The sequence below is a fragment of the Trichosurus vulpecula genome, chromosome 3 (assembly GCF_011100635.1).
Source record: "Trichosurus vulpecula isolate mTriVul1 chromosome 3, mTriVul1.pri, whole genome shotgun sequence".
NCBI lineage: Eukaryota > Metazoa > Chordata > Mammalia > Diprotodontia > Phalangeridae > Trichosurus > Trichosurus vulpecula.
The window spans coordinates 285,059,761-285,120,708 of record NC_050575.1 but is presented as its reverse complement, the minus strand read 5'-3'; the positions used below and the strand labels follow the sequence as shown (position 1 = coordinate 285,120,708).

Sequence of the window (60,948 nt, the reverse complement as noted above, 5' to 3'; positions counted from 1 at the left end):
TTTAAAGTAAATGCTTATTTTATTCTCATAAGATTATAAAGCAGATAATATTGGTATCATTACCTCTAATCATTTCAATCTGATGTTAATTCCTTTGGCTTTTACCTACAAGTCTCTTGAAACTTTTGAATGAATCAGAGTTGTAGCATGCTTGTTAAAGCACATATATGCCATTCTTGGTATGAGCCCTCACTTGAAGACTTCTCTTTCGTATTCTCACTGTCACATACTGAGGTAGTACTGTGAAGCACATTGTAGTAGTACAATTTATTTTTTATTTTTATTTTAGCTATTACTGAGAAATAAGCTTTGATGCCTATCTATTCTAACAGGCTCTTTTCTTTTTTTTGCAAATAGTATTTTATTTTTTCAAATTGCATGTAAAGATAGTTATCAACATTCATTTTTATAAGATTTTGAGTTTCATATTTTCCCACTCTTTCCTTCCCCAAGACAGCAAGCAATCTGATATAGGTTATTCATGTGCAATCATGTTAAACATATTTCCACATTAGTCATGTTGTGAAAGAAGAATCAGAACAAAAGGGAAAAATCACAAGAAAGTAAAAACAAAAACAAAAAAGTGAAAACATTTCAATTTGCATTCAGACTATAATTCTTTCTCTGAACGTGGATAGCATTTTCCATCATGAGCCTTTTGGAATTGTCTTAGACCATTGTATTGCTGAGAAGAGCTAAGTCTATCATAGCTGATCATCAGACAGTGTTGCTCTTAGTGTGTACAATGTTCTCTTGGTTCTACTCACTTCACTCAGCATCAGTTCAGGTAAGTTCTAGTGGGCTCTAAGGCACAAATACGTTTGAAAAATACAGACTATCTGTAATAGGCAGAAAGTGAAGACTGAGCTGAAAACCAAAGCACCAATCCAGCCTTCGGTTGAAGAGAAGCAAGAAATCACTGACAATGGAGAACAAGTACCTCGGTCTTTTGGAGCCAGGAAATGACCCAAACTTCAGTATAGCAGTTGAATGTCTGCAAGCAGATAGAAAATGTGTGAGGCATATGGTATTTCCAAACCCAATTGCATATATTTTAATAAGCACACAAATACCTCAGGCAAATATAGCACAACCCTGCACGGAATTACTTGAAGTGATTTCTTTTCTCTGCTCAACTTTTTATGTGGAAGGGAGAAGATATCGAAAGGAAACAAGCAGTAGTACTTGCAATTCTCCCAAAACAATGGTGAGTTTCCTTCTAATTTTAACCGCCTGCCCACGTGATGGGTGGTTCATGATTGTGTGCAAGCACAACTTTGATGCATAAAATTGAAACCATGTCAAGTCAAAGCAACGTAACATGGTAATTTCATGAAGCACCCTGAAAGTGATCAAGGAGTATGTAGCAAGCATGGGACTCTGTGAAGAAGAAAATTTAGGAAGTTAGGAAGATCAAGTGCCCTACCTGCTGTAAAGTTCTATCTCTTTGAAAGTCACAGTTGTCCAAGTTGTAATGTTCATTCTTCTTGCAAGTTGTTCGGCTTATATGCATATCAATCATATATTTTAGTCCTTTCACGAGCTAAATTGAATAAGAATAGGCTCTTAGATTATTTATAGTAAAACAGATTTAGGATTATGCATGCGCTGACTAAGGTTTGCACCATGAAGGGAGTTATTAAGACCAGGGGCTTGAGCAGCTAAATGACATTCAGAGAAATACCTTGAGGAAATCAACTCTGGATACTCCAGGCTCTGACCTGTGCGTTCACCCTGATATCTTAGCTACATATCAATGGCTATGAGTTAACATGCAATTACCCAGACCATCTGGTAAATCCAATTGAGAGGCAATGTGGTACAGGGGAAAACTGTGGAGATTTTGGAATCAGAGGACCTGAGTTCAAACCTCTCCCTGACACATTCTGGCTGTGTGACTCTGGGCAAGTCACATAATTCAGTGCTCCAGACAATTCTTTGAAACAGTCACTTTCAGAGCAGGTTGTGTTTTGATAGAGTTTTCTCAGCTGGAGTTCCTTATACCATTGAAATCACAGGTTCAGTTTCATCCCATGGTAGGTGAAAACTATCATTATAGTTTGCCATATTCTTTTCCAGCTTTTGGCCATTCTTGCACAGGTTCCGTGGATACTTTCTTCTGTAGATACTCTACCCTTCATAACTCTATCAAGCAAGCATATATTAAGTGCCTGTAGCAGGCATTATGTTAGAGACACAAAGACAAAACAAACCCTGTCCTTAAGGATCTTAGACTTGAATGGGGAGACAATAAACACACATATAGATAGTTATACACAAAACACAGGCAGCTAGGTAGCGCAGTGGATACAACTGTGGCCCTAAAGTTAGGAAGACCCAAGTTCAAATTTGATCCCAGATAATTATTAGACTGTGTTACCCTGGACAAGTCACTTAACTTCTGTTTGCCTCAGTTACCTCATACGTAAAATGAACTGGAGAAAGAAATGGCAAACCACTCCAGTATCTTTGCCAAGAAAACTTCAAATGAGGTCATGAAAAGTTGGTCATGATTGAAATGACTGAAGAACAACATACACAGAATACGTACAAAGTGACTTTGGGTGAGGAAGGTACTAGTAGATGGGTGTTAGACAGATAATACATAGGAGACACAGTAGGTTTCAGACTCCAGCCTCTAACAGGTTCACTCGGTCTGGTCAGACAGGAAAGAGAGCTTCAAAGGGGTTAGTAATAAGCTTTATCCTAGTCTAGTTTTCTTTTAGTATTGCTGATAATGGAAGCACCACAAACTCCTACAGCATTCTCTAATCACCCTTCTCACAGGGGCCATCGAGAAGGGGGAGCAACTACCCCTACATTCTTGATGGGGCCAATTGAGATGGGCACAACTTGTGCATTTAACCCTAAAGGGTTCACCTGAATCCCCTCAAGCCACAATGGGGGCCGGTTGAGGCACACACAGATTCCCCCCTCCCAAGCCTTGATGGGGGCCGATCAAGGCACACAGTATTCCTGTTTGTGCATTCAGCCATAAAGTTTCCCCAAGTCACTGAGGGCATCAACAAAGAAGGCACATTGCCAAGGAGTGACTTCATAAGGTTACATCAAATTTTCGCATTATCATGTCAATTCAGCATAGCGCATACGCATTCCATGCTTATGACTTTAAGCATAAATATTGATACTTTGCAGGGTTATAGAATGATACACAAGCATGGTGGAGATGTTTTGAACCATGAACCTGGGAACTCATATCTAATACCTGGGAAACAGAAATTGTCATGGCCATGGATCCTGGGAAACTGAGGTTGTCATGGCCATAGATCCTGGGAAATTGAACTCTAAGAAATATTAACAAAATCCACTTCACACACACTAAAATTCACCTTACTTACACTATAATTCACCTTACTGACAATGGGGAAACCAGGAATGACCTCATACAGAAGGAGGTACTTGATCTGAATCTTGAAGGAAAAAAAAAGTATTCCAAGAAGTGGAGGAGAGGACAGAGTGCATTACATGGGTGTGGGGAGCAGAATTAGGACATGGGAGTTCTGTGTGTGGAGCAGCAAAAAGGTCACTTTGGTTAGACTCCAGCATGAGTGGAAGGGAGTAATATGTAATACAGTTGGAAAGGCATATTGGGGATGGGTTGTAAAGAAATTTAAATGCTAAACAAAGGAGTTTATATTTGATTCTATGGGTTTGGGGTAATATTATATTTAATGAGTAAAAGGGGTGATGTGAAAGCTTTGCCTTAGGAAAATTACTTTGACAACCATGTGGAAGACTAATTGGAATGGGGAGATGAGGCAGGACCACCATTAGCCAACTACTTTTCCTGAAATAATGTTATGTCTGGGTGAAGAGAGAGAAGGGGACAGATGCAATGAATTTAGAGGTAAAAATGATGAGACCGAGCAACTGTTTGGATATGTGGGTGTTGAAGATGGTGCTAGAGCTGTAAATCTTGGGTGTGGAACCCTTGGCAAAATTAAGGAAATTTAGAAAAGATGTGGATTTGGAGGGAGTGAGTATAAGGAAGTCTGTTTTGGACATGTTGAGTTCCTACTTTCAAAGCCCTTTGTAATCCTCATTCCAACTAAACAATTGTTTAGGTGCTGTTTTTCTGCAGCAGAACTATGCCTTCAATTTTTCCCCCTACTTTTCTACTATGGTGAGCCAGGCAACTTTGTGATGTAGTAGACCTCACTTGGAAGTTCACTAAAATTGGTCATTTAATCCTCAGCATATAGAAAACATAATTGTTCAAGAGTCAGACTGGGCTATTGGATACCCAAAGTAGCCACTGCCTTGAAACACCTTATTTGTGTTTTCACTTTTAGTCTTTATATCAATCACCAATGGTCTTTAAATTCTCCTAAATATATATGAAGATGGATGCCCATGACCAATAGACATGCGGGAAAAGTGGTGACCCTCACCTCTACTTTTGAATTTCCTTTATAAAACATGAGACACTTTTGCTGAAGGTCAGATAATACTTAAAGTAAAGAATTTTTGAGTGACTGAATAACTTCAGGAGCCATCTCAATAGATCTTCTCTGTGACTTCAGCTATAGCCAAATGCCTTTAGGAAGAGGTAAAAGAAATTAGTTTAGCTTAGATTATGTTGCCTTCCCTTAATTCTCCTAAGCATTTCACTTCCACTCCAAATGGTGTTAAATGCTAAAATAAGTTTGTACGTTTGCCATGATCTGAAAAAAAAGATTTTGGAGGTTCAAGGGTGGAGTAAGATAATTTGCAATTCTGTGAACGTTGTTGGGGGGCACAGAAATAATACTAGATATCCACTGAAAAAAGTAGAGGGATGGCATTTATATTTACTTAACCTGAGAATTAAGGACCTGGAATACTATGTTTGAAATAATCCCTTTCAATACAAGGTTATAAAAAAATGTATTCTAAAAAATTCAACCAACCAAAATTCCATAAATGCACTGCTGGAAATGATAGAAGACTGAATTTATTTGGCATCTTTTGAAAAGAAGGTGTTCCATAGAGATGGGTTTTCTGGATAACTGATTTGAACCATTTTGGATGAGAATCTAAGAATTCTGTTACTTTCCTCCCTTCTTGTAGTCTGCTGAACATGATTTAACTTTTTCCTGATTTACAGTCATTATGAACATCTACACTTGTATAAAATTGTAAAAAAAAAGGTTGAGTAAGCTTCTTTTCTCCCATGTGAAATAGCTCCAGATTACTCTGATTCTTAAACCCTTTTGTCTCATTTTCATAGCTTTTCTGTCTTAATGCCAGTCATACCTTACAGCCAGTTTAATAGCATTTACCTAAACCATTGGTCCTTCTTAAATCTCCTATTTTGCTGCTTCTAATTTGCCATAGTCTGGGAAATCTTGTATATGATCACAAATGACACTTACGTACGAAGTTGTGGGATGTGCTATATATATATTTTTTTTAGCCACATGTCCTTGGGAAGTAGTTCCTATAGGTTTTATCCCTATTTTACAGGTGATGAAACTTGCACATAACCACATGGCTAATAAGTCTCAAAAGGCCAAATGTTATCCTGGATCCCTCTTGACTTCATGAGAGTACTTCTCCTGGGGTACGTCATTCTCTCCAACCAAGTTTGCTGGAAGTGGATCTAAAGCAGGATCATAGATTTAGAACTGGGGAGGAATTCAAGGGTCATCTAGTTTGACTCTGTCATTTTGTAGGGGAGGAAATTGAGGCCCAGGAAAGCTAACTGATTTGCCCATAGTCACACAGATAGTAATTAGCAGATTCAGTACTTGAACCCAGGTCCATTTGACTTTAATTCTAGTGTTTTCTCTACTACGAATAGATAGGCTGTTAGTGAGGGTCGGTGCTCCTGTTCCATTGTTTTAGTTGTATCCAACTCTTTGCGACCCCCATTTGGGGTTTTCTTGGCAAAGATACTAGACTAGTTTGCCATTTCCTCTTCAACTCATTTTACAGATGAGGAAATTGAGGCAAACAGGATTAAGTGACTTGTCCAGGGTCACATAGCTAGTAAGTATCCGAGGCAAGATTTGAATTCAGATTCTCAGGACTTCAAGACCAGTGCTTTATCTACTGTACCAGCTAGCTGCCCCAAGGATCATTGGGGTTCTCTTAATTAAAAATGAAAAGTTTTAGAAAATGATGGTCTATACATTTTGGCTTCTTAGAGGCTTTTTTGGAGAGAGCAGGTCAGATTGTTGGCCAAATTCTGGCTATTTGCAGTTTCTGGATAAACAAGGCAAAAAATTCTGAATTTTCTTTTTCCTTAGGTTTTTCCTAAGAGATTGAGGATGAGAGTCCAGGACAGATTTGCAGTCAAAGCACTCACCTGCACCATTGCTTTATCAATGTGAAGTTCTTTGAATAAGAAGAGGTCATTTGTGCAATTGTTAAACCTTTCAACTGCAAACCTGGCTGCTTTTTGAACCCCAGGGTCACTGGGTTTTATAAATTTGGGAAATCCAGGTTTCTCCCCAGCATCAAGGTCTAAAAGAGAAAAAAAATGTAGCCAGCCAACCACATTACTTGTAATGGAAGGGACCTCTGTCTATAACTGACATCACGAGGTGCTTTTTTCTCTCTTCTCCCCCAATTCCCCCCACCCCATTTCCCCCCACAATTATGCAATAGCAGGTGAGTCAATCCTAAGAGAGATCTCCAATAACTGAGAGTTGAGATGAATTGAATTTTGACCACAGATGGTAACATGGGGCCTTAGAAGAAAAAAAAAAGGCAACTAAACTCGTTAATCATTTCCTGAGCATCTGAAGAACCTCAGAAAAACCTGACTGTTTTAGTTATCGTCTCCTCAAAGAGTTCGAAATTTGCGTACACACAATGATACCCACCCACCCACACCCACACCCACCCCTCTCTTTCTTTCCCAATCACCCATTGTAATTTTGACACTGGTTTTCATTGCTAAGCACCTGCTAGTTATATGAATAACCTCTGCTCTATTCAGAAGCTTGTCCAAAACCTCTACGTAGAGAATAAACACACTAGGCTTCCTTTGGGATAAGAGAAAGCCCTAGCGACTGACTCCTTGAGTTGAATGCTCGGGAGAGTCAGTAGTTTCTTTCCATTCCCACAACCACTTTCCTAGTTCAGATTGTTAATAATTTTTACCTGTACTATTGCAATAACCACATAATTGACCTCTAGGCTTCCAGTGTTTCTCCTTTCTAATCCATCCGGCATACTTTGGAACAGCCAGGTATAGGGGTAAGCAAGGTAGGCATTCATCACCTAGGACACAACAAGGAACATTTTAATATTGATTTTTGTGTAAGAGGGATAAAAAGAAGGCTTTTCCCTTCATTCCACCTGCTCTGAGTTCACCCTCACGGAGGGTTAAGTATCCGTCCTGGAACCCTGTGTTCAGCTCTGAAGGAGGTGGCACTTTGGGGCGATGAAGGAAACTCCAAGTAGTCCCTTGTCTTCCCCTGTCTCCACCTCCATAGCAGGGGTGGTAGACAGTAGGGTGCTAGGTCAATTTTAAAGGAGAATTAGCTTTCTCTCTCATTACTTCCCTTCTTACCACCCCCCAACAGAAGTGGTCTCTGCCAAAATGTGACTGCTAGAGCAGAGGGACTTGGTTAGGTGAGCTTGAGCTTGTGTCTGCCTTTTCTGCTCTGTGTTTCTTTCTCTGAGCATAGTGTCTGAACAGTGATCCGGAGAGGTGGTCTTTCTGGGAGTGGCAGTTTGAGAGTTCAGTAATCTAGGTCAGCAGCAGCTTTGTGGAGGAGATGCCTGTGCCTGCACCAGAGGGTAGTGGACTTGGGGGGGTATTTTTCTCTTCCCCTCTTCTCTCCTCCCACAATTGGCCATGACACTTTGAAGTGGAGACATTTGACTAGTGAGGGACACCACATTCAGCACAGAATAGAAACACAGTCTTTAGACAGACATTGACACAGGGGTAGTGTTCAAGTAGCAAAGAAAAGGACAGATAATTAATTCAAAAGAATTCTCTTTGGTAACTGAGAGTCAATTGTGGAGAAGACCAGACCTTGGGAGCCTAACTAAGCAACTCACTCAGCAGAGATGCTCTTCCTGGAAAATGAGGTGGGGGAGAAACTTCATGAGGACTTTATGAGGAAAGAAAGGATTGTAGGGCCTTCTTTTTGTTGTTGTTTTCCACTTTGATTGTAGTTACTGTGTATATTTTCCTGGTTCTTATTTCATTCTTCATTAGTTCATTAGTTTACATGTCTCATGTAAGTTCTTCTCATCTTTTCTTATAGCACAATAATATTTCAATATATTCATGTCAAACAATTTGTTTGGGGAGTGGCTAATCAAATGGGCATCTACTTTCCTATTACAAAAAAGTGCTTCTGTTTAAAAAAATTGGCTTATGTAGGACCTTTCTTTTTTACTTTTGATCTCCTTGGAATATATTCTTAGTGGTAAAATTTCTGGGTTGAAGGATTTGGAAATCTTAATAACTTTTTAGCTCTTTTGAAGAAATAAAATTGCGAACATACTTTCCTTGTTTGGAAGGGAAAGGGAAAAGTGCATAAACATTTATACAGAGCCTATTCTGTGTAGGCATTTTGTTAAGGGCCTTTTTTGGGAACAAATATTGTCTTATTTGATCCTCACAGCAACCTGGCAAAGTAAGTGTTATTATTATCCCCATTTTACAGTGGAGGAAACTGAGGCAAACAAAAGTTAAGTGAATTGCCCAGAGTTACATAGCTATTAAGTGTCTGAAGCCAGATTTGAACAGAGATCTTCCTGACTCCCAGCACAGCACTGCAGCCACTCTTCCACCAGCTATATCACATCTGGTAGAAGATCAGGGAAATGCAATTTTCAAACCTTGTTTAGGATGCATTAATGACTTTTTCTAGATCTGTTCCTCTACCAGATTAGTATTGCAAAGGTACTGCACTAATTGTGCCAACCAAAAAACTCCCATGGCTCCCCAGTGCCTACTAAATATAGTTTGTATTTAAGGTACTCCACAATCTGACTCTAACCTACATTTCCAGTCTTGTCTCCTACTACTTTTCTATAAAAAGATGAAGGTTTCATTCAATTTAGATTGATACTCCCATCCCTAATACAGTAAGCCAACTTATCTTTGTCTATGTTGTTCTCTTTGCCCAGGATGACCTTTCTTCTTTTCCTAACAATAATGTCCCTTCCCTCCAAAACCCCAATAACTTGACCAGCACTAACTACCTCTTGAAATCCTAACCCTCCTTCAAGATCAAGCTGAAATGCCACCAATTACTTTTCCAATCAGAAATAATTCCTTTCTTTTCCAGCACTTAGTTTGTACCACTCATGTGGCACATGTTATCTCCCCTATGTCGCTAAGCTTCTTGACATTATTCATTAAATTTCTACAAATGTATAGCCCACCCTGGGTTGACCATGCTGTTTTGTAAAACAGTAGGTATTCCTTGCACTTCAAAGAGAAAGCAGTAGGTCTAATATGCTTAGATTTCTTCACTTTCCTTTAGTTCTTCAAGTGGGAACAAACATGAGAGAACATTGATAAGAGTTGTATAGGATAGAGAGGCAAGAATGTGTTGATAGGCATCTCTGGACAATATGCCCAACTGAGGTGCTCAGTAAATATTTGTTGAGTGAATCAACCCCTTTGCGTCTCTTTCCCCCTTCTAGGCAAGGTTTGATTTACTTGTTAGAGGAGAAGGAAGCAAAGAGATATGGGATAAGGAAGAGGGAGCAAGAAGGGTGAGAATTCTTTTAAGAGTTAGATGGCCTCATCAGTGCCGTATTTGAAGGAGCAATGGGAGCAGAGTTTATAGAACTCACTTTTGTCTGTTATTTGCCCATATTCCCTCTTTCACAGTCACAAACTCACGTTATATCAAAGGTGGGGTCTCTAGAAGCACCACCATTGTGGAAGAGGCTCTTAGCCTCTAGGTTTCAGTAAATTAATCAAGGAGCATGCATCCTTTTGGGAGGACAACAAAAACACTTGAGTACATACAATTTAATACAAGGCAATCGGGAAAGTCTCTCCCTCTCTCTCTCTCTCTCTCTGTCTCTGTCTCTCTGTGTGTGTGTGTGTGTGTGTATGTTGGTTGATCAGAGTTTAGAAGGAAACAAGGTATTCTGAGAGTTGGAGGTGTGAAGTGCATTTGAGGAGACGGTGAATGTAAAGGTGAAAAAATAGGAGATGGAAGGAAAATTGTGAGGAAAAGTGAGGAGGCCCTTTTGGTTGGATCATAGAGTATTGGAAAGGCAGCAATGTATGTATTAGAAGGTTAGAAATGTAGGTTATGAGGGACTTTAAGATAGAAACTTTAGTCTCCTGTTGATTCTCTGGGTAAGAAAGGAATAGTCAGTGTCTCACTGTCTCTCACCCTGGTAAGAGTCTACTCAGGGAGACAGGGTTTTGTTATGGAAGGAGCACTGGACCAGGGGTTGAAACTGGGTTTCACTGCCAGCTCTGACATTAGCTGTGTGATTATGAACAAGCCGCTTAAATTCTCTGGGTTTCAGTTTTTTCATTTGAAGAAAATAAAGGCATTGGAGTCTAAGAAAATCTTTAAGCGCTCCTATACTCCCAGATCTTATGATCCGAAATCTCATTGTAACGTGGAGGTGACCCCTGAGTTCTTGAAAGCCGTGTCGTTAGAACATAAGTTTGACAGGTCCTAACTAACTGGGAAGGCTTTCATTATGGTCTTGTAATAGAGGGATTATCTGTTGTCCAAGAACTAGTCTAGCTGAGTTAGAGAGGATCTTCATTGATTTGATTCAAGGGTGACATTTTTTGGGGGCCATGGATATAATCAAAGACTGTTTGGTAGCTGGGTGGCACATTGGTTAGAATATTGGCATCAGGAAGACCCGAGTTCAAATCTTGGCTCAGAACTTACTAACTGTGTGAACCTTGACAAGCCCTTTTGTCTCTATCTGCTTCAGTTTCCTCATTTATAAAGTGGAGATAATAGCAGTTATCCCTTCCATATTGTAGGGCTTAAGGGGACGGTTGTCCCCGTGAACTGGAAAATCCAGGTAAAAGTTTTTGGCCCTCCATACCAGAGAAGAAGTCTGAATTATTATGGCATTAAAAGATAAAATATGTTGATATTATACAATACTATACATATATTTTATGCATTTTCGAGTTTCTAAACTTATTCTGTGTCATCTGCTGGCCTCCATGGGTCATCCACAGCTTTGGCAAAACTCCCTGAAAATTCCCATTTAATTTCTTATGCCAACCTGTGATATATTGCAACCATGATGGGGAAAGTCACGATGTGGAAAGGATAACTAATAACAGCTACCTCACAGGGTTGTGGTGAGGATCAAATAATATATGTAAAGCACCTTGCTACATAATACTAGTTATATTTTGTTATGATAGCAATAAGTTGTCATTATTAACAACAACAACAATAACCAGTGGGATAAAGAAGCAGGGATCTGCATGAAAGGAGACAATTACGACAGTCAAACATTTCATCAGATCAGAAAGTGTGGGCTCCTTGCCATTCTAGGTGGGTTGGGATTAACAGGAGAGACACAAAGGAGCTGGCTTCAGAAAGGACAGAGAGCTTTTCCAGCAGGGGAACTGGGTGGTCAGAAAATAGGGAATAGGGTTATAGGATTAAGGCTGGAAAGAGACAGAATTCAACCTAATGCTCTCATTTTGTAAATGAGGAAACTGAAGCCCATAATCACATACAGTGACAGAACATTCAGCCCCAGGTTATCTGGCTCACTTGTTGGGTATATTATCGGGGCATTCTTTTGGTGTGTGGGTTGGACTACACAGCTGCTAAAGTCCTTTCCTACTCTCAAATTATGTGATTCAATCACTCCAAAGCCAATGTTTGTGTCATTACAGAGAGATTCATTCAGAGACCCTGTTTTGCATTTTAGAAATAGAAGGTACTTTAATATATGAAATATTGGACAAAAGGCCCCGGATGTTGTTCACTTGTTTATTGCTTTAGAGTCTGGAGACCAATTCAGGAGAGCTCAGAGTTAAGTCAGGAAGTCATGCCACGATCAAGATGCTTTGTTTTACCAGGAAGACAACTCCAGGGAGGCAGTGTGGCCCACTAGAAAAAGCAATATTTATAGTCAAAGAACCTGACTTCAAATTCCAGCTATACCGCTTTTTATCTAGATGACTTTGGGAAAGACACTGAACCTTTTTAATTTTCTTCTTTGTAAAAAGGGGAGGTTGGATTGGATGACCTTTAAGGTCACTTCTATCTCAGAATCTGATTCTATGATCCCACCTGTGGGGGATGAGCCTGTGGGTTATGGGAAAGTTACAAATAACTGCTTTCCAATGTTCAGCTAAAATGATAGTAGCCTCAGTCTCTGAGAAGAAGCTCACAAATTCAGAGTTAGCCATGGGGAGAGTCAGACTTTCTACTTTTTTTTCCTTTCCTTTATACCTTCTACAGGAAGACTTTCCTAGTTCTCCTTAATGTTTATGACTTCCCTGAGATTATTTCTAATTTGTCCTCTATATATCTTGTTTATATCTATTATTTGCCTATTGTCACCTCCATTAGACTATAAGGTCCTTGAGAGCAGGGATTGGATTTTTGTGTTTTTTTGGTTTTGGTCTTTATATCCTCAGCATTTAGCATGGGGGTCTGGCACATAGTAGGTGCTTAATAAATACCTATTGACTTGATACCCTTGATCAATTACAATGTTCAAAGATTCCATGTGAAGACTTCAAGTACTTGAAGAAAGCCAGGATGTGTTGGCTCTCTCAATCTTCTCTTCTCCAGGCTAAACATTTTTAGTACCTTGAAGTGGTCCTGATATGATGTGGATGCAAAGCTCTTGACCCTCCTTCCTCAGCTAGGTATCAAGCCTACCATGCAGAAAAGGGAGAGTTCGGACGATCCTGAGGTCCTAAGAAGGCCTTCTGTACTCTCTAAGTAGATTTAAAAATTTTTAGCATTAAGTACATAAAGATCTTTCAACACTGGCGTAACACAGGAAAAGGAATTTTTGTTTTTATGGTTGTCATAGCCTTATCAACATCTATAGAAAGGAAAAAACATTGTTTCAACCCTTCACCTCCCAAACACCCACCCTGAATACAGGCCTTTGAGTATGAAGGTGTGGTTTCAGTCAGCCAAGATACGTGTTAAGTTCACAAAGGAAGGTGCTCAGCTCTGCGAGTAGGGGAAGTAGAGGGTCTTCTTTAGAGAAGACTTTTCAATATTGCCTGTGGGGTGTGTGGAAACCCCCCACTTAGAAGTCAGACCACTAGCTTGTGAAACCATTCACATGAAAGGAAATGGTGACGCAAGGAGAGTCCAAATCGCAGATCCCTCTTTGCTTATGCCACTTTCCTAACCACCTCTCCTACCACCAGAGATATTTGACAACTGGTAACTTCCTTGCAGACTCAGGCATCTTTGCCTTTTCTCATATTTTATACCTCTCACACATATGTATAGAGATAAAAGAAGAAAGTAGATAATTGGCTATTGTATCAGGGAAGTTCTTCCTCAATTCAGTATCTCAGAATTGGAAGGGACCCCAGAGGTTTTCATCTAGTTCCATCTATACCTGATTAGGAATATCCTCTCATATATTCAATGTGTTTGGTGGGGGGTGGGGTGGGGTGGGGGCTTAGGAAGATGGCAGTGCCATTAATGGCACTAGGAAAATTGGGAGAAAAGATAGATTTAGGGAAGAAAGATATTAAGTTTGGTTTTAGGTATTTATGTTTGAGGTGCTGGCAGAATACCCCAAGATGAAGAAGGAGTGTGACATAATGGAAAGAAGACGGGATTTATAGTTCAAGTAGTCAAACCCTATCTCTATTACCTGTGTGATCCCAGACTTCTCTCTGTGCCCCAGGTTCCTTATCTGTAAAAGGAAATGGACTAGATGTTTTCTTCTGTCTCTTTCATCTCTCATTCATAGAGCAAGACTATCACTGCTTTCATGGTAACTTTGTGCCTCTCTAAATTTCAGTTTAAAATATTTATAAAGCATTTACTATTTGCACAGTGCTTCTAATACCATGCTAGAAGAAAGAAAAATGAAGTGATGTGGAGAATAATTGAAGCAACATAGCTGTTGAATTGAAGCAAAATATCCATCATTTTGAGTATGTTGACGACAATGGAAAATAAGAAATGGGTAACATTTCCGGTCTACCACCATCTCCTAAGCAAGTTTAGGAGATGTAAGGAGACTAAAAGTGCCTAGAGTCAGTCAACAAATGCTTGATCTTTGTCAAGCAGAGAGATACAGCTGTCAAAGGCAACACTGGTTTAAGATATAAAATTGTTTATAAAATCTTATGTAGGAGGTTGGATTATTATGACCAGTACCTCATGATTACAAGCAATCAAAGGAAAAATAAATTTTCAGAAAGCTTGGCAAGAGACCCCACCCCAACCAAGTCATCGTGAGGGTCATTAAGGGATGAAATTGTAAGAAAAATGGACAAATAATATAAAAATGATTGTCAATATTGCCTCTATAGTCACATTTGTACTCTGTCATAAGCCCCAATGTGTTTAATAAGGAAGTAGAAATAATAATAAAGAAAACAAAAGATGAGAAGAGCAGTTGAACTAGAACAAGGACCTAGAGTGGAGTGCTAAGCTACAGGAGACAATTTTGAGAGTGTTGAGGGATCTAGTCCTAAGCGATCTGAGTAAGAGGAAGATGCCTAATGCTGGGAAAAAATCCTAGACCCTATTACCAAAAGAAAGGGAATGACAAAAATATCATTCACTGATAATTCATATGCCTACTTTCTCATCTCTAAAAATTCTTTATGAGAATAATTTTCAAATGCATTGAAAACATCCTTGTTGAAGGTTTGAGGAGGTTGTAAAAGTAAATTTTTGCAAATGATAGCAGACCACATTTTTGCACTTGTACAATTCACTGAAGGGTGTGAATATTATGAGATCCCACTGTTTATTGCTTGCTGAATATAAAAAAATCAGTATAGCAAAATATCACCTTAAAGTTTTCCTTCAACAGTGCAATTTCTGTACATATGTAAAGGTCATACAGGATTCCTTGGGAGATTTAACAAGAGAGATTATTTTGCTTGATGACCTTCTGGGTTCTTTTTTTTTTTCTTTCTTTCTTTTGCATGGGGGAAGGCAGGGCAATTGGGGTTAAGTGACTTGCCCAAGGTCACACAGCTAGTAAGTATGTCATGTGTCAGAGGCCGGATTTGAACTCAGGTCCTCCTGACCCTAGGGCTGGTGCTCTACTCACTGCACCACCTAGCTGCCCCAGACCTTCTGGGTTCTTAATACCAAATGAGGCATAAAACAAGATGATACATGCTTGTCAAAGTTGTTTGCCATTGTTCTAGCACGGAGGCCAAATCAAAGAGGGATGATGTGGTCCTTTGGATGTGTCTATTTATAGATGACATTCTGCTGATTTCATTCAGCAAAAGAATATTGCAAAACCTCCTAAATAACATTCAAGGTCATTCAAAAAAGTTTGGCCTAACTATCCTTACAGGAAAAACCAAATGGATGAAGGATGCCCATTACATTACATTATGTAGAGCTCATCCATTAGTATATATATCTCAGACAGACACTGCCAATGGATAATGGGATGGGCTCAGAATTGATTATAAGGGGAAAAGTAGAACGGATTGACTTTAGAAAAATGTGCAGTGCTTTTCATGTTCCCAAGGTTTTCTCTGAAACAAAAAGACCTATATTGTTAACATTTTTTTCTTCTGGTGATACTTTGTGGTTGCAAATAATGGAATATCAGAGTCTCTGAATATTTAAAAATGAATTTACATGATCTTAAAAATGAACTTAAATGAACTTAAAAATGAAGTTAAAAATGAACAGTGGAGATCTGCAGGGTAGACATGAGTAGGCCAGAAGGTATTACCAACAAAATATTACAGAGGCGAGGAGATATAAACAAAGTCAGGGAGACTTAGGGCCATAAAAAGATGTGGGCTAGACCCATAGTAAAGGTGAGAGATAAATGATGAATGGCCTAGCTGCTCTAATGGTAGCTATGAAATATACAAAGACCTAGAGGAGGGCTGCCAGAATGTCTGGTAGATCTCTCCATGAACACATGAGAATACACACACATGTGCATGTATACACATGTATAAATATCTTTATTACATAAATATATATGTATAAATATAAATGTACCAAATAGGCCATTAAACTATACATAAGGATCCCTGTTGGCTACATATTGACTTAGAAAACCACATACTAACATTATCTATGTAGTATTGTGTTTTTATTTTGTTAAATTGTTTTTTTAATCTGGTTCAGGCTTTTGTGAACCATACAGGTTTGACATCTCTCTTATCTACTCTATTAAAGAGAGTACCCATATTGATGAAATTTCAGATCCAAAGTATGCAAAAGGAACTGGCTAGGCACCAGAGAAACAGGACAAAATCAAGCAGTCTTTTCCTTCAAAGAAATGATGTTCTGTTGGGGGGCAGGGACCTTGACTTGTTTTTTACAGATAAGTAAATACAGTTCCAGATAGTTTAGGAGAGAGAGAATACTAATACCTGGGGGATCAGAAATGTTTTTGCATAGGTGGGTAACTAGGCTAAGCCTTGAAGGAAGCCAGGGTAGAGGGGAAGAAGAAACACATTATAAACATTGAAGATGGCCTGTGAAAAGACAAGAAGATAGACGAAATGCCAATTTGGGGAGGCCACTTCGGTTGGAACAGAGTTTGGGAAGGGGTTGACATAAACTAAGTCAGGCAAGAGGGAAGAAAGCCAGATTATGAAGTTTTGTTTTTTTTTTCCTGGAGTCAGAGGTCCTGCCCCTTAAGTATGGGAGGACCTCCAAGGCTAGTCGGGGTGGAGAACCTGCAGCCTTGAGGCCACATGTGGCCCTCTTGGTCCTCAAGTGCAGCCCTTTGACTGAATCTAAACTTCACAGAACAAATTGGTTCCCCACCCCTAGGCAGGTTGCGTGGCCTTGTGTGAATCATTTGACTTCTCTGGGCTTTAGTGATAGGATTGGCTTATACGATCTCTATCTAGAAGATGCCATCTACCTTGAAATTTTTTTCATATGAAAGTATGACACCACAAATTATTGGAAGCTAGTGAATAAATATGAAGGGGGAAAAAAGTTCACCAAAGAGTGAGTATATCTAGACTAGACTTCTCTGTGTGCTTAATATAGAATTCCTGTGACTGAATTATCTGACTAGATAAGTGTCATGGACCAACGGTTCTGACAGGAGATGGTGGTGGTGGTGGGGAGGTTGATGGCCACTCAGTCTCCCCCATTATCTCGAGGGTCTATGATTCATTTGTGGAAGGCCCTGAATACTCTTTCCCTTCTCCCTATAACAAGCACCAGCCCCCAATGTGGTTTTAATGATAATTGACACTGAGTCACAAGCAAGGTTGTTGTAATTGTTCCAGTTTAAGTAGGGAAAGTCTTTCAAACTGAGCTTCTCCTTTCAATTCAGATAATGAATAGGAGCTAATACAGTTCTTATTAGGGTGTGGGTATAGAAGCTCAGAAATTTATGCTAAATAGCAGATAGCCCAAGGGGCAAAAAGGGGAAAGAACTCAGAACCAAGAGACCCAAGCTCTAGTTGACTCTGGTCTCCTGTCATTGAGGTGTGGGCCCCCAGGCAAGAAGCTTTAATTCTATGTACTTTGGTTCTCTTACTTGTAAAAGGCAGTCATTTAGTTAGTCAACAAGCATTTATTAAACACCTACTATGTAACTCAGACAGTACTAACTACTGGGAATAGAAGGAAAGGCAAAGCTCCCAAGGAGCTAAGAGTCTAATGGGGGAGACAACATGCAAACTATGTATAAAGAATGTATAAAGAGACAGAGACGGATAGCTATATCTATATCTGCCTATACAAAATATATATATGTGTATACACACACACACACACACACACACACACACACACACATATATATGTCATTCTATCTCTGCTTCTCTTTCTGTCTCTGTTTCAATCTCTCTCTCTCTCTCTATGATAAATATAGGAACAAGTTCTAAAATCATAGATTTAAAATTTAGAAAGAACTCTAATCTAATCCCTTCATTTTATGGATTGGGAGGGAAAGTGAGGCAGAAAGAGATTAATTAACTTGTCTAAGGTTGTAACTTGCAGTTCCAGGATCTCTGATTCCAAATCAAATGCTCTCTTTTCTGCATCATGCTCTCCTCCTTATCTATCTCTTTCTCTGATGCCACCTTCTATAGGGATTCCCATGTTTATAAGTTTGGTGTTCAAAGGGCCACACTTGAGGACCTAGAGAGTCACATGTGGCCTTGAGGCCGCACCCCTGGTAGACCCTGTTCCTAGAATGGCATCTTTCCCCATCTTTATCTGCTGATCTCCTGCTAGCTTTTAAAATAGGACCTATTTCAGGTGGCACCTCCTCCTGAAGTCTTTTCTGATTTCTGCTCAATTAGTAAGGGACCTCTCCCCTTAAATCTCACATCACACTTTGCTTTGTACTTTTTCAATGTCCATCTGTGTTAGTGTCTGAACCCACCAACTACACTGTAAGCTTCTTGAGGCCAGAGGCTAATGTCCCTTCTGGCTGGAACTAGCTTCACCTCAGGTTTCTCTTCCCTTTACTCCATTCTTCACACAGCTGCCAAAGGGAATTTCCTTAATTTTGGATCTAACCAAATCACTTCTTTACTCAAGCTCCACTGGCTTCTGTTGCTTCCACAATCAATTACCAGAGCCTCTGTTTAATTTTTAAAGCCCTTCTTAACTTGACCCCAACTTACCTTTCTACTCTTATTATATATTCCTTCCCCTCCTGCATTCTGTGCTCTGGATGGACTGGCCTTCTTGACTTGTTCTTCTCACACACTCTTTCTGTGCCTTTGTATTAGGTGTCTCCCATGCCCAGAATGCGCCCTTCCTCCACCTCAGCTGCTGAGAATCTCTTGTACCCTTCAGAACTGTGCCCTAGAGTTACCTTCTACCTTATCTTTCCTAATCCTCTGGGTTTCTGGTATCCAATTCCCTTCTCCCTCATCTACCTCATACATACTTATGTACTTTTAGCCAAAAGTACTTAGGCATTAGAAGCAGCATGATATAAATGCAAGAGAGCTAGTCTTAAAGCCTGGAAGACCTGGGTTTGAGCCCTCCCTCATACATACTGGCTGCGTAAATAACTTAACCTTTCATTGCTTCAGGTTCTAAGACACTTCTGGCCATGGCCCTCTCTGCTTCCCTTCCCCCTTCACATCCTCTCTCCTGACCCAGGCTGCTCAGAACTCACGTGGGCTGTTTGAATTGGATGATATGTGAGTCACCAACTCTTTTCTTTCTGGTGAGATGGAGGACCACTAGGCCTTTACATCTCTGTTGATACTGTCTCCTAAGGCCCTCTAAACTTACCCACTGCCCAGCTTCTTGGCACATAGTGAGCCCTTAATAAATGCTTTTCATTCATTGACTCATTGACAAGTTACATAAATGGTTCCAATGTGAGTTGTAGAAGGAGTTTCTAAGATCAGTGAAATCACAGGTCCACTCTCTTTTCCTATCCACTATACTTGTGTACATATTATTTCTCTTGATAGAATATAAGCTCCTTGAGGTCAGGGACTATTTCATTTTTTTTATTGGTGGCTTCATCAGCCATTAGAGTGCCTGGCACATAGCACCTGCTTAACAAATGCATGCTGATTGCTATCTAAACGTTGTATCTCCCTAAGTGACTATTCATGTATTCTATACATAGTAGCTGGTTAACAAATGTTTATTGTACTATACTGTACCTACTTACCAGAGATGTTGTGAAGGAAAAATGAGAGAATAACTGCGATAGCTGATTTTAAACGTATGAAGTGATATAAAAGTGACTTTTCTTGCTCTTAGTGCTATGATTCGATGTATTAATATTAACTGAAAAAGAGGAATACAACACAGATAATTGACAATATCACAATCTAACACACATTTTGGCCATCTGTGTTGGATTGTCTTATTGTCAGTTATCTGTGCTATATTCTTCTTTTTCAATAATTAATATTAATATGTCAAATTATAGAACTTTCACAGTCATACTCCCATTTTCTCTTTAAAATATCTCTCATAAGTTGGTACAGCATAGTACAATAAACATTTGTTAGCCAGCTATTGTGAATAGAGTATATTACTAGTCACTAACAAGACATAAAAATGGCCAGAGGGAGGTGAGTGGGAACCAGAGAGAGAAGCCTGAAGGTTAGTATAACAAGCCCCCAAATGACTGGAGATAGTTTGACCTTCCTTGTTCACCAAAATGCTTTCATCCAGCTAACGTGGGACAGTTGACCTGTATGGTATCTATTTTTGAAAGATGGCTACTCAGGTGAATGTTAAATGGTGAATCGGGATAGGGGCTAATAGGGCCAGCTACTAAGCAAGAACAAGCCTGCTTTGAGAAGAATAAGAAAGCAAGTGTTATGGGCACTTTAGGGATTTGATTTCACTGCTTATCAGCATATGAAAGGTAAGAACAGGGCTGCATCATTTTGCTCAGGCTCCACAGGCTATAATTTGGGGAAAGCTATCATGGAACTGGCTGGAGAAGGAAGTGACAAGCCACTCCAGTATCTTTGCCAGGAAAACCCCAAAATGGGGTCATGAAGAGTCAGACATAACTGAAAAGTGACTGAACAACATCTACAACTGAAAATCATGGAAATGAGGATAGGATGCCTACCTCCTCCTCCCACCCTGCCTCAATCTCTATTGATATCCTTTAAGACAACCTTCTAATCTAAGGCAAAATGATTCTGACACTGGTAAAAGACTAGTCATAAATATAGCATTCAGAGCAGGCTACATACAAACATTCACACTTGTGGCTCCTCCCTCAGTCAAAGATGTCACAGAGAGTTGGCTGGCTGGGGAGGGGCGAATGTCTGTGCAAGGGTGCACCTACATTTCACATGAAGTGCTAAGTCTTTGGGATCTTTTGACCTTGGAGAAGAAGTGGGAGAGAAGTTATATGGATGAGTTGAGAAGAAGTCACATGGAGAGATAGAATTGGGTAGGATTGTAGGGAATTGGGGGATCGGATACCTTCCCTGTGGCATAAAATTGGGAAAGCAGCAGACTAGGACCTTATGGCATAGAAGAGTGTGTATCTGTGTATCTCCAAATATGAGAGAGAGAGAGAGAGAGAGAGAGAGAGAGAGAGAGAGAGAGAGAGAGAGAGAGAAAGAGAGAATTGAATAGGCGGGCACACTAGAGGTTGATGAAACCATTGACATCCGGTCTATAGAACCTGTCTTCCCCCTGTTTCCATGGGGTGCTGTCCCACCATGGCTAGGAAAAAGTTAAGAGGTAAAACCCTCAGGACACTTTTATACGTCTGACTATTTCACTTCCCATTAGCCCTCTGACGGGAGGGGGGAAGAGGAAAAAAAGATGTTGATCCCTATCCCCTCAGTCATTGAGACTACAAATGTGAACGTGTTCTTTAAATGCTTTTTTGTTTTCCTGTGTTGTTGTTGTTGTTGTTAATATTATTATTTGGAGGCTAGATCTCCCTATCAGGCAGATAGTGTAGTGACAACTCACTGGTTGACTAATCAGAAGCTTTAACCTACTCTGTTTTTCTGACCTGGACTGGTTAGTCCTTTTCTAAAAAGCCTGGTAGTCTGCAGATTCCAGAGGGTTCATTGTATTGGTACTAGACTTAGTTCAGATGTGGGATAAGCAATTTTTTTAGCTCTCCTGCAGCTCACAAGTCCCTAACTCCAGTGATCTACCAGCCTCAGCTTTCTCAGCAGAGACAAGAGGTATGTGCCACTACATTGGATCCCCATGCTATTTTAAATTGCCGTTAAAGGACATGGTCATTTGCAATGATTTGTGTTCAAGCCAATGTGTGTATGGTTTGGTATTGAAAGAAGGGAAGTTAATCTAAAGGGGAGAGATATTTGGGAGCCAATTAGAGAGAATTTTTGTAAGGTATGCAGTCTAAGACTTCCATACCCTAGACTTATCTTGAATCTGGAAGAGAAAATCAAAAATAAAATGAGTCAGTAGCAGTGAGAGATAGAAAAGTTGGTAAGTTTGTTCAGAAAACAATACCCAGCAGAGTACATGAGGTGACTGATTCTGGTCCCATCTCTGCAACTAATGCCCTGTGTGACCTTGGGTAAATGATTTTGTTTCTCTCAGTTTTAGTTTTTTCATCTGTAAAAGTGATTGGATTTGATTCAGAGATCTCAAAGAACCATGATTTCTATGTGTTTATGTGTCCAATCTTCTGGATGTCTGTATCTGCTATAGTTTCCTACATGGATATAGACTCTCTTAGCTACCCTTTTTAATACTCTTCCTCTTGGCTAAAGTATTGGAACAATGGTGATGGTGGTGGTGAAACCATCGGGTATAAAAATAATTAGCTCAAAATGTCTGAACAACAATTTAATAGGTTAGTAAGAGGGTAAGAACAGTCAACATTTCAGAGAGAACTATACCTCTCTAAGGAAGCATGAAATATAATCTCTTGGCTTCTAGGTTGCTTTTACCAGGGTAAGTTTCCTGCTGTCCTAGTAAGAAAAACCTGTATGAACACAGGCTTTTAAGCTTCCCCCTTACAAAGTTCCCAGAAACACGATCTATTTTCAAGCATGTTAAGAGGAACAGCATTTTTGAAGCCTATTCACCTCAAAAGGAAACCACAGATGTTGCACTGGCCATAAAGGCACATGTAATCCAAACCTGCATTTGTTTCATTTGCATATGTTAGCTTAGAAAGCTTGCCTTTGGTGCTTTCTTTGGCAGAGCAAATGAGGCTGGGGAGTATGGGAGAAGGAAGGAAGAGGTGGTAGGATTGGCTAGTGTTTGGCAATCCAGATGAGAGATGCTACTCAACTGATGAGTTTTAGAAAGAAGAGAAACTATTCAGACCTTCTTTAGGACAGAGATTTTTTAACATTGTGTGTGTGTGTGTGTGTGTGTGTGTGTGTGTGTCTTGGATCTGCCTGCAGTCTGGTAAGGCCAGTGTGCCCCTTTTCAGAACAAAGTTTTAAAAAATGCATAAATTATGCGTAGGATTACAAAGGGAACCAAGTATATGGGAATAAAGTTATCAGCTTTGTCTACTGACTTCCTCTACCTAAAATCTCATATTCTACAGGAAACCCTTCCCAACCCCTCTTAATTTTAGTGCCTTCACTCGCTCAATTATTTCTTATATATCCTGTATATAACTAGTTTGTACATCCTTGTTTGCTTCTTGTCTCCCCTGTTAGATTGTGAGCTCCTTGAGGGCAGGGACTGTCTTTTGACTCTTTTTGTATTCCCAGAGCTTAGCACAGTGCTTGGTAAATAGTAAATACTGACTGAACAATATTTTTATAAAATGGACCCCAAGTTAAGAAAGAACTCTTTGGTCCACTAGTTATTCAGTGTTCTGACTTTTCTAGAGGTATCAGCTGGTCATAGACATCCTCAAATCAAACTTGATTTAACATAGAAAAATTTCATGTAAATATGGCCTTGCTCACAGTTCTAGAGAGGTTCACAGTTTATAAATTTCTTTTTTCTTACAATGATATTTTGGAGTAGACAGTCCCAGAATCCTAGAACTTCAGAGGTCCACACTGAACTTGGAGTCAGATACCTGAATTTGAAACCTGTATCAGGTATTTATTATCTGTGTGACCTTGTGCAAGTCACTTAGCTTCCGTAAAATGATTAAAGAATCTCTAAAATTTCTTCCAGCTTTAAATACATGATCATAGGATCCTAGTCCAAGCTGGAGGTGGCTTGAACAAGAATCTCCTCTATCACATTCTGGCAAGTGGTCATCCAGTCTCTCCCTGAAGATCTCCATTGAAAAGTAATCCACTACCTCTCAAAAGCCATATTTGAGCTTTAACCATGAATGTATTATTCCCATTTCACAGATGAAGAAACTGAGGCATAGCAAAGTGAAATGACTTACCCCAAAGGTTGCACAGTGAGTTAATAGAAGATCTGGGACCCCAAACTAGGTCTCCTAATTCTACATCTGGTACTCTTTTCTCCACACCACACAGTCTCTACAAATATGTGGTAACAAACCTCTCAACTTGGTAGATCAGAGATCTTAACCCGTTTTTTTTTTTTTGCATGTAAAAGACTCCTTTTCTGGATTGGTGAAGCTTAGGGATTCCTTCTCAGATGTCTTTACATGCATAAAATAAAATACATAAGATCATAAAGGAATCCTATCATACTGAAATATCTAGGATTCTTGTGATAGAGAAGAAGGGAGAGGGTACAGTTGAGACTAACTCAAAAATTTATTAGTCAGTAAAAGCCATCACATGGTAAACTTGTTAAATTAGAGCACAGAGGAAAAAAAAACTGACACAGTTATCTGCCTTTCTGGTAGATAAGGTGAGATGGTAGCCATCACACAAAGAAAGCCCGGGGGGTCAGAGAAGAACTGAGAAACATGAGAGAAGAGATCCTCAGAATGGGTATTTTTTTCATCTTACCTCTGGAAGTACTGGCTGAATCAGCCAGAGTTAAATGACAAAAGATGAGCCAACTCCATGCTGTCTTCATAACTCCACTTCTGAAGTCTGACAATCACAATGTGTTGGTCACCCCTGACAACCTTAGAGTGTGTGTGAGTTGAGGAGGGGAAGGAGGGTGGGTAGGTGGAGAAAATATTTCTAGCTTCTCAAGAACTCTCATTGGCTACTGGGAAAACACCAGCTCTGAAGCTTTTCACAGCTGTGGTAATTAGTCTTCAACCTCATCGGTTGCCTATAACCGACCTTTAGGGAGCCAGGGGAGATTTACTTGCTGAATCATTTTTAGCAGTTACTCTTTCTAAATAGAATTACATGTTCCCCTTCTGCATATGGATTAACACCCCAAAGACAAACTGCCCGTTTTTCTTAAAGGAAGAATTAAAGCTAATGTACATTAGATCCCCTTTCTACAAGACTTTAAAGCTGCCAAAGCTCTTTACTCTGAATCAACTCATTTGAGCCTCAGGACAACCTTATGAAGTAGGCTGAGCAGATATTATCCTCGTTATGAAGGTAGAAGGAAATCGATTTGCCCCAGGTTGAAATGCTAGCTAGGAAGTAGCATTTGAACCCACACATTCAGATTCTAAGCCCTTTCTTCTGGAAGCAGAAGAGAAACAAATTCCACTGTGAAGTCATCATAGAGAAGTATATACGCTAATAGTTTTCAGTTTGAGACAATTGTGGTTTTAAAGAATACATTTAATATTTTATTTTTAAAAATGTATTTATTATATTCTGAACTTAAGAAATAAAACAAGCATTTCTATAAAATAGTAGAATAGAAAAAGATGATTATACATGAAACTGCAAATCTATTGTGTACAACTTGCTATTCTTTTTAAATATTTAATAAAGTTATCTTGTAATTTTCTTTTTCTTTTTTTCCTATTTATCTTTCTTCTCTCCCCCTGCCCTAAAGACAGTTACCATTAGACAGAAATATATATGTACATACATATATGTATGTATCTACACGTATACACACATACATATATGTATATGTATGTATATGTAAAACCATTTATACATACATTTATTTATCAGTTCTTTCTCTGGATGCAGATAGTGTCTTCCTTCACATGTCCTTTCTTAATTTGGGTATTTATAGTAAGCAAAATAGACACTCGAAATTGTTCTTAAAACAATACTGTTATTACTGTATACAGTGTTCTCTTGGTTCTACTCATTTCACTCTTCATTATTTTGTGCAAGTCTATCCATGTTTTTCTAAGACCATCAAATTCATTTTTTCTCATAGCACAGTAGTAGTTCATCACAATCATATACCACAACTTGTTCTATCATTTTCCAATTGATGGGCATCCCTACAATTTCCAGTTCTTTGCCACCACAAAAAGAGCTGCTACGAATATCTTAGAACATATAGGTTCTTTTCCTTTTTCCCTGATCATCTTTGGAAATAGACCTAGTAGTGATATTGCTGGGTCACAAGGTATAGACGGTTTAATAACTTTTTGGCCATAATTTCAGATTGCTCTTGAAAATAGTTGGATCAGTTCACAATTCCACCAACAATGAATTAGTGTGCCAATATTTCCATATCCCCTCTACTACTTGTCCCTTTCCTCTTCAATCATTTTAGCCAGTCTGATAAGTGTGAAATGATATCTCAAGGTTGTTTTAATATGCATTTCTCTAATCAATAATGATTTAGAGCATGTAAAAATATGACTATAAATTGTTTGGATTCCTTAATCAGAAAATTGCCTGTTTATATCCTCTGACCATTTATCAAATAGGGAATGACTCATATACATATTGATTTGACCAAGTTCTTTATATATTTGAAATATGAAACCTTTATCTGAGGATCTGTGTATAAAATTTCCCCCCAATTTTCTGCTTTCTTTCTGATCCTGGCTGTATTTGTTTTTTATACAAACACTTTTTAATTTAATGTAATCAAAAGTATCCATTTTATACCCCACACTGATCTCTATCTCTTGTTCATTCATAAATTGCTCACTTATCCTTAAGTCTGATAGGCAATATATTCCATGCTCTTCAAATTTTCTTGTAATATCTCTCTTTAAATATAAGTCGTGTACCCATGTTGATCTTATCTTGGTAAGTGCTGTAAAATATATATGCCTAATTTCTGCCAGACTGCTTTCCAGATTTTCCAACAATTTTTACCATATATAATGTTAAATTTATTGGCATATAATTGGGCAAAAATAACTCCTTATAATTGCTTTAATTTCCTCTTCATTAGTAGTATATTCACCCTTTTCATTTTTAGTGTTAGAGATTCGGCTTTCTCTCTTTTTAAAAATAAAACTAAACAAAAGTTTATCTATTTTATTGTTTTTTTCACAAAATCAGCTTAGTTTTTTTTTTTTATTAATCAATGCTTTTTTACACTCAATTTTATTTATCTCACCTTTAATTTTCTTTTAGGATTTCCAAGTTAGTACTTAATTGGAGATTTTTAGTTTGTTCTTTTTCTAGTTTTTTTTTTAATTGCATACCTAATTCATTGGTATGCTCTTTATTTTATTAATGGAAGCGTTTAGAGATAAAAATTTTCCTCTGGTCACTGCTTTTGCTGTATCCCATAGGTTTTGATATGTTGTCTCATTATTGTCATTATCTCTAATGAAATTATTAATTGTTCCTGTGATTTGTTCTTTAACCCACTCATTCTTTAAGATTAGGTTGTTTAATCTCCAATTAATTTTTAATCTATGTTTCTGTGGTCCCTTATTAAATATAATTTTTATTGCATTGAAATCTGAAAAGATTGCTTTTAATATTTCTGCATTCTGCTTTTAACTGTTAAAATTTTTATGTCCTAATATATGGTCAATCTTTGTAAAGGTACCATAAACCCCTGAGAAAAAGGTATATTCCTTTCTATTCCTATTCAGTTCTCTGCAGATATCTATCATATCTAGCTTACCTAAAATTCTTGACTTCTTTCTTATTTATTTCTTGTTAGACTTCTCTAGTTCTGAGATGGGAAGATTAAAGTTCCCCACTATTATAATACTACTATTTCCTCCTATAATTCATTTAACTTTCTTGTAAAAATTTAGATGCAATAGTATTTGGTGCATATAGGTTCAGTATTGATATTGTTTCATTCTATGGTACCTTTTATCAAAATGTAGTTATCTTATTTATCTCTCCTAATTAAATCTATTTTAGCCTTACCTTTTTTTGAGTTCATGATTGCTACCCCTGCCTTTTTTGCATCAGTTGAAGCAAAATACATTCTACTTCAACCCTTCATTTAACTCTGTGTGTCTCTCTTATTCTTAAATGTGTTTATTGTAAACAACATATTGTTAGATTCTGATTTTTAATCCACTCTGCTATCCATTTTTGTTTTATAGGCCAGTTCAACCCATTCACAAGTTATAATTGCTATTTGTGAATTTCCCTCCATCTTATTTTTACTCACTGTTGTCCTTCTCAACCTCTCTTTTTAACCTATCTCTATTACCTTTACCTCTCCTCTAACCCTCTTATTCCTTATTCTACCCACTCCTTTAAGAGTCTCTCCCTTATCCTCTCCCCCTGCCCTCTTAAATCTTAATCTACATCTCCTAAAAGTCCCTGCCTTGTCCTGTCCCCTAGTCCTCTTATTTCTTTATAAGTTTAGAAGATTTTTATACCCTTTTAAACGTCTATGTGTTGTACCCTCTTTAACCCAGATCCAATGAGAGTTAGGTTCCAACATTACCAGCCTTCCACCCACAACTGTTTCTTCTGTATCAGTTCTTCCATTCACACCCCATTTATGAGATAACTATTCCCTTTTACCTTTTCCTATCCAATTTTGTTTTTTTTTTAGAATCACCCCATCCTATACAACTCACCCCAAACTTTCTTTCAAACTACCCTAGTAACAAGTCTCTTTTTTTGGACCTGTTCTTTTTTCTTTTAAAATCATTTTTTATTTAAAGTTTTGAATTCCAAATTATATCCCTCCCTCCCTCTTCTCCCCCCTCCCCGAAACAGTAAGCAATCAGATACAAGTTACACATGTGCAATTGCGTAAAACATTTCCACATTAGTCATTTTGTACAAGAAGACTAGAATACAAAAAAAATTAAAGAAAAAAGTGAAAAGTAGCATGCTTCAGTCTGTATTCAAGCAATATTAGTTCCCTATCTAATAGCAGATAGTATGCTTCATCATTAGTCCTTTGGTGTCTTAGATCATTGTATTGCTGAGTATAGCTAAGCCATTCACAATGCTTTACCTAACAATATTGCTGTTACTGTGTACAACATTCTCCTCATTCTGTTCATTTCACTAAGCATCAGTTCATGTAAGTCTTTCCAGGTTTTCTTAAATCATCCTGCTTGTCATTTCTTATAGTGCAATAATATTCCATTACGATCATCTATCACAGATCGTTTAGCCATTCTGCTGTTGATGGGTGTGCCTTTGATTTCCAATTGTTGGCCACCATAAAAAGAGCTGCTATAAATATTTTTATACAAATAGGTCCTTTTCCCTTTTTTCGGATATCTTTGGGATATAGACCTAACAGTGGTATTGCTGAATCAAAGGTTATGCACAGTTTATAGCCCTTTCCAAATTACTCTCCAGAATGGTTGGATCAGTTCACAACTCCACCAACAGTGTAGTAGGGTCCTAGTTTTCCCATATCCCCTTCAGCATCCAACATTTTCCTTTTTTGTCATATTAGGCAATCTGATAGGTGTGAGGTGGGATCTCAGAGTTGTTTCAATTTGCATTTCTCTAATTAATAGTGATTTAGAGCCTTTTATATGATTGTAGATAGCTTTGATTTCTTTGTCTGAAAACTGCCTGTTCATATTCTTTGACCATTTATCAGTTGGGAATGACTTGTATTTTTATAAATTTGGCCCAGTTCTGTATATATTTGAGAAATGATGGCTTTATCAGCAATACTTATTACAAAATCTCCCCTTCCCCCAAATTTTCTGCTTATAATTTTGGTTGCATTGGTTTTGTTTGTGCAAAAACCTTTAATTTTATGTAATTAAAATTATCTATTTTACATTTTGTAATGTTGTCTATATCTTCTTTGGTCCTAAGTTCTTTCCTTATTCATAAATCTGACAGATAAACTATTCCATGCTCTTTTAATTTGTTTATGGTATCGCCCTTTATGTGTAAATCATGTACCCATTTTGACCTTATCTTGGTATATGGTGTGAGATGTTGGTCTATGTCTAGTTTCTCCCATCCTGTTTTCCAGTTTCTGTCAAATAATGAATTTTTGTTCCAAAATCTTGGATCTTTGGCCTTATCATATGGTCATTTACTATAAAGTAATTTGTACCTAATCTATTCCACTGATCTACCACTCTATTTCTTAGTCAGCATCAGATTTTTATAATACAGTTTGGGATCTGGTATGGCTAGACCACTTTCTTTTGCAGTTTTTTTCATTGATTGCCTTGATATTCTGGACCTTTTGTTCTTCCAGAAGAATTTTGATATTATTTTTTCTAGGTCTATAAAATAATTTTTTTCATAATTTGATTGACATGGCAATGAATAAATAGATTAATTTAGGTAGAATTGTCTTTTTTTTAATATTGTCTCAGCTTTGCCATGAGCAATTAATATTTTTCCAATAATGATGAAAGTCTTAAGAATATTGATAACATTTTCATACATAACAAGTAAACTATTTGACCTTATAATTAGCCTTTATTGTTTTCCTTATATTTCTTCTGGATCTTTTATATCAAATTTTTGGTTGAGCTCTGTCTTTTTGTCACAATCCTGTAAGTCTTTCAGTTTGTCAAATGTCCTTTATTTCCATTCAGGATTATGGTCAGGTTGTTTTTCCTTTGCTTACTCATTTAATTTTTAGCAGCTTATTATTGTAATCAGGTTTTAATCCTAAATTGATGGGTAATGGTGTCCCAGGCCTCAGGTCCTCCTTGTTGTTATTTTCTGAATTCTGTCCAGAAACTCAATCTCAGGGATTCTTCTCCTCTAAGCCATAGGTAGGGCCCCCAATCATGCTGTGCTGAAAATGTCCTTGTTCCCTGTGGTCCCTCTAGTGGCTGCAAACCACAGCTGTCTTCTCTGCCCTGAAACTGAAACCAGGGACTCTGCTCTCCTGCAAGTGCCCACAGCCAGCAGGGTCCCTGCCTCTCTGCTACTGTACTTACCAGGTGTATGCTAGCTCCTTCTTCTCTGCAGCCACAGCCCAGGACCACATCAAGCCAGCACAGCTGTGCTTGGTGTCCTTTGACAGTGGACAGTGGATGTTCTTTTATTTTCTCCTACTCAACCATCTGACCCCCACATGGTCCCTGAGGTGAAAGTTCCTGAGCCTGAGGCTGCCTCCCAACCCAGCTGCCCCCAGGGTTTGTTGTTTGTTGATTCAGTAGAGTTGGCCCAGAGGTGTCTGCACTTCACTGAGGCTGAACCACCACACCTAGAGTCTTTCCTGGGGTCTTCTCAAGTTGTTTTAAGAGGACAGTGGTTTTACCCCAACTCCTGTTTATTTCTGCTGCTCTACATCATCTGAGGTGATGTTTAGTCTTTTTGTGGAGGAAATTTGGGAGAGCTGAAAGTTTTCTGACCTACTCCTCCATCTTCCCAGGATCCTCTCTCTTACTCATTCACTGGTAAGACTGGTTGCTAGGTCACTTTAACTTTACATACAGGTCCCCTTTATATCTGTGCTTTCAGTTTTGAATCTGGATCCTATTAATCAACAAATTAGGTGTCCTTCATTGTTTTGGGTCCCATACTGATTTGATAAACATGCCAGAGGTTGTTTTTGACATGAAACTTTAAGGATGGGAGAGATAGCTTTGCAAATGAGAAAAAGGGATGCTATTCTTAGCTTTGAGTATAAAAACACCCAAATGAAAATTATGTTGGGGTGAGGGGAGAGAAGACAGCATGAGGGTACCAGAACTAAGATGGATGACATGAAATGGACTATAATTGGGTATAAGAACACAGATAAGGTGGGGCCAGCTGTTTGTGAATCTTAAAGTCCAAAAATAAACTGTTGAGTTAAAAAATCTAGACTGAATTTCTTGGGTGGGGTTTCAGGAAAGTTGTGACATGGTTGAACTGATATTTGGGGGTAGTGTTCAAGACAGCCCACAGAAGAAAAGTCATTGATCTATCTCAGTGACCTGAAGATGGGAATTGGAACCAAATGGAACATTAGTTATGGTCTGAGAATGTTCTGATATTCCAGAACTTCAGTTAGAATTAATTAAATATATTTCTTTTGAGGGGAGAATTGGTATGGTTGTGGTTCTGTAGAGAAATTTAAGTTTTTTGGGGAGATTCATCCTATTAGTGTGGCTCATCTCAGCTATCAGTTCATGTCAGGGATATGTCTATTCCAGTCTTCCCTCATTGTCACTTTGGGTGGGAGGGAAACCACTACATCTATTAGGGAGAATAAAGAATATTGACCACATTGGGGTCAGAGCTTGAGCTTCACATTAAAGAGAAGATGAGACTAACTGGAAAAGAGGAATTAGGGGGAAATAGGATGGGAAAAACTTAAGGGATTTGTCAAATTAGAGATTTTGAGAGGCAAGATTTCAAGCATAATCAGTTTATTAGGCTAGCAGGTAGGTGGTTCAGTGGATATAGTTCTGGACCTGGAGTCAGGAAGGCATGAGTTTAAATCTGGTCTCAGACACTTACTAACTATATGACTTTGGGCAAGTCACTTAACCTCTTTTTGCCTTAATTCACTGGAAAAGGAAATGGCAAACCACTCCAGCTTCTTTGCTAGGAAAACTCCATGGACGGTATTGGTGTGCTATGGTCCATAAGGTCACAACTGCTCAGACAGGACTGAATGACTGAACGACAACCAATAGATTTGGTCAGTGGCCTCTCTCAGGAATCAAAGACCTTGAGTGAAGGCTGATGGGATCTTTTATAACAATTAGCAAGATGAAAGAACAACATCTTGAGCAACCTAGGTGTTTCTTCTGATTGGCTACCAATGAGGCAGGATTGAGATTATATCATTTGGACCTTCCCTTCTGAAACTTCCTTATCCATAGCCAAGAAACATGATTTCACTCACAAGACAAAGGTTTCCAGGCAATGGGAGTAGAGTCAGTTGATAGGAGTTGCTGCCATAGTTTAAATTGATGAGATTTGACCTTTAGGGTAACCAGGTTTTTCTGGAAAGTGGGTGATGGGTGGGGTTACAAAGGTGGAGGTAATTATAAGACAAAAGCTTAACCTTTTAGGCAAGTTTCTTGAGGATGTGAGTAGTGGGTGAAGTTTATCAGGAGAAGGAACCTCCAAAGGGAATACTAAATGTAGCTTGATTAAATCTTAGCAAAATAGAAGTAAAATCAATTTTTAATTTCACATCTTACAGTTGGTTAGGTAGCTGAATGGTTCTGTGGCTGTGGAAATGTTATAGGAGACAATGGATTTCTAAAAATATGAATATCATAGGGGTAGGAGTAAGGTAGTAGGGTGTTTTTATATATTGGTATAAGTTGAGGATTGGTGACTGCTTGTATTTTTCTTCATGGAGCTTAGACTATCACGCAAGAAGGGATCAAGGCATAGTGGAAAGTACCAGATTTGAAGTTAGAGGATGGGTTTGAATCTTGACTTTGCCACTTACTACCTGGATATCACCCTTTTCCCTCCAGAATCAAATATAAATTCACTGCCACTCTCCAAGTGCAAATGGAGCAGAGCTCAAAGGGATTCTATAGGTACCATACTTCAATTTGCACGGGGGCAGGACAGAAGGTAAATATTCACCTTCCGATCCCACTGCTGCCACCAAATTGTCAACTCTGATAACAAATGACCAAAGAGTCACAGAGATTTTGCAACCACTGTTAAGTCCAAAAATACCGAAGAGCTCACACAGGTTGAAAACAAAAAGCTTTCTTTATTCTGTTGCGGGAGAGAAATGTCAGGGCCTCCTCTAGTAGGAGACCCAAGGTAGTGGGGCTAAACTCTGATTTATATATTTGTGGCTAGATGAAGAATCAAAAAGTGTAGTGTAGCAACAGTGGTGAGACACAACAGTAACAGCAAGGCAAGGTTGTCTAGTGATAAAAAGTCCATTCATAGCAGGGCTTCACGTCTGGGCCTGTTGGTGCTCCTCTGAGCTCAGAGACCATCAGTTCTGTAATTTGGTTGCAGCAGAGTTCATCCAGAGGGTGAGTGCAAAGGATTATTGTTATGTCAAGCTCAGGGCACAGCTTGCTTGCTAGGTCTTAGCTATGGAAATCAGGGTGTCTCCTAATAGCTAAAAGAGAGGGGATGGTCTTGGATTCTGACAGTGTTCCAAGCCTTTCATAATCTATTTCTACCCTGTCCTTTCCCCACCCCCTACTCCCATCTTTTTGAACCTTTTAACCCTCCCATGAGCTCTTTGATTCAATGACATTGGTTCTCTTGCTGTTCCTTGAACAAGACACTATTTCTTGACTCCTCCATGCCTGTAATGCACTCCCTTCTTATCTTTGTTTCCTGGCTTCCTTCATGTACCAGCTAAAATCCCACTTTCTGCAAAAAGCCTTTCCTGATTCCCTTTAATTCTAGTGCCTTCCCTCTGATAATTATTTCCAGTTTACCTCCATATAGCTCTTTTGTACACAGTATTTTGCATGTTGTCTTCTCCATTGGACTGTGAACTGTCTGAGAGCAGGGACTATCTTTTACCTTACACTCAGCACTTAGTACAGTTGTCATGTAGTGGGTGCTTAATAAATATTTATTCATCTGCTAACTAGTTCTCTCTGGGACTTGGATCCCTATCTGTAAAATGAGGGATTGGAACTTTTATGATTTATGCCCTAAATCTATAGCCTGGTGAAGCATATAACAAGTTTATATGAGAGGCTTTTACAAATATCATGGACCCAAGTTGACTTGTGAGTATTTCTCACTTCTCTGGCTTATTATTCTCTTCCCCTTCCCATCCCAACTGCCCCCCCCCCCCCCCCCCCCCCCCCCCCCCCCCGCTGCTGCCACTGGGAAAATCCCTATTCCGCCCCACTTAGTATGCTGACACTAACTCTTCTTATAAGCATGGGATTCATAAAATCAAAGAAAGAAAGGTCTACTAAAAGATTAAAGAAAATAAACCTGAACCTGAACTCAAAATAGAAAGAACCCTTTGGAAAGAAGGAACCCTTCAAAGAGCAGCCTTTACCTGAAGGTCTGTGTACATTTCTGCTACTCAGCCTGACAATTTAAGACTTCCAAAATTGGATTCCAATTTGCCTTTCAAAGCTAGTTCACATTACTCCTTTTCACACATTCTGTGTTCCCTACAAACTGAGCTTCCAGCTGGCTCCTGAACTTAATATACCATCTCCTTCCTGCATATATTCCCAAGGGCCATTTTCTATGCTTGGCAGGAAACTCGCATTTATATATCACCTACCATGTGCTAGGCAATGTGCTAAGCACTTTACTAATATTATCTCATTTGATCCTCACAACAGCCCTGGGATTTAGCTTTTGTTATTATCCCTATTTTACAGACAAGGAAACCAAGGCAAACAAAGGTGAAGTGACTTGGCCAGGATCATACAGCAAGTAAATATCTGAGGCTAGATTTGAACTCCAGGCCAATGCTCCATCTACCATGTCACCTAGCTATCTTGGAATGTATTCCCTTCTCAACTCCGTCTTTCAGAAACCTTCTCTTTTTATTAAGGATTGTTTCAGGTTCTAGCTCTTCTATGTAGCATTTCCTAATTCCCTACCCTCAGCCTGAGCTGAAGTGTTCTCTTCATCCTCAAAACTTCTCAAAGCTTTTTCAATTTTTCTCTTTTTTTCATCACTTTCTACCTTGCATACTCATATACATCTGTACATATTGTATCTGCCCTCACAGAGAGAAGGGACTATATCTTTTTTTTATCCTTGTAATCCCTAGCACCTAGACCAATGTAGGGTGCTTTCATATAGTAGGTACCTAATAAATGTTTATTCAACTGAAAAGCATTTCCTCTCCCTCTGTAGTTCCCTGATGCTCCCATCAGGTGTTGTCAGACATTGCTCTTCATTAGGACTCTTCTTTTTCTTCACAGTTTAAATTTCTGTCTTTTGGCCAGGAAATGCTGAACCTACTTAAGGCAAAACCTTTGCTCTCCATCACACTTCTTTGCTACCACAAAGTGGGAAATTTTCAGTTTTTCCCATATGGCTGGACACATGATTATCTGTGTCACCACTCTAGTGATGCAATGCCAGACGAGACATTTGCTTCCTGAGGTCATTCTCCTTTCCTCCCGCACAAAAGCTTATCCAGGCAGCAGAGTCTGTCTTGATTTGCATCTTCAACAGAGCCCCTGTTACCTACTCCAGCTTCAGATATAGTGATAGCAAATTTTGATGTCTACTCTTCTTTGATACCTAAGAAGGGTGCTTTCCATCTGCAGGAATGTTCCTGAGCTATTCTAGAACCAATACATCATCCCAAGTTCTCTCTAATTTTCTCTCTCAAATATAGCTAACTGGGTGAAATAGTCTTAATTCACCAAAGGTTGCCAGCAATCTCTGTTACCTAGCAGCCTTAACTTAGTTGGCCATGGTGGGTGGGGAAGAGAGGATATACTTTTCCAAATTCTCGGGCATGAATTCCTTTAGAAAATACCATTCATTTTAGAAGAAGGAGAAGAGAGAAATATTCTGGAAGATATATTCCACCTGCCCCTCCCCCCAGGGCTTCTTGCAAAAGATGAGACTTTAGCTGAGATTTCAAGAAAGCTAGGATATAGAGATGAGGAGAGATAATACATTCTGGGGTGGATGGTAAGTAATTAATAAAATGTATGGTATGTGAATGTACTGTGCAAGAATCATCTTATAATGTGTATTAAATGAATGTGTTTTATGTGAACAGTACATGCAGTATCTGATATAATTTGCAGTGACCTCAAGTTTTTTGCCTGGGGGGAGGGGCAGGTGGAATATATCTTCCAGAATATTTCTCTCTTCTCCTTCTTTTAAAATGAATGAAATTGGGGAGGACCCCAGCTTTTTTTTCCCCTGTCCTATTTCCTTGTCCAATTTCTCAAGGATAGGGCTGGTGGAAGTTAGGATTAACGTTGTCCTCATTCTGGATATTGCTACTCTGCCCAACTAGCTCAGGCTTGTCTGCATTTTGTTTTTGTCTTTAGCACATGGCCAGCATTTGCAAGCCTGGGGGAAGGAGAACTGAAAAAGGAGGGTGAGACTTCTCCAGGTTATATGTTTAAAAAAGGGGAATTTTAAAGAGTTCTCATTCTGTCTTTTGATTGTGAGTTTAGTTTTGGGGGTGGAATCAGAGAAGGGAATATTTCTCAGTAAAAACTCCAAATATTTTTCTTTGGATGGAGCTTCAGCAGCTTCTTTAAAATGATAAAAATCTAGACCAAGCAATCTGGAGAATATAAGGGCTGATGAGGGGAAAGCCACCTCTGATTTTTGAGGCTGATTAAATTAAGTACCAATTTGGCAAAAGGGATTTTTTGGTTACTCTGAAGTTAGGTGAATTCAGGTTGAATTGGATTCTGAAAGCTAAAGTTTGTAGATTATGCTTAAATTAAATCTAGGGGGCTGCCTCCCTCCCTCCCTTCCCCCCAATATAGCTGACATCAGGGCAATGTGTTTAAAACTGCAAAAAAATTTTTTTTTTGTCTTTACTTTTATCAGGGTTTTTCTATCATAGCTTTAAAAGCGGTCACTTTAGGATTTCAGTAATTTATGTTTAACATGTATATTACCATTATAAAAACTGTTTTTATAAGTAATGGTGAAAATTGTGAGATAATTGTAATTCTCTTAACTTGGGAATTATTAAGGGTTAACTCTCTCCAGATTGTGAAAGGTGAGGAGCAGCAGGAAAGAAAAGAGGGTGAGTATGACTTTTAATTTGGAAAACATTTTTAGGTAACAGGTCTCTGTTATGGTAATTAGGGTGGGACTTTCTTGTTGTCTTCTCTTTTGGAATGCTAAGGTGGTCAAGTGCCTTTAATGAGTCTTGCCTTTGTTTCAATTGGGAATCTTTGATCGAATCAGGAGTCTTTGATGACCCTGAAGAAGGATTTAAGTCACAAGAAAGCTTAGGTCATGGTGGGTTTGAGTCACATGGTTGTGATGCCCTTTGACCCTGAACAAATCTATATATACTCAGACATTAGTGTTTTGCCTTTAGGGGCACACTCATTGGAAGAGTTGTTGGTAGGGTAGTCTGGGTAGCCAGAGGAACACCCTCCCCCTGGCTTTGAAAAAACCCAAATGTTGTTGCTTCTCTCTCAAGTAACTATGTATGCTATGGTCAGATAGAAATCTGTCTGTTGACCTGTTTATATTATCTCTGTCTATAATTTCTGTTTGTGTTTTCTCTGAAATTCAGGGTACTGACTTTTTCACCTGAACTAAGTGAATGATATATGTATGTTTAATTAAAGTAAGATTGTTAACCCCTTAAAGTTTCTTTCCTTAGAAAAGCAGATCAAAGAATTTGTGCTAGCAGCCCTCCTGCGTTCTCTTGTCGTTGGTCTTTCACCTCCACAGCAGCTGTTAGCAACATTGTTGTTACAGTAGGCAGTCAAGCTTTTTGTAAGATGTTAAGGCTTGGGAATAAAAATGGATGACACCATGTGTTCCAATCCCTTCTTGTTTTACATGACTCTTTGAGATGGTCTAATGTGAGGGTTAGGAGAAATCTCATGGGCAACATGTTTCTAAGTGTGATAATTAAAATCTCTTATATACTGTCACTTTAAAAATCTTTGGCAGTGGATTAACTGGAAATAGAGAATCCTGTAATATGAAATAAATGGGCCTTGTATAAAATATAATATTAAATCCTTAAAATTATAAATTAAGGTTCTATATGATTATTTGGAAAATAGGTCCAGATGTGATAGAATTTATTTTGGTATTATTTTAAGTGAAATTTATTGTTATTATTGTTATTATTATTATTATGCTATATGAGTCAGGAAGTTTGTTAGTAAGCCTAGTTACCTCTTAGAAGTTTGCTTTTCTTTAATTCCTTTAGGATATGGATTTAATTTTTAAAAGACTGATGTAAATATGTTAAAAGAAATCAATCGCAGATTAGTAACTGATTTTAGGTGTCAGTATTTTAAGATTTCAGGATCTAGCTCCATGTTTAGGTTAAAGTACAGTGATTTGACTTTAGTTAAAAAAAAAAAACAACAACTAGAAATTGCAAAGGAAAAGATTTTTAGAAATCAGTCTTTAACCAGTCTAAGAGTATAATTAGATAATCATCTGGTTAATCATGTCCATCCACCTTTTTAGGATAAATCTGTGGGAAATCCATATTAAATCTAATACTACACAAATATTTGATGTGGTAAAAATACTGGTTATTGTGATCTGTGGCTATTATATAAGATCTTAAATATTTCTTTGTATTGTTCAAATTGAAAATTACCTGATGAACCCCTGTCAAAGTTCTTGAAGATTTCTGCCTGGGGAAACTGACTAAGCCCTGTCAGCATCAGATTGAATTCCTCAGGTTTCTTCTCTGCCTGGGCCAAAAATGGCCTTTCAGTTAGAATCTCCTAATATTTTAGCCCAGCATGCTTTAAGCTAACCTAATGATAACAGGTGTGATTTCAAACTATTTGTAAAACTTTATATGTATTTCCTAGTATATGCAGCTTGAAATTCTGAGGAGGATGGGAATTGGAAGCCGAAAACTCAAGGCAGCTCCTTATCTGGAAAGTCTCAAAGATAGGTAAAGGAGGCAGGGGATTGAGAATTGATCCATATTTTTAAGGAAGTAGAGGAAAAAATTATATCAGAGCTGAGAATTTTTACAATGTGTTATTTTTTAAAAAAGAAAAATATGTGAATTTATGGCTAATAATCTTTTTTTTTTCCTTTTGAAGTGCTCAGTACTGGGCCTTGGAAATTAAAATGTTATAATTAGTGATTATAAACCCAGATTTGCTTTGATTTAGGCCAAAATCTGTCCTGAAGGAAATAAGAATGGAGCCTGAGTGTGTTCTCCTATCAGCATAATTATGGTAAATTAGAACCCCATGCAAAAGACATTTGTTATTTGGCATTAAGAAATTTATTAGTTGTGTGACCCTAAGAAAGTTACCTTATGTCTGTTTACCTCAGTTTATTGCTCTGTAAAACGGATAATAATAGCACCCAACCTCCCAGGGTCTTTTTGAGGATCGCCTGATTGTAAAGTGCTTAACATGGTGCTTGGCTTAGGATAAATACTATGTGAATGTCAACTGTTTTTATTATCTCTTTAATTAGATATAATTGCTTCATACTTGACAACTTTATATGGGTTTTAGATCAGTATATAATGCCAATGGTGATGAGATGAATGATATTCAGTAGAAGACAATTTGGAAACACATTTATGTGAATTGAGGCTACCTGATTGGTAATGGGTTTTGTTTCAAGTTTTAAATACACGATATTGTTTATGGTATTGTTATGTTTCTAAATTTTCTTATATTGTGAAATTTGGTAATCTATTGTATCATCTATGATATTAGAAAGGCAAATTCTCATAATCTAGATGTTGTTAGATTAAGAATTGTACTGTTAAAAGAAGGCTAAAAAATGGATTAGAAAGCTGTTAGGTCATTTTATCAGCCCTACTGACCATGTATTGTAATATTCTGAAATATTGTAATTTAAGAACATATAAGCTTCCAGTTTTGCCTATATTTGAGAGGAAGTTTCACCTAAAATTATTTGTCTATCCCTTATAAAAATTATGAGATTGTTAACTAAATTATTTGGAGTTATTATTATAGTGTTAAAACCTATCAAGTATTTACATAGGTATTTTTTTAATTGGTAATTGTATAAAGAAAAGACCTTGCAAAATCTCCTTTGTAAACTTACAAGGATTCTTGGAACCATGTAGTCATAAATTTTTATCAATGCTGTGTAAGACCTTGCTGGGTTGTAGAATTCCTATGGAATAAATGGGTTACAAATACTCCTTGTCAAAAAGAAAAATGGGGGTGTGATTTTGAAGCCTGTTTATGATGTAGAATGAGTTTTGTAAGTTAATCTGGAGGTTTACAGCAATTGGTCAGTGCTGTTTTTCCAGAGATTTATGTGAACTATTACATATTAACTATGTGTGATTCTAGAATGAAATTATTTTCTTGATTTCTGGTGATATATTTTTATACCAGGATGAATTTATACTCTAAGAGAAGATAAAAGGAAGAAAAAATATTGAGTAAGTTTTTAAAGGGCTGATGAACTTTGTGAACCTGGTGAACACCTTTTGACTAGAGGAGTATGACATTTAGGAATTTGTGATGATTAGGAATTTATTTTGTTATGGTAATTTGGGGATTTATTTATGATACTTAAAGACATTTTATACCAACTTAGTTTTGATATATTCCAATGTTAAGGATTTATTTTTTTGCTTTAATATTGGATAAGAGATATCTGTCAGTTTAAGTTTAATAGTATTTTCCCCCCAGCTATATGTCAAGAAAATTTTTAGCTTTCATTTTTTACAAGATTTTGAGTTCCAAATTTTTCTTCCTCCCTGTTTCCCCTCCCCTCTTCTGAAAATGGTAGGCAGTTTGATATAGTTTATAGATGTGCTATCATATAAAAAATATTTCCATATTAGTCACAGTTGTGAAAGAAGAACCTCATCAAAAGGAAAAAAAACATGAGAAAGAGTAAAGTAAGTGAAAAAAATATGCTTTAATCTGCATTTAGAGTCCATCAGTTCTTTATTTGGATATGGATAGCCTTTTCCTTCCTTAGGTCTTTGTATCATTCTGTTGCTAAGAAGAGCCAAGTCATTCATAGTTGATCATCATACAATGTTGCTGATACTGTGTATGATGTTTTCCTGGTTCTGCTCATTTCACTTTGCGTCAATTCATACAAGTCTTTCCAGGATTTTTTGAAATCTGCCTATTCATCATTTCTTATTGCACAATAGTATTCCATTACATTTACATACCACAACTTGTTCAGCTATTCCCCAGTTGATGGGCATCCCCTCAATTTCCAATATTTTGCTACCATGAAAAGGGCTGCTATAAATATTTTTGCACATGTAAGCCCTTTTCCCCTTTTTTATGATCTCTTTGGAATACAGTGGTATTGTTAGATCAAAGGGTATGCACAGTTTGGTTACCCTTTAGGTATGGTTCCAAATTGCTCTCCAGAATGGTTAGATCAGTTCACAACTCTACCAACAGTGCATCAGTGTCCCAATTTTCTCACATCCTCTCCAACATTAAGCACTTTCCTTTTTTGTCATATTAAGCAATTTGATAGGAGTGAGGTGGTATCTCAGAGTTGTTTTAATTTGTGTTTCTATAATCAAAAGTGATTTAGAGCACTTCTTCATATATCTATAGATATCTTCGATTTCTTCATCTGAAAACTGCCTGTTCATATCCTTTGACCATTTATTAATTGGGAGATATCTGTCAATTTAGGGGTTTCCAACTAATTTACTTCATGAAAGTTTAATGATTATCTTCTTAACATCAGCATAAATTTTAAGCTCTTTTTAAGAAAAGGCAATATTTTTAGGAAGCAATGTTTGAGTAAAAGAAAATCTTTTGTAAAAACTTGGGTGCTTTTTAGAAGGCTTACTAAATTTTACTTATTAGCTAATTTACTACAATAATTTGACTTTATTAAGGAGAAAGCTTTTTGGGACCTTGAATATTCTTTTTTAAAGTTTCTTTCTTAGATTTGTTGTGTTCTTGGACCAATCTTACATGAGCTCATTAAGAAAAATGTCATCAGTCAGCAGCTCAATGGAGGCAACATCTAAGATCTGAGGCTAGTGAATATCTGTCCCTGGGAATGAGGTAGAGAGGTTACCTTGGGAAGGCTAACATTGGACTCTTCTTAACTCATTTTCCCATATAAGATATCTGTCCACCTGGTTCCACATCCTAGGCTACTTATGGTGGTATAGGCCTTGAGGACCAGTTTTGATGCCTTTATAACCATGTCCTTACTTGTAACTCTCATAGCAAATTTCTATTATCAGAGTAGATAAACAATGGAAGCTTATTATTGCAATAATGAATCTATTGGTTATTAGATTAATACTAAGGAATCTGAATTACTCTAATAGTCTGCAAGTGGGAAAGATCTTGCTATTTCCATCTGAATTTGTAGTCATTCCATGGTCTAAGCAAGAAGTAATGTGCTAACTTTGTAATATGCATAAGATTCAGTTCCTGAAGTATTTCATTGTTTCAGAGTAATATGGATATAATTAGATGGAGGTAGAGAAGCCTGTAAAACAAAGATATGAATCTATTACAGTGTGAGGTTATAGTCAGGAACCTCTTTTGCTTATGTTTTAGGAAATAGGATTTCAGTATAGCCAGTTATGCTAGTGGAGAGTAGTAACTTATGAGCCATCTTGTGTTACTTGATTTTCCTTATGTTTGTTATTTAATCTGGAATTAGAACCTATGTGTAGAGCATCCACTAAATTGCATGCCAACTACTCAAGAGTCACCTTAAAGATGTTCCCATTGTTTAAAGGGATTCTGAGAACAGTAATCTATGTTTATATTCCTTCGGACATGATTAATAACTGAACATGTTTTACTATAGACAACTTCTTATATAAGCTGTTCTCTATATACAATTTGTATATAATATTAAGTTACACATCCCATCCCAAGTCTTTTGTTACTTGCTACTAAGCACCTCAAAGCAAAATCATTTATGTAATGTTGAACTCAGGGATGAAAAGGAATTTACTTAACCATGAATACTATATCAAGGTAAGATGTGATTTTTCATTATGAATCTCTTACTGTTACCAATGTGAGATTATAGTCAATATTTGCTATCTAGGAAATATAATCCTCGAGAATCCACTCGAAACTTTGATTATTAGAACTTGTTATTTAAGAACTTACGGAACTATAAGTGGTATTATTCCTGGTCTCACTTCAGGTATGATCATCAAGGAATGGTGTTAAACCGATGATCCATGATGTCAGCAACCCTATGGGTTTTATGTACAATTGCAGGTGGAGTTCTCATGGGAAAGGTTGGGAGAATGACTCTTGGCATGCGTTGAAGTAGGATTTTCTTGACTCAATTTCCTCATTATTATTTCTTCTTGTTATTAATTTTTCCTCTTAATGTTATTATTAATAAAATTTCCTCTTGAATGGAAAATATCCCACCTGACTGGCTTTAAGCCTGGTCAAATTCAATTGGCTATCTATGTAAGTTTTGCCTGAAGTCAACATGAAGGTAAGGAAACATTTTCTCCTTACTGTGGAGCTATGTCCTTAATCTCCCTTTTATAACAAATTTCTATAATCATGTCATGTGGTCAGCATGAACATACTATTAGATCTTTATCTTTTAGGTTAATGCCAAACTAAATCTGAGTTACTATAACAAAATGCAGGTGTAAGATTTGAGCTATTTGATCTAGAATTTTTGTCCTTTCTATATTCCAAACTAATTAAGTATTTGGCCTTGACACTTGTTACTAGTTATATATCCCTGTGTAAGTTAAGGTCATTTAATTTCTCACAGTGGTATGAGGATAATTGTGTAAATGATGCAAACACTTGTGAAACCAGGATGTGGTTCTGTTATTTAGTGAGGTTAATATCATAACTGTCTCAATCCTGTACTAATGAAAAGAATATCAGCACAATTAGTTATCTCAAGAGAAGAACGGCTTGTGGTCTATCTTGTAAATGCCTTAAAGAGACATCCACTTTTGTTAGGGGTTCTTCATTTGTAGATGGCAAGAATTTAAGAATGTTTAATTATAAATAAATTACTTGTTATGCACTGTTTTGAAACTGGCTATTCAATGTATTTATATATTGCATCCTAGTACCTTTTATTACAACTGAAGTTAATCTGGCAGCTTTTAAATGAGTTCATTTTTGTGTTAAAGTTCATCTTCTTATAAAAAGTGTTATCTTGTTTCCTTAGCAGAACCTTATCCTCCCAATGGGGGAATGAATAATACCAAGTGTAAAAATTGAATTCTAATTTTCTGTTTGTACCTGAGTTTCTTAGATATACCAACATGACAATTGGCTAGCCTAAAAATGTTAAGGCCCTGGTCTAGAAGTTTCCAAATTTGATTTTCTAATAATAGAGACGTAAAATTTGAGCTAACTTTCATTATTTGATCTGGTTATTGGGAAAATAAATTTAAATTTGTGTTAAGGCCAATTTTGTAGGAGATTTTTTTTTAATCAGAGAAGAGGCTCTCTACAAGTGACCTGAACCAGAGAAGAACTGCTCTGAGATCACACCCAAACCACAGGAACAGAAGGCTGTATGGTACAAGACTTATGAAATGAACAATTTTATCACTGTTTTCTTTTTCCCTTTTTATCTTTTTTCTGTAAGATCTATTTGTCAAAAACGATTTCCCTCTTTGATTTTGTCAAAGTCTTATCAAAGCAGAGTGCTCCCTTTGATTCACAAAAGCTCCCATTATCTTTCCCTTTTCCATTTACATTGTTTTCCCCTTGTAAGCCTCATAGTTAGCAACTCTTTATGAAGTGTCATCTCAGTTATTGATTCATTGAAGAGGTTATGTCTCTAAATAGAATCAAATGAGGGAATGAGAGATGATTATTTCTCTCTCATATTAATAGCCAGTTACCAAAATTGGGGAGACTCCAGCTTTTTCCCCTTGACCTATTTCTTTGTCCAATCTCTCAGGGACAGGGCTGATGGGAGCTAAGATTAACATTCTCCTCATTCTGGGTGCTGCTACTCTATCCAACTAGCTCAGGCTTTGGTGGGGAATATAGAGTCTTCATCTAGGTTGCCTAAGGCTGGGAGTGGTCTAGATATAGGGATAGTCTCTCTGGCCAAGAATGGCATCGGAGTGAGCTCACTTCTCTTTGTTAAGTTCCACTCTCATTAATCGCTAACCAGAGTTGATTGCTGCCTTCAGAAATACATCTCTTCCAAGGGCATATAAGCTGTGAGCCAGCTACCTTGAGGGTCTTTGGCATTGAAAGTGCCATTGCTCTTTTATTAAAAATACTGGCATTATTAATAAAATGGTTACATTACCCAGAAATTATTTCTCTCAAACTTTTTAAATGCCACACAATGGGCATACTTGATTTATCTTTGATCTTAATTATCCTCACTAAATATAACCCTGGCATTTGGTTTTAGATATATGCTATTTAGTATGTTGAAAAAAATCCATTTATTTTTGTTTTTTAGTGTTTTAAACAGAAATAGGTGTTGCATTTTGTCAAAGCTTTTTCTGAGATTATTAATCCAATCACATGACTTGCTGATCTTGTTATTCATGTGGGTAATTATAGCTATAGTTTTCCTAATGTTAAACAAACCACACATTCCTGGTATAGATCTGAACTCACTATAGTATTTCTGATATGTTGCTGTAGCCCCTTTGCTAATATTTTATATAAAAATTTTGCAGTAGTGTTCATTAGGGGTATTGTTCTATAGTTTTATTTTTCTGTTTTTACTCTCTGTGGTTTCAAGTATCCAGACTACATTTCTGTCATTCCAGTCCATCCTCTACTCAGCTATCAAATTAATCTTCCTAAAGTGATGATCTGCTGCCGATGTCACATCTTTCCCTCCTATCTTCAACCTCCCTTCCACCATTAAATAAACTCCAATGATTTCATATTACCTGCTAGATCAAATATAAAACTCTCTGTTTGGTCCTTAAAGCTATTCATAACCTGGTTCCTTCCTACTTTTCCAGTCTTTTTTCATTTTACTCCCCTCCATGTGTTCTTGTGATCCAGTGACACCAGCCTTCCTGCTGTTTCTCACACAAGACACTCCATTTCCCAACTCTGTGCATTTTTATTGGCTGTTCTCTATGCCCAGAATGGTCTCTATCCTCATCTTTGTCTCCTGGCTTCTCTGACTACCTTCATGTACTAACTAAAATTTTTCCTTCTGCAAGAAGCCTTTCTCAATCTCCTTTAATGTTTGTGCCTTCTGTCTAAGATAGCTCCAATTTACCCTGTCCATATCTTTTTTGTATGGACATAATATACAAATGTTATGTTATCTCCACCATAATACTGTGACCTCCTTGAGATCAGGGACTTAATTAATTTCTTTATTGCCCTTGTATCATCAGTGCTTAGCACAGTGCTTGTTACATAGTAGATGCTTAATAAATATGTGTTTAGGGGATGGAGCCAAGATGGCAGCTGAAAAGCAGGGACTTGTGTGAGCTCGCCCCCAGGTCCCTCCAAACACCTATAAAAAATGGCTCTGGACAAATTCTAGAACTGCAGAACCCACAAAATAGCAGAGGGAATCAGGGCTCCAGCCCAGGACAGCCTGGGTGGTCACTGGGTAGGGTCTATTGCACAGAGCTGGCAGCGGGAGCTGGGAACAGAGTGGAGCAGAGCCCAGCATGAGCTATGCCTGGATCAACCAGACCAGGAACCAGGCAGAATAAGCCCTAGAGCCCTGAATCAGTGAGCTGTGGCAGTTACCAGACTTCTCAACTCACAAACACCAAAGATAACAGAGAAAGTTAGTGGGAAAAGATGTTGGGAAAGAGTGAAAGGAGTTTGTGGTTTGGCCACCTCCCTGGGGGCAGCAGAGGTGATGTAACTCTGAGGCTGCTTACAGAGCTACAACTGCAGTTGCTTCCAGGCCCAGGCCCACCTGGTGGGAGGAATTAAGTGGCAGATCTGAGGGGGAGTGCAGAGCCAGCTTAGATCTGAGTCCAGTCCAGGTTGGCAGTTCTTGGCGGAGGAGTAGCGTTGGTGTGGCAGAGCTTGCTGTGTAGAAATAGCTCTGAAAACAACAGCGCAGACCCTCAAACTTGGGACAAAGTAATCTATACTCTACAAGCAGTCATACTCTGACAAAAAATGCAACGGTCAAGTAGCTGGCTGGGAACATGGCCAGGGAGCAAAAATGGACTAAAATTCAGATTCAGACTTTGGAATCTTTCTTTGGTGACAAAGAAGACCAAAACATACAACCAGGAGAAGCCAACAAAGTCAAAGAGCCTAAATCAATAGCCTCCAAGAGGAACATGAACTGGTCTCAGGCCATGGAAGAGCTCAAAAAGGATTTGGAAAAAGTTAGAGAAGTAGAGGAAAAATTGGAAAGAGAAATGAAAGTGATGTGAGAAAACCATGAAAAACAAGTCAAGAACTGGCTAAAGGAGACCCAAAAAAATACTGAAGAAAATAACACCTTAAAAAATAGACTAACTCAAATGGCAAAAGAGCTCCAAAAAGCCAATGAGGAGAAGAATGCCTTGAAAGACAGAATTAGCCAAATGGAAAAGGAAGTCCAAAAGACCACTGAAGAAAATACTACCTTAAAAATTAGATTGGAGCAAGTGGAAGCTAGTGACTTTATGAGAAATCAAGATATTATAAAATAGAACCAAAGGAATGAAAAAATGGAAGACAATGTGAAAATGGAAAAACCACTGACCTGGAAAATAGATTCAGGAGAGATAATTTAAAAGTTATTGGACTACCTGAAAGCCATGATCAAAAAAAGAGCCTAGATATCATCTTTCAAGAAATTATCAAGGAAAACTGCCCTGACATTCTAGTGCCAGAAGGTAAAATAGAAATTGAAAGAATCCACAGATTGCCTCCTGAAAAGGATCCCAAATAGAAAACTCCTAGTAATATTGTTGCCAAATTGCAGAGCTCCCAGATCAAGGAGAAAATATTGCAAGCACCCAGAAAGAAACAATTTGAGTATTGTGGAAACACAATTAGGATAATACAAGATCTAGCAGCTTCTACATTAAGGGATCAAAGGGCTTGGAATATGATATTCCAGAGGTCAATGGAGCTAGGATTAAAACCAAGAATCACCTACCCAGCAAAACTGAATATCATGCTCCAAGGCAAAATATCGATTTCCAAGAAAATAGAGGACTTTCAAGCCTTCTCAGTGAAAAGACTAAAGCCGAATAGAAAATTTTACTTTCAAACACAAGAATCAAGAGAAGCATGAAAAGGTAAACAAGAAAGAAAAATCATAAGGGATTTACTAAAGTTGAACTGTTTTGTTTACATTCCTACATGGAAAGATGATGTGTATAATTCATGAGACCTCAGTATGAGGGTAGCTGAAGGGAATATACATATATAAAGAGACAGAGAGCACAGGGTGAGTTGAATATGAAGGGATGATATCTAAAAAAAAAATTCAAATTAAGAGATGAGAGAGGAATATATTGAGAGAGGGAGAAAGGAAGAGATAGAATGGGGTAAATTATCTCACATAAAAGTGGTAAGAAAAAGCAGTTCTGTAGGAAGGGAAGAGGGGGCAGGTGAGGGGGAATGAGTGAATCTTGCTCTCATCGGATTTGACCTGAGGAGGAAATAACATATACTCTCAATTGGGTATCTTCCCCACAGGAAAGAAAGAGGAAGGAGATAAAAAAGGGGGACAATGGAAGGGAGGGCAGATAGGGGAAGGAGGTAATCAAAAACAAACACTTTTGAGAAGGAACAGGGTCAAGGGAGAAAATTGAATAAAGGGGGATAGGATAGGAAGGAGCAGAATGTAGTTAGTCTTTCACAACACGAGTATTGTGGAAGGGTTTTACATAATGACATGCATGTGGCCTATGTTGAATTGCTTGCCTTCTTAGGGAGGGTCATGGGGAGGGAAGAGGGGAGAGAATTTGGAACTGAAAGTTTTAAAAACAGATGTTCAAAAAAAAAGTTTTTGCATGCAACTGGAAAATAAGATATACAGGCAATGGGGCATAGAAATCTATCATGCCCTACAAGAAAGTAAGGGAAAAGGGGATGGGGGGGGAGTGAGGTGACAGAAGGGAGGGGTTCCTGGAGAACAGGGCAACCAGGATATACGCCATCTTGGAGTGAGGGGGAGGGTAGAAATGGGGAGAAAATTTGTAATTCAAACTCTTGTGAAAATCAATGCTGAAAACTAAAAATATTAAATAAATTAAATTTTAAAAAATTAAATAAATAAATAACTGGAAAAAATAAATATCTGTTTATTTGACTTGGATTGTCATAGAAGTGATTTTTAAAGATCCCTTATATACTTTTTGGAATGAATTTGTGTAACTTTAAAATTAATTTTTCTTTGAATGTTTGATAAAATTTGCTTGTGAATCCATCTGGTCCTGGGGTATTTTATTTCCTAGGATGCTCATTAATGACTTATTCAATTTCTTTTTTTGAGGTTGGGTTAAATTCTCTTTTTATTATTCTGGATAGGTCATATTTACATAAACATTCATCAACTTCATTTATATTATTGGCTCTATTTCTACACAATTGGGCCAATTAGTTTCTAATTAAATTTTTTTTGTTTCTTCTTCACTTGTTAACATTCCTTTTTATTTTTGAAATTTATTCTTTATTCTAGTTGAGTTAATTTGACTAATGATTTATCTATTTATCTATTTGATTGGTTTTCTTAAAGAAACTAGCTCCTATTTTTATTGATGAATTCAATGTCCTATTTTAATTTTTTTAAGATTTTCATTTTGTTAATGTCTTTTTGATTTTGAGAATTTCTTTTTTGTTATTTGATTGGGTATTTAAAAATTTTTTTGTTTTCTTTTTTTGATTACATGCCCAATTTATTAATCCATTCTTTCTTTATTTTGATGTTTATATATAAAATTTCCCCTAAGGACTGCTTTGGCTACATTTCAAAAATTTTAGTATATTGTCTAATTTTTGTTGTTATCTTTAATGGTGTTATCTACTGTTTATGTAATTTGTTCTTTGACCCATTCATTATTTAGGATTAAGTTTTTACTCTTCAGTTAATTTTTCATCCTTTCTTTTCTGGCCCTTAATCAAATAAAATTTTTATTACATTGTAGTAAGTAAAAGATGGTTCATAATTAAAAGATACTGTTTTTATGTCTTTGTGTATGGGTTTTTGTGCCCTAATATATGGTTGATTTTTATAAAGGTGAAAAGCATAGCTGAGCAATATGTATTTTCCTTTCTGTTCTAACTCAATAATCACCAGTGGTCTATCACATCTAATATTCCTAAAATTTTATTCAGGTCTTAAACTTATTACTTGTGTGTGTGTGTAGGGGGATAGATTTGTCTAGCTCTGAAATGGGTATATTGAGGTCCCTCACTAATATTGTTTTATTGTCTATTCCCCCAGTAATTTGTTTAGCTTTTCCTCTAAGTAGTTAAGTGCAATGTCATTTGGTTCATATATGTTAAATATTGAAATTAATTTATTGTCTATAGTACCTTTTACCAAAATATGTTTTCCCTATTGGGCAGCAAGATGGTACAGTGGATAGAGTTCTGGGTCTGGAGTCAAGAAGACTCATCTTTGTGAGTTCAAATCTAGCCTCAGATACTTACTAGCTGAGTGACCCTGTTGCCTCAGTTTCCTCTTCTGTAAAGTAAGCAAAACAATCCAGTATCTTTGCCAAGAAAACCCTAAATGGGATCACAAAGAGTTGGACACAACTGAAATGACTGAACAACAGCAAAAGTTTCTTTGTTAATTTCTTTTAATTGTCTATTTTTCGTTGTTACCTTGTCTGAAATCTTTATTACTACCCTTGCTTTCTATAAGTTCAGTTGAGGAATAGTAAATTTTGCTCTAGCCCCTTATTTTAGCTTTGTGTGAGCTTTTGTGTTTCAAATTTATTTCTTACAAACAATATCTTGTTGAGTTTTGATTTCTAATCTATTCTGCTGTTCTCTTCCTTTTTATGGCTGAGTCCTTCCCATTTACATTCACAGTTAAAATCATTAATATTGTATTTTCCTCCGTTCTATTTTCTTATACTTTGCTCTTGCCTTTGTTCCCTACCTCCTCTATATCACAGCTACTTACCCTTTCTTTATTTCCTTTTCAATGCTTCTACATGATTCTCCTCCAAGCTTAAGGTTTGTTTTACTACTGATTTAATGCCATTATAAATTTACCATTGATTCTTCCTAAACTTGGGTACATTAACACTTCCGTATCTTTTTTTAGAGAAATCTATCTCATCATATTTCCCTTTTGCTGTGATTGTGAAATTGATATTTTGAAGCCAAGTGCTGAACTTTACATGTGTTCTCATTAGATTTCATCTTATTCTATTTGGCCCATTGTTCTAGTCTTTCAAGATCTATTTAGATCTGGACTCTGACATCTTATTTACCTCATTGACAGCATTTCATCTTTTGTCCCTGTCTTTGTACTGATGGTTCACTACACAATGCAACATATTGCCCATCTTCTAACAGAGAGGTGATGGACTTGAGGGACAGAATGAGACTCTCTCTCTCTCTTTACATATATACACACACACACACACACACACACACACACACATATATATGTATATATATACACATATGCATGCAGGCACATTATATATGTATATATATATACATTCATGCACACTCAATTATATTTTCTTTTTTTAATCCACAGAAATCTGACTTCTCCTCCTCCTACCACCCCACACCCCCAGTTGAGAGAAACAACACCAACATAGCCTATTACAAACATGTATCGTGAAACAAAACAAATTTTGGAATTAGTTATGTCCTCCCAAATTTATATCTTATTCTGCACTCTGAGTACTTTACCAATATCAGGAGGTAGGTAGTACACTTCATCTTTAGTCCCCCGGAATTGTGTTTGGTCATTACATTGATCAAAGTTCCTATTCTTTCAAAATTGTTTGTCTTGACCATATTTTTGGTATTGTCCAAATCGTTCTCCTGGGTCTCTTTACTTCACTCTTCATTAGTTCATACAAGGCTTCCCAAGCTTCCCTGAAACCCTCAGATTCCCATTTTTGCCACCTTAAAAAAAGCTATAAATATTTTTGTACATCCTTAGTTTGTTTTGCTTAGCACTAACCTCTCCCCTAATCTTCCCTCTCTAATTCTATCTTCTGTTCTCCTCTGATTTCTTTTTTGGAGTGAAATCCATGAAATATTTCTGTATCCGGCTCTGTGTGTATGTGTGTGTATGCATGTATGTTCTGCCCTCCTTTGACCAACTCAGATGAGAATGAAGTTGATGTCTTAGTTGCTCCCCTCAGTCCTTCTTGTGAGATAAGGGGGATGGGGGAGCTCAGTGTACTTCTGGCCTCTCTGTCATCTTGACTCTGCTTCTTGAAATACATGTTTTTGTACAAGGCAAGATGAGGATTGATTTTGTTTGACTCTACTAATTGTTTACAAAAGGTTTTGTTTCTCCCTCCCTTTTTGGAGGTGAGAGGGAAACTAGTACATAACAATTAGTGTTCTTGCAAAAAGAAAAGAAAAGAAAAAACAGAGTCATTTAAGTATTTGAAAAAATTCAGAGAAGAGGATGCAAGGAAGTTCAGAAGGAAATAGACAGAAAGTGGATGGTTTTGAAAGCAATGAATTGAACTTATTAAATACCTTAAAAGAGCAAGCTCTATGTAATGTTCATAGTTTCACATATAATCCTCTTTTTCTTTTCTACTTTGTGGTTGGAAATGCTCTTTTTTGATGTTGAATTTCAGAATTTAAAAAATTTAATTAAAAATAGAAAAAAATAGTAATTCTTTTGATCTAAGTTAAATCAGTCTTATGGGGTCCATGCTTTTCCAAGTGCTTCAAGCCACCAATCTAAAAGGAGTGCCTCTATCCTATAGCTTTAGCCCCAACCTTTTTCACTACTTCTTCATTCTGTAATCAGGAACTTGACATGAATGCCCTTTGTATTCTCTATACCCCTGTAATGATTATCCAGTGCCTTCAAGTAATCACTAAATTAAACTGATGAACTTAAAAAAATTACTTAGTATTTTTATCTTGCTTTAAGATTTGCAAAATACTCTACCAATATTATCTCGTTTGATCCTCACAACATTCTTGGGAGGTAACTGCTATTACGACCATTTTACAGATGAGGACATTGATGCAGGCAGAGGTTGTGACTTGCTCTGCTAGTAAGTATCTCAGGACAGATTTGAACTTGGATCTCCCTGACTCCAGGTCCAGCATTCCATATATACACAGCATATGAAATACAGGCTCTATGGATCTCCCTAGTCGATGTCTTTATTTTTCTGTCTGATGCTTTTCCCTTTTGAAAGATTCCAGTGTCATTCTTTAACCAAGGCTCAAATGCTTTCTGTCTGGGTGAGATGACTTTTTTCCTTTGCAGATGACTGTTGTTTTCTGAAATGGATTGCCTCAGGCTGCATTAGGTATCTTTGGGCCTGTCTCATAGCCTAAGCCAACACTTTTGATAACAATGGTTTGCTAGCAGAAGAATGGATGGCTTCATCTAAAAGTTAAATATTCAATTTTAATTCATGTTTGTTGTTCAGTTGTTTCAGTCTGTCCAACTCTTTTTGACCCCGTTCGGGGTTTTCTTGATAAAGATATTGAAGTGGTTTGTAATTTCCTTCTCCAGCTCATTTTACAGATAAGGAAACTGAGGCAGAGTTAAATGACTTGCCCAGGGTCACACGGCTAGTAAGTGTCTGAGGTCAGATTTGAACTTAGGCCTTCCTGACTCCAGGTCTGACACTCTATCCACTGAGCCACTTAGCTCTTCCAATTCATATTTAATTTAATTTAAAATTAATTAATTAAATTCAAAAGAAAACATTCAGTCCGTTTGTTAAGTATTCATTAAGTACCTGCAAAGTGTGCTAGGTGCTGAGGATGATACAAAACCCCATACAGAAAATCTAGGAGAATCACCATCTTGTACCACCCAGTATGTCGATGCCAACTCTTCTTGCAAACTCACACAGTTCATAAGATTAAATATAGGAAGTTTTATTGAAACATTGAAGACAACTTAGCACCCTCAGAACACAAGCAGAAAGATTTTAATGAGCAATCCTTTCACCAAGATTTATGTGACCTAGTCATTGACCATCCTCTCTCTGTGCAGTTCCCTACTGTTCCCAGCAGGTGGAGCCAGATGTGTGTGTTTTTTTTTAATTTTAATTTTTTTTTTTTTTTTTAAGAGCAGCCGGCTGCATTTCCTCACAGCTGGGGCTCTCCACATGTGGCTTTCTTTTCTTTGATTGCCTCCTTATCTTTTGGCCAGGCAAAGCAATATTTCCTAATAGGCGCAGTAGGCACTGTACTTAAGGCCTATACAAACATTTTTGGTCATGTTTTAAAAAATCTGATTAAAAATATATATAACAAATAACCTCTTCTTGTTCTCTATTTCTAGGCATATAGATGTATAGGGAGAATAAAGATAGGCAAAGTTTCAGGGGTGGAACCTGCAGCCTCAAGGCCACATATGGCCCTCTATGTCCTCAAGTGCAACCCTTTGACTGAATCCTAACTTCACCGAAGTTTTATGTATGCCAATCTTTTTTCTCCAAAAGTGAAAAAATTTAACACTAGAGATGAACTTTTCAAGATTTTTTTATTGCCCTCTATTTTTTTTATCTCCTCTCTGCCTCCACTCTCTTCTCCCTGCCCCCTGCAACTCCCCTCTCCCCTATACCAGTGCCCCTCCCTCCAGATTAGTGGTTTCACTGGTATAGATGAATCAAGACTTGAATGTGTATCAATCAATCAACTAGCATTACTTAAGTGCTTACTAGTGCCATGCAGGGCTCAAACCCAGGTCTTCCTGACTCTGAGACCACCTCTCTAGCTACAGGGTGTTCCTAAAGTCTGGACACATAGGCAAAAATACATATTTTCAAGAAATGAAATAAATGGAATTTTTAACAACATTTTATTTAATTAGAATGTTAACAAATAACATCTTCAATATGATTTCCATCATTTATGATGCAAAAGTTGATGTGCTTTGCAAGAATTCACGTGAACTCTATGCAGTAACTCCACATGGCTGTCAATTTTAGCACATTCACTCTTTATGCATTCAATCAAGTGTGTTGCATCTGTGATTTTCATTGAGTACACCTTCCCCTTTAGCATACCCCAGAAAAAGAAGTCAAGTGGGCTAAGGTCTGTTAATATTCCAAAAATTCTCTGCCAAAGTAGACTTTTCTCACTTCTTGGGCACAGTTTTCCCCACCAGAGAGAAAAATGAGTGGAAGTTTGCTGGTCAGGAGACACTGTTCTCCCTTTATGCCAGCTCTGGTGATTCAGAACCAGACTGGGATTTCTCTTCAGTGAGGCCATTCTCTTTACCACCCCTCCTACAGACCTCTGTCCACACAAAAGTTTGTCTAGGGATCAGACTCACTCTCCACCATCACTGTCTCCAGGTTCAGAGTCAGTACTGCAAGCCACTGAATTCAGGGACCGTTTTTGCCCCTTGTCTTCTCCCCAAAGCTTATTTTTTTGTGATCACAGGATATGATATTTGGATTAAGAGATGGAAGGAGTGGCTTTTTAAAACTCTGCAATCGTTTTTTATTGTACTGTATAATGCAAATGCTTGTTTTGTTCTGTGAATTGAAAATAAAATAAAATTTAAAAAATAAAAAAAAAAGATGGAAGGAACCATAGAAGCCATTGTTCTAATAAATGTTTGTTGATTGACAAATTGCCTTGATGCCTTTTCCCCTTCTGACAACTAGAAGAGAAATCTTCCACCCTTGGGAACAACAGTGATAATAATAGCTGGTATTTCTATAGAGGGTGGCTAGGTAGTGAAGTAGATAGGACTCATCTTTGTACATTCAAGTCTGGCCTCAGACACTTACTAGCTAGTGACCCTGACAAATCACTTAACCCTATTTGCTTTGGTTTCCTCATCTGTAAAATTAGGTGTAGAAGGAAATGGCAAACCTTTATTCTAGTATCTTTAGAGTCGGACATGACTGACAACATTTCTATAGCACTTTTTAAGGTTTGCAATAATTCTCAACAACCCCATGAGGTAGATATTGCTATTTTTCCATTTTTACAGATGAGGAAGTAGAGGGTGAAAGTATCTAAGTGACTTGTCTAGCATCAGATAGCTAGTAAGTATCTAAGGCAGGATTTGAACCCAAATCTTTCTGACTCCAAGTCTAGAATCTGATTCACTGACCCTGCTACCCCACTTCCTTTTTCTGTTTTATAAGGTAAATATCCCCTGTTCATATAACCAATGCTTATATGGCATAAGCTTGGAAACTACCATCCTTGGTGTCCTCTCTTTTTTATCAGCATTGTTCCTAAAACATAGTGATCAGAATGGGACACTGTACTCTAAATGAGGTATGATCAGGGCAGAGTTCAGTGAGACTCTCATGCTGTGCCATACCCCCAACCCCCTCAATCCTTTCTACTCTGCATGTGTTTCAACCATCTGGATAGCAGCTTCTGTGGGGGTGTAAGATCCACCCACAGCCAGCACCCAGAAAGCTGCCAGCATGCTGGGAAAGCACAGGTTCTTTTGATCTGCTTAACCAAGGAAAGCAAGGTGAAGGGGTTGACAAGTTTACTTTAATCCAGCATGCAGACAGCATTCACTTAGTTCAGGGGAAAAAACCAGCACCCTGAACTTCAGAATAAAATGCAAACAAATTACAAGCATCAACAGACAGACCCAATACAATTCATAGTTACCAACATCTAGGTTCAGCCCGGGAGCTCGGAACGAGGGCTGGCCCAGAGTCATGCTCGCCACCACTGCTGCTGCAAAGAACTCCAACAGAAAAAGGATCTTCAAGCTGTCTTCTCTCCTCTTATAGAATTTTTGACATCATCAAGCGTCGTCTGAACAGGCTCTGGTGATTGGTTCTTGAGTTGGCCCCTCCCCTTAGGACCCTGGGAGGTTCACATCCACATAGATTAGGTTAATACCCAATAGGGCATGGCTCTGGAGTTAACACCTCCCCTTAGCCAGCCCCATCTTGGGCCCCATCCCAGTCATCAATCCCACCCACATAGGTTCCACACCTAATAGGGCTCTGGGCCTGGGGCCCAGCAACTAGCAAGGCTCAATGAAATACACTGAGTTACTCAAAGAAAACAAAGGCCATTTTGCTTACCAATACAGCATGGGACTGCATTAGCTTTTTTGTTTGCCACTCAATGCTTTTGACTCATTTTGAGCTGGTAGTCCACATCCTCCAAATCTTTCTCTGATGGAATTCTCTCTAGCCATGCCTCTCTTGTCTTGTACATGTGAGGTTGATTTTTGCAATAAAAAGTAAGAGTTAACATTTCTTTCTATTAAATTTTAACTTCTCAGATCCAGCTCAGTGTTGGAGAATGCCAAAATCTCATTGAATCCTGACTTTGTTACCTCAGCTTTGTGTTATTTTCAAATTCAATACATGATATTTAAGCATTTGTCCAAATCTCTGAAAAAAAATGTCAAATAGCACAGTGCCCTGGGTCCCACTCCTTCCAAGTGACAAATAGACAGATAAAGGTATAAATAAAGGAAGGATCTAGTTTACACTTCTAGTTCCATTACTTAGCCCAAATGACCGTAACAGTTGCTTTGTCTTTTTGGCCCTCAGTTTCCTCATCTGTGAAATGAGGGTTTTGGACTAGATAACTTCTGGTGTTCTTTCCAAATGTAAGACAAAGATCCTATGACCCTACTTTTTTGGGTTCAGGCATTTATCCAGTTCTGATTCTGCTAGCCATATTTTCTAGCCTGTTGTAACAATTCGGCTAGCAGCTGCTGTGGGGGTGAAAAACCAACACAAGCCCAACAACAAGAATGCTGCCAGCACAGGTTCTTTTGATCTGCTTTACTAAGGAAAGCAATGTTAAGGGGCAAACAATCTTATTTCAATCCAACATACAAATATCATTCACTTAGTTCAGGGGAAAAAGCCAGCACCCTGAACTTCAGAGCAAATACAAACAAATTACAAACATACATTATAAATAGACCAAATACAATTCATAGTTACCAAGAAACCATCGACATCCAGGTGAGCCGGGAGGCTCATGACAAAGGCTGGCCCTGAGTCACACGCCACTCCTCCTGTGGCTCAGAGCCCCAAGAGAGAATGCCAAACTCTGGGTTTATATATCTTGTTCAGGGTCAAAGGTGAGGCACACATGCGACTCACCCATGTGACCTAAAAGCATCACAAAAATTCGACTTAAACCCACATGGTCCAAAAGCCTCTGATGTCACAAACATGTCACTCGAACCCATGTCAACTAGGCTTTCCCTTGAGGCAAGGAGGTCATCAAGGACTCCTAATTTAATCAAGGAAACAAAGGCCAAACTCTTCAAGGGCACTTGATTGAATAAGTGCTAAAAGCCTATCTTAATTACAAATACACCTGGATATTACTAGTTCTCAAAGTAATCTATCCTTCCATCCTTTAATCCAAAATTGATTAACCAGTTACTCTTGTTCACTTTTTTTCCTTGAAGGAACAAAGTTCTTTACTCTTTGGGTCCCAGTTTCACCCCTTTTGTGGTTTCTAGTTAAAATTATAGTCTGCACAACTGGAGGCAAAGAGACCACTTCCTCTTCTGTCACTCATTGCTCAACTCCTTGCAATCTGGCAATGCAACTCATGACAAGTGAATTGTACCCTAAAGAATTTCCAATGGTTTCTTAATTGCTGACTCCAATGGACTTTTCTCTTTCCTCATTCTTTTTTGAACTCTGAAGTATTTGACCACTCTCTTCTAGAAATTTTTTCTCTCTGTGTATTTTTGCTTTCTATTTTTCTCCTTTCTACTTGACTGGCTGCTCCTTCTTGGTCAACTTTGCCTCTTCTACTCTCAGCTCTTGGGATTGTCTTCCATTCAGCTCTCAAATTGATTTTCCTAAAGTGCAAGTTGGACCATATTAGTTCCCATTTTGCCCTCCCTTTTGCCTCCAGGATCAAATATAAAAACCTCTGTTTGGTCTTTTAAGCCCTTCATAACCCAAGCCCTTTCTACCTTTCCAGTTTTCTTGCTCTTTATACTTTATACGGTGACATTGACCTTCCTTGTTCTTTGCACCACACACTCCAAATCCTGACTCTAAATTTTTCTCTGGATATCTTTCCTCATCTAACTTTCCTGGCTTCCTTCAAATGTCATCTAAAATTTCACCTTTTGGAAGAAGTCTTTTCTGACATCTCCCCTACCCCCAAAACTAGTACCTTCCCTCTTTTGATTATCTGTTATTTATCTTGTTTATGCCTTGTTTGTATATAGCTGATGTGTGTTGTTTCCCAAATTGGGCTGTAAGCTATCGGAGAGCTGGGACTTCCTTTTACCACTGCATCTCCATCACTTAGCACAGCCTGCACATAGTAGGTGCTTAACAAAGTGCCTGCATGCTTGACTTCCATGACTTCTTTCCAAACTGTATGTTTACCACATGGCTCTGTCCTTAGCTCAGTTCTCTCCACATGCTCCTTCTCTAGTTGACCTCATTAGCTCCCAGAGATTCAGTGATCATTTCCATGTAGCTGAGTTCCTCATTATCAATTGTCTATGGGGTTTTCAACTGGGTATTCCATAGCATAGGGACTCTGTGGACTAGTCTTATGATTTCATTGGTATGGAAAATACCATTTCCACATGCAGATTGGGGTATCTTTTCTGCCATTCATTGGCTTGAAGGGCCTAGAGCACTAAGAGATTAAGCAATTTGCCCAGGGTCACACAGCCAGTGTGTATCATAGGCAGGACTTGAGACTAGGTCTACCTGTCTATTACAGATTTCAAATTCAATTGTCCTAAACCAAACTCATCCTCATCTCCTATTACCTTCCCCCAAACTCAAAGCCCAACTATTCTGAACTTCCCATTTCTGCAGAGGGTGTCACCATCCTTTCAGTCACCTTAGGTTCATAATTTCAGAATCATCCTTTCCTCTTCATTCTCTCTCTCTCACCTCTTATATCCAATCTGTTGCTAAGTCTTATTGATTTATCCTTAAGAGCATCTCTTACATCTGTTCCCTCTATTCACATAGTCACTAATTTAGTTCATACCCTTATCACCTCTCTCCTGGACTATTGAAATAGCCTTCTAATTGGTTTCCTTGACTCAAATCTCTCTCCTTCTGAATCCATCTACCACCCAGTCAAAGTGAAATTTCCAAAGCATAGACCTGTTCATGTCACTTTACAATTCAATAACAACTAATGATTTCCTATTCCCTCTACGATAAAACACAAACTCCTATTTGATATGGAAAGCACTCCACAATCTATCTCCAGACTTCTGACTAATGACACACTGCAGCCCTTTATGCACTCTTTGGTCCAGCCAAAATGGCTGACTTGCTTTTCCTCTTACCATTCCTTCCATGGCATCTCATTTTCCAACTCTATGCATTTACACAGACTGTTCCCCACCCCAGGTTGGAATCTATTTCTTTCTCAAAGTCACCTCTTGGAATCCTTAACTTCCTTTAATGCTAACCACAAGTTAACAAGTTAATAAACATTTATTAATGTCTATTACATGCTTGGCACTATATTAAGTGCTGTGGATACAAATAAGATAAAAGAATGAGTACCTGCCCTCAATGAACTTACAGTGTAACTGTGGAAGATAACATACAAAAGGAATCTGAAAAGTGGAGTGTGGGATGGGGAGAAGAAGGTACCTGGCATGATGATAGGATGGTGGAGTCCAGTCCAAAAAGT

General features: G+C 37.9%; 1 protein-coding gene across 1 annotated transcript; it reads right to left on the bottom strand.

The window, feature by feature from the left end:
* Positions 1-632: 632 nt before the first annotated feature.
* Positions 633-24,581, bottom strand: CST7 (cystatin F). Its single transcript, XM_036752328.1, has 5 exons — positions 24,446-24,581; positions 7,111-7,230; positions 6,311-6,468; positions 1,427-1,543; positions 633-994 (listed from the first exon to the last, which is right to left on the bottom strand). The coding sequence occupies exons 1-5, from the start codon at positions 24,513-24,515 to the stop codon at positions 917-919; spliced, it is 543 nt and encodes a 180-aa protein (XP_036608223.1). The 5' UTR covers positions 24,516-24,581; the 3' UTR covers positions 633-916.
* Between the last annotated feature and the right edge of the window lie 36,367 nt (positions 24,582-60,948).

Bases quoted from the DNA above. Each gene is read 5' to 3' on its own strand.
- CST7 (XM_036752328.1), bottom strand. From the start codon at position 24,515: ATGAAGACAGCATGGAGTTGGCTCATCTTTTGTCATTTAACTCTGGCT. The intron at 7,231-24,445 runs GTAAGATGAAAA...GTTGTGTCCTAG, and splicing joins TTCAGCCAGTACTTCCAGAG to GTGATGAATGCCTACCTTGC. The intron at 995-1,426 runs GTAGGGCACTTG...ATCTGCTTGCAG, and splicing joins GAGATAGAACTTTACAGCAG to ACATTCAACTGCTATACTGA.